Source organism: Sarcophilus harrisii, chromosome X, assembly GCF_902635505.1.
Source record: "Sarcophilus harrisii chromosome X, mSarHar1.11, whole genome shotgun sequence".
NCBI classification, from domain to species: Eukaryota; Metazoa; Chordata; class Mammalia; order Dasyuromorphia; family Dasyuridae; genus Sarcophilus; species Sarcophilus harrisii.
In genome coordinates, this window is record NC_045432.1 from 18,815,489 (window position 1) to 18,887,577 (window position 72,089).

Sequence of the window (72,089 nt, forward strand, 5' to 3'; positions counted from 1 at the left end):
AGCATTAGAAGATTTAAAAGAGTAAAGAAGACCAGAGCACAATAAAAAAGCTGAAAGACTAAAAGTTCAAGGAACAAATCTTGAGTACAAATATCTTACAAGTATACAAACCATCAGTTACTTAAAAAGACGGGAAATGAGTAAAAATATTTAGAGCAAGTATTATATCATAAGAGGAAATGACCCCAAAATCCCTGATGAAAATGAAAATCTATAGACTCTCCAAAAATCATGGAACAAACCCCCCCCCAAAAAAAAAAACTCCAGCACAGTTCAAAGAGGGATAAATTTTTAAAGAAAAAAAAATGTTGATATCTTTTGTTTTATAACGTTCATTTCCCAATATATTCATTTCTCCTTCCCCATTCATCTATTCTTTATGACAAAGAAGAAAAAAGAAATATAAGAAAAGCAACCAAAACAGCAATCGAGTCTATATAGAGAGTCACCACATATTTACAGTTTCCACCTCTGCAAAGTTGGGAGGGAGGGGTATTTTCATATGACTTCTTCTTTGGGGCCAAGCATTCTAATTAAGTTGTATCATTGTTCCTTAACCCTATTATGGTCATTGTGTATATTCCTGAATTTGTTTACTTATCAATTCATACATCTTCCCATATTTCCCCATGTTCTTCATATTCAGCATTTCTTCACAGAATGACAAAAAGAATATAAACTTTAAAAATGCTAGGAATAAAGTAAGGTTTGAAAAGAGAAGCTTTTAGTGCAGAATTAAATAAGACAAACAACAGGATAGAAAAACAGTAAATGTGGATATTATATTTATAGAAATAGAAGCTCTAGAAGACAAAGGTTACAGATGTGGAACAGAAAAATTCAGAGGAAAATTTGGCAGAAGAGAATCAAAAGACAATAAAGAACACATGGATACTATAGAAGCCTAAATAACTGATCTGGAAGACAAAATGTTCAGTGATAACTTAAGATTCAGCGATCCCCCATGGGAACGCACCTTAAAAACTTCCAAATATTGGACTGTAGAAAATAATATAAGAAAACTTCCCAGGCATTTCAAACATGTCCAGCAAAGTATTGATTAAACAAATCCACAGACACAATCTGAGAAAAACCTCACCCTTAAAATTTCAAGGCACAAAGTAGTTTCAAAATGAAACAACACATTTTAAGTAGCCAGGAGAAAGATTATAAACTATAAAGGAACTCCAGCCCAAATTGACTCTGCAGACATGAGAAATAATGGAATAGATTTAAGTATTATAAAAAGAAAAAAAGCTCAAGCTGTAACCCGAAATGACAAAAAAAATTGGATGTTCAACCAGAGGCATTTAAAGTTTTCCTATGTAAGGAAGGGGAAGAAGAACCAGAGTATTCAATTTGCTAACACTTAAAAAAATGTGAATCACAAGAATGAATGAAGACCTACACTGAGTAAATCTTTTTTAACTCATTGACATCCCCTCCTCCGTAATATTATGCCTCCAGTTTGGTTTGTTTGCTCGACACAAACATCAGCTGTTAATTGACTGAACTACACGTTCTCTGTTGTGTTGAGCAAAAAATAAACAAAACAAACAAAAAACCCACTCTCACATCCAAACAATAAATCCCCATAGCTTCATGTACAACCGAAAGGAATTAGCTGGCCACAATGTACTGATATACCCACCACTGGTTTTACTATTAGCACATTTACACAGTACATGAAATTTAATTTGCTGTTAAAACCTGTATGAAAACTCATTATAGATTATTAGAGGGGCAGCTAGGTGGCACAGTAGATAGAGCACCAGCTTTGAAGTCAGGAGAACCCGAGTTCAAATGTGGCCTCAGACACTTAACACTTCCTAGCTGTGTGACACTGGGCAAGTCACTTAACCCCAATTGCCTCAGCAAAACAAATAAATCAATAATTAGATAGCAAAATTGTTAATTTTGTTAGTATTAATTTTTTAACAGATTTTGATTTACATTAGAGGGAGAAGGTTCTCCCCTCCTTCCCCTTTCCCTTCTCTGTTTTTATGGGTAGCCTTCTCCCATAAGCTCTTTGAGGGCAGGAACTCTTTTACTTTTCTTTGTATTCCCAGAACTTAGCATAGGACCTAGCACATGGTAGCACAATAAAATTTTATTAGCTTACTGATATACAAACATACACATATGTGTCTACTGATACCAAGATATTATATACATATTCACATATATATATATATATATGCTGATATACACATGTATATGTATAAAACTGAAAAAAAATTTTGGATGTGAAACTGAGATATATTAAATTTTGTTGAAAACAGACAAAAATATGAGAAATATAAAAGTCTTCTACTTTATATATTGCAAAAAGGAAAAAAGAAATATGGACAATCTCTTCAAATCAAAATCTTCCCTTGGAATGAACAATGTGGGTATAAATTCTGTAAATCTCTTTCTATGTGTAATAGAGTCTGTGAAAGGAGAGGAGAGAAGAGAACAGAAAGAAAATCTCAGGTCTGGAGTCTTTGTCCATGCTCCCGCGAGGTTGTTAGGAACTGACGATCCATTCTTTTGAAAGGTAATACTCCTTTTTTATAAATCCCCTTTTAGGACTTCAATTTCAAACCAGCCATTTGACTAAACAACCTTAATAGAAGACAAAATGTGTTGTGACCCTTATTTTCGATCTTTGTTCTGGCGACAGAGAATTTGTAAGTTTTTCCTAAAAGAAAGCTAGCCAGCAGTCTCTAGTTTTTTTTTTGTAATTGGTTCAAATTGTACTCTTCTGACACCTCATCACGGTATGGAAGTAACCCTAATTTCTCAAAGGCTCCTGTGGAGCACAAGCTGTCAGATTCTACCAAAATGGATAGATTTTGAAATAGACACTGTCAAACTATTAAATATTATAAAACTATACATTTAGAGCTGGAAGGAATCTCAGAGGCTCTCCATTTTACAGAAGAGGAAATTGAGGGTCCTTAATCATGAGCCATAAGCTTGGTGTCCATCAAATTCAATCTCTTCACTTTACAGAGGAGGAAAACTGAAGCTCAGGTAAAGTGAAATGACTTGACAAGATCACACAGCTAGCAAACATCTGACTCAGGAGCCTAGGGGTATGTTTTCTGTACCATTAACTGCCTTAGTCTAGTTAAGTGCAGAAAGGAACGTCACCAAAAGCTTCTATCAGGTAAAATTTGTTTTTGCCATAGCAACTCATCAAGGTCACCTGCTAAATTGGAAGCCCTATTATAGAGGCATAGGAGGAAGAAGTGTTCGCTCCAACGAAAGGTGATCCGGTATTGAGATGTCAACTTGAAATTCCCCCCAAATCTCCAAATCTTTTGTCTTCACTAATACTGTCAACTACTTGAAGGGCTGTCACTTGAGAGTGTAAGGATAACATTTGCTCCCTTGATCCCAAAGGATATACTAGAAGTAATGAGGAGAGATTGCAGGGGAGAAGGGAGGGGAAGAGGAAGGGAGGAAGGGAAGAGGAGAAAGGCTCAGGTCCTTCAAACAGTTGAATATATTAGAAAAGATAAAAGGTCAAAGTCTTTGAGGAGCTTCAGGTTGAGATTTGAGCCCAAGGATTTGTGACTTCATTAGAATAGTCACTACCTTCTTTGTAACAGAACCATATGTTAGCCACCTTCTAGGGATGCTCCTCTTTGAACTCATTATAGGCTGAAGCAGCATGATGTGCTGGGTGGGGCAAAGGCTCTGGCAGCATTCAGGAGGCTTAAATCTTAGCAAGTGGTCTTCAGGTATTGTTTCCCTCTCCCCCCCAGCCACCTTTCCTCCATGTATTTCAAGCACCAGAGTAGGTCCTCAACACCCATCACCTGAATTCTAATCTAACACTCATTCTCTCCCTCTCCCAGCCCATCCTCCACACAAATGCCAAAATGATGTTCCTAAAAAACAGCTCTGAACATGTCACATCCCTGCTCAAGAAATTTCTGTGACTCCCTATTACCTCTAGAACAAAATATAAAACTCCTCTGGCATTTAACAGCTTCCACAATATGGCTCTAATATATGTTTGTAGACTTATTTTATATTATTCCTCCCATTTGCTACTTCTTATACATGGCATTTCTTCTACCTCCATGACTTTGCACAAGATGTTTCCTCTGCTTTCACTATGCTCATTCCTCACCTCTAGCTCGTGGAACCCAGCTCCCCTGCAAGGCTCAGCTCAAGTGCTACCTCCAACAAGAAGTCTTTTCTGATCCCCCCCTCCCTAATTAGCACACTCTTCTGCTCCAGGAAATGGCTGCATTTTGTAGAGATTTTGTATCAATTCACCTCTGAACATGTTGTTTCTACTCTGTAAAATGCAGACTACTAGACGTGAGGGACTGTTTGAATTTTCAATTTTTTTCTTTTTTATTATCATCTTAATCACCAGTCGACACAAACATTCTGATTGACAGACAAAAAAAGAGTTACATAGGAAGCTGGGATCTTCTGCCACGTAGTTTTGTTTTCAAGTGTATGTTAGCTTTAACACCATGATAAAATAAAATAAAAAAAAGCCCCGTGCTCCCTTCTGAGTTTTCTTCTGTTTATTTGTCTCTTCTCCCTCATTCATCCCTTCATAAAGCAGATGCACCATTTTAATTTTTAAATTGTATTTTTTAGCACCTGGTACAATGCCTGAGCCACAGACATTTAATAAATACGCATTCTAACATTAACGATTGCTGCCGCCCCGAACGGAGGGTTTGTCTTCCCTGGAGATTTTCAAGTGGGCGCTAAATGACCACTTCTTAGAAAAGGAATTCTTCCTGAGGTCTAGTTTGGATAACGTGGCCTCCGAGGGCCCTTTCAAACCCGAGCTTTAGATTTGCTCGACATCGGGGGATGTGGTATCCACTCTAAGTACTCTCATTTGTTCTTGTTATCAGGCTCTTTTTAAAAAGACAAGTGCCTCAGTTTCACTCTAGGGAAGGGGACCGACTCATTTAGGGATTCTTTTAAAGGTAATTTCCCCAGCATTCATCATCTTTCCCCCCCCCCCCCGGCAGATGTGATCGCTTAAACTGGCTGAAAAATCACAGCCCCGTTTTTCAACATGGCTGTAGGATTTGGGGGACTCCCTCATTTGTGCCCTCACAGAACGATCCTGAATCCAGGCGAGAGGGAGCTCGGTCCTCTAACCTGTCTCTCCCTCTATATGCAGGCATGCATCCATACTGGAAAAGTTCCCTTTGCTTCGATGTAAACAACTTCGTGCCTGCTTCCTCCAGCTCAGATCTAGAATCAAGCGTGTTTCTGGGGTTTGGGGGGAGCTCAGGTTGGGGTACAGAGAATCGAAGATGTCGTTATCGTTCCCTCTTGAGTGGCGGCTCTGTGAGCGGCGAGAGGTACACCGAATCGTACAGTCGCTCCTACGGGGGGGGGGGGGGCCGCGGGAAGAGAAGGGGACCGGGAGAGGCATCCTCCCTGCGGGGTACTCGAGGGGCCCGGGTGTATGTGCTGGGGGCGGGGGGGGGGGAGACAAGACAGGCTTGCCCATGTGTGTGCACACAGCTGTATACTGGTGGCTCGCGCAGAGAACCTGCCTGGGAGGATCCCACTCTCTCCGGGGTCCGGCCCCTCCCTTCCCTCTGGCCACACCCTTTTTCTTCTCCGGCGGGCCCGCTCGCCACCTCCCCAGAAAAAGCTACCATTGGTCTCTCGGCCGGCCTATCAGAGGCGGCAGGGGCTTCACCTGGCTTCGCTTCGCCTAACAAACAAACCAAAGGAGGCAAGCGAGAGACCATTCGGGCCGCCCCGCCACGCCCACCCCCTCTCCCCCCCCTACACACACACACACACATACACATATACACATATACATACACACATATATATACACACACATGCACACACACCCCTTCCCCCTCTATACATACACACGCCCACTCCACTCAACCAGCCCTCATCTTGCCCCTACCTCGGCGCCCCGCCCAGCCTCTCTACTCCAACCAATCCCACAGCGGGCTCCTAACCTCCTCCTCCCCCCCCTCCTTTCCCCTCCCCGGCCCCGGACAGCTCCCGCCCCCCTCGAGCCCTTTGCAGCAACCAGCTCGGGCCGGCGTGACTGGGGAGCCCCACCTCCTTCCGCCGCTTCCCGGGCCTCGGTTGGCCGGGAAAGTCAATACTGGGCGGGGGGCGGGGGGCCGGGACCGCCCCTCCGTCACTCGCTTTACTTTCACACACTTGCACACTTGCACACTCACACTTACGCACACCCTCTCGCACCCGCACCCCGACACCGACACACTCGTGCATCCGTCCATACATACATACATATACACCTCCGCGGGAGGCGGCAGCGGTGGCAGCGGCGGCGCCCGAGCTCCTCTGCCTGAGTGGCTGAAGCCTCCGCCGCCGCCACCGCCGCGTGAGTCCGTGGTCACGTGTTGTTTTGCCTGCTGCCGAGCTCTATGTGTAGTGGGCGGGGGAGGGGGTGAGACGCGCGGAGGGAGCGACCCTTTTCCCCTCGTCCTCCTCCCCTCCGCCCCCTCCGCCCCTCCGGGCCCCTTAAAAGGATCCCGCAGCCCCATGGCGAGTTACTCCGCCGCTGGGGAGCGAGGGGTACGGAGGTGGCGGCCGGAGCGGGAGACTGAGGCTAAGAAGCAGACATCAGCCCCAGTGCCCGGTGGCAGTGGCAGTGGCAGTGAGAGCGGGAGCGGCAGCAGCAGCAGCAGCAGCACCAGCAGCAGCAGCACCAGCACCAACACCAGCAGTAGCAATAGCAGTAGCAGCAGCAGCGGCAGTACCAGTAGCGGCGGCGGCGGCGGCGGCGGCGGCAGCAGAAGCAGAAGCGGCTCCGGCTCCGGCTCGGGCTCCGGCTCCGGCTCGGGCTCCGGCTCCTCCGGCTCCGGCTCGGGCTCCGGCTCGGGTTCCGGCTCCGGCTCGGGCTCCGGCTCCGGCTCCAGCTTTTTTTCAGGCAGCGGCGGCAGCGCCGGCGGCGGGGACATAGGCAGCAGCGGCAGCAGAAGCAAAGGCAGAGGCATCGGCGGCATGTGGAGGGGCGCAGAGGACGGCGCCCGCTGCTGCTCCCCGGATCGCGGGGACCCGGGCCTGAGACAGCTGCTGCAGGCGGCCGGAGCCGATGTCCGCAAATGCGGGTACCTGCGGAAGCAGAAGCATGGCCACAAACGCTACTTCGTGCTGCGGACGGCCAGTCGCCTGGCCCCGGCGCGCCTCGAGTACTACGAGAGCGAGAAGAAGTTCCGCAGCAGCCTTCGCGCCGCGGCGGCGGCGGCCGCCGCCGCCGCTTCGGCCGGCCCCTCGGCGGGCGCGCCCCCCGCCGTGCAGCCCAAGCGCGTTATCCCGCTGTACCAGTGCTTCACGGTGAGCCGCCGAGCCGATGCCAAGCACCGCCACATCGTCGCCCTTTACACCAAGGACGACTACTTCGCCATGGTGGCCGAGAGCGAGCAGGAGCAGGAGAGCTGGTACCAAGCGCTGAGTCTCCTGATGGGCCAGAGCAAGACGCGCAGCTCCGGCACCGGGACCGAGGAAGGCGAAGACGGCACCGCCGGCGGCGGCGACGGCGTGGCCACCGACGAGGGGGGTGCGGCCGGCGGCGGTGCGGCCGCCGGTGCCGCCGCGGGTGCCGGTGCGGCCGCCGGTGCCGCCGCGGGTGAGGAAGACGACGACGAGGACGGAGCCTTCAAGGAGGTGTGGCAGGTGCAGGTGAAACCCAAGGGGCTGGGCCAGAGCAAGAACCTGAGCGGCATCTATCGCCTTTGCCTGTCCAGCAAAGAGGTGCATCTGGTGCGCCTGAACGCCGAGGTGCCCAGCGTGAAGCTGCAGCTGCTCTGCATTCGCCGATGCGGCCACTCGGAGCACTTCTTCTTTCTCGAGGTGGGCAGGTCGTCATCCATCGGCCCCGGGGAGATCTGGATGCAGGTGGAGGACTCGGTGGTGGCTCAGCATATGCACGAGACCTTCCTGGAAACCATGAAAGCCCTCAAGGCCTTCACCGACTTCAGGCCCCGGAGCAAGAGCCAGTCGTCGTGCACCAACCCCATCTCGTTCCTCTCCACCAGGAGGCACCTGGGCTACCTGCAGCCCTGCCTGGGGATGTCCCGCAGGTCCCGCACCGACAGCATGGCCAGCACCCCGCCTTCCTGCAAGGGCGGCACCTACCGATTCCGGACCTCCAGCGAGGGCGAAGGCACCATGGACAGACCCTTCAAAACGGTCACGGGAAGCCTGATGCAGCTGAACCCTGGGCGGATGAACGTGGCCCGGCCCGAAGGCGGCAGGTACGTTCGAGCCGCTCTCCACGCCTGCTGTCACGCTCGCTCTGCCTCCCTGCCCGTGTCTCCCTTTCCCTCGGGGACCAGCCCAGCCCCGGACGGCGTGGCCAGGCCTTCGAGCTCCGTGTGCGGGACCCCTGGCGACGGAAGCGTCGTCTCCGATGACCACGGCCCCAGCCCCGGAGACGTGAGGTATTTCCGACTGAGGAGCAACACCCCGGATTCCGTGGGGCACACCCCACCCATCCGAGAGGAGCACTGTTCCAACGAGTACATGTCCATGAATAAGCAGCGCGCCAGTAGGAGCGCCGGCGGTGAGCATATGGAGGCTGAAAAGTTCTTCAAGAAGAAAACTTTTTCCCTGCCTAAGCCAGCGGCTGTAACCATGCAACAGAAAACAACCCAGACGACTCCCTTCGATGAGGACTGCGCCGGAAACCCCCGGCTGCTCTTTTCCTCCGAGCCCCCGCGGGGCAGAGAGACCCCCAAAGCGGAGCTTGGGGAGAACGGGTCCAATCGGAACCGCGGCAGAAAAAGAGCCGAGGACGACGGCTACATGCCCATGATGCCGGGGGTCGCCGCGCCCCTCAAAAGCAACAGCGATTACTTGCCCATGGCTCCGCGGAGTGCTTCCGCCCCGAAGCCCGGCGCTTCTTGGTCATCCTCTCAGAAGGACTCCCGAGGCTACATGATGATGTTCCCCAGGGCCGTCCCGCCCGCCCCGGGCCGCGGTTCCCGAGGCAGATTCGCTTCCAAGGGAGCCGCTAATCAGGACGACGAGGACAACGAGTACATGGATATGTCCCCGCAGAATCCTCTCCCGCCCAGGCAGTCTCAGGAGGCGAGTTCTGCTCACCCTCCCTCCTTCTCCAAAAGTCTCAGCTCCCTCTTCTCTCTGCCGAAAAGTTTCCGAAGTCTCGGCGAACACCACAACCACGACAGCGATTATGTCCCGATGGCGTCGCCCGGGAGACTCTTAAGCACCGTGTCCGAAAGCGCCCCGAGGGTTAACCAGGAAGCCCCGCCGCCCAAGAGCTCGTCTAAAGCGCCAGCCGCCAAAGCTTCGGACGGGGGCTTCCTGCACCGCAGGGCCGCGAGACCCACCAAACTCCCTCTGGGCTCCAGGGGAAGCAGCGTGCCCAGGATCTACGAGCGGGCCCTGGAAAGGGACAGCCCCGGGGAGTACATCAACATCGACTTCAGCCGAAAAGCGGGCCATGCCCCGTATTCCTTCTCCGCCGGATGCTCCCCGTCTGCGTTCGGCCCCTGCGGGGACCACGCGCACTCCCCCTTCGCCGATTACGTGAGCTTCGCCGTCGATAACAACCCGCTCAACACCGCCAAGGAGATGGTCAATTCCCTGACCCTGTCCGACTCCAAGCCCCCTCGCAGCCAGCCGAGCGCGGGCGGCGCCCGAAGCCCCCTCGGCGCCGCCGCCCGCGCCAGCACCCCGACCAACGCGGACGACGACTACACCGAAATGACTTTCAACCCCGCCGCCGCGACAACCGTGCCTTTAGCCCCCCAGAGCGACGGTCCGGTCAAGATGGACAGCCCCTCTTCGGCCGTAAATCGCCTTCGCATCGCCGACACGTCTCCCGAGGGCAGCACCTCCTCCCTCCCCGACATCAGCCCGGAACCACCAGTTGTACCCAAGGCGGTCCGAGCCGACCCACAGGGCAGAAGGCGCCACAGCTCCGAAACTTTCTCCCAGGAAGGAGCCGGAGCCGCCTCGTCCTCTCTCTTCGCCGATAGCAGATGGCAGAATTCCGCCTCCTTTGACAGCATCTGGTCCAAATCCGGTGAAGGTGCTTCGAACTCCGAGGAGACCAAGATGTCCAGAATCACCTCGGCTGGCTTTCAGAACGGCCTCAACTACATCGCCCTGAATTTACGTGATGCTAAAAGTGGGGCCGGCCCAGCTGCTCCGAATTCTCGCCAGAGGAACGGGGCTCCTGCCGGGGACAGCGGCGCCTATGTCAGCATCTTCTCCAAAGGTGACATCTTCCAGTGTGCTTCTGCGAAAAAAGGTTTGCAACTTTTCCCACTTTTTTCTGGGCTGCCGGGCCGAGGAGGAGCGGGCGATTTTAGGATTGCATTGAGGGGAGAGTTGGAGGTCCTCAGCCTGTCTGGGCGAGATCTGGGCCAGGGGAGTCCCTTGGTGATTTTTGCTAGTGAGAGAGAGGAGATTGAATTCAGGTTGGATTAGGCATTTGCCAGCTGCTCGTCTTGATCACAAAGTCTATTTGTAACTTAAAACAACATGAGAATAGGAAAGACCAGATTCTCAAAATGATTGTAACTCACTTTGAGTCCTTCAGACTCAGGCATATTGTTTGGTTGCCTTTTCTTACAATCGAGGACCCCCCAAAATCAGTTTCAGAAACTTTTTTCAGTTTTAAAATGCTAACTTCTGTTTATTTTCATATTTTAAACATTTGTAGGGGTGTAACAAGGCTCCAGATTATTAAGCAATAATAAGCTCTGTATTTAGCACGGTGTCTGGCACATGGTAGGCGCTTAAGAAATGTTCATTGATTGATTATTGATTTGGGCTGGCTAACTTCTGATGAGAAAGATTCATGATGACAAGCGATCTGTTGTGGGTTTTTTATTCCTGTGCCTTATGAATACAGTAAAAATCCTCATTATTCTCATTGGGAGAGAAAGAAATGTGGGTGATCACTTTGATTTGATTTGATTTTTGCTATGCAATGTGTGTTTTATACAAGATGGAGAATCAGAAGGCCCGGGGCTTTTGTTCTTTTAAAATTCTTTTATTTTATTTTTTTTTTTTTTGCCAAGATTTAGTGGTGTGATTTTGGAAAAGGGACCCAATTGCCCTGTGCCTCAGTTGCCTCATCTGTAAAAGTGGTGATTTCCACTCCCCTATCTCAGATATGAGGTTCAAATAGGTGATTTGAAAGATTCATATGGACAAATGATCTGTTTTTTTTTTTTTCCCTGTAGCTTCTAAATACAGTGAAATCCTCATTATTGTCATTGAGAGAGAAAGAAATGTGGGTAATCAATTTTATTTTTTGGCTGTGGAATGTGTATTTTATACAGGATGGAGGCCTGAGGGGCTTTTCTTTTCTTTTAAAATTCTTTCTTTGCCAATATTTAATGGTGTGATTTTGGAAAAGGCATCTAATTGTTCTGTGCCTCAGTTGCCTCATCTGTAAAAGTGGTAATTTCAACCCCCCCTATCTCAGATATGAGGTTCAAATAGCTGATTTGAAAGATTCATATGGACACATGATTGTTCTGGTTTTTTTTTTCCCCTGTGGCTTATAAATATAGTGAAATCCTCATTATTGTCATTGAGAGAGGAAGAAATGTGGGTAATCAGGTAATCAACTTTATTTTTTTTTGCTGTGGAATATGTGTTTTATGCAGGACTGAAAATTAGAAAGCCTGAGGGGCTTTTTTTTTTCTTTTAAAATTCTTTGCCAATATTTAGTAGTGTGATTTTGGAAAAGTGATCTAACTGTTCTGTGCCTCAGTTGCCTCATCTGTAAAAGTGGTGATTTCAACCCCCCCATCTCAGATATTGAGGTTCAAATGGCTGATTTGAAAAATTCATATGGACAAATGATTGTTCTGGTTTTTTCCCCCCTGTGGCTTCTAAATACAGTAAAATCCTCATTGTCATTGAGAGAGAAAGAAATGTGGGTAATCAGGTAATCAATTTTATTTTATTTTTGCTGGGGAATATGTGTTTTATGCGGGACTGAAAATTAAAAGCCTGAGGGGCTTTTTTTTTCTTTAAAAATTCTTTGCCAGTATTTAGTAGTGTGATGTTCTGTGCCTCAGTTGCCTCATCTGTAAAAGTGGTGATTTCAACCTCCCCTATCTCAGATATGAGGTTCAAATAGGTGATTGGAAAAATTCATATGAACAAATGTTCTGTTTTTTTTTCCTGTAGCTTATAAATACAGTAAAATCCTCATTATTGTCATTGAGAGAGAAAGAAATATGGGTAATCAGGTAATCAATTTTATTTTTTTGCTGTGGAATAATGCTAGTAATAGAAGGTTGAATTTAAGTTGGATTATTCATTTACCAGCGGGTCATCTTGATTACAATTTCTATTTTTTACCTAAAACAATATTAGACCATGAAGGACTAGATTTTTTTATGCAGGATTGAGAATCAGAAAGCCTAAGGGGCTTTTTTTTTTTCTTTTAAAATTCTGTGCCAATATTTAGTGGTGGGATTTTAGAAAAGGGATCTAATTGTTCTGTGCCTCGGTTGCCTCATCTGTAAAAATGGTGATTTCTCCCCCCCCCCCAATCTGGTAAATGAGGTTCAAATGGCTAATTTGAAAGATTCATATGGACAAGTGATTGTTCTGTTTTCTCCCTGTGGCTTCTAAATACAGTGAAATCCTCATTATTGTCATTGGAAGAGAAAGTAATGTGGGTAATCAATTTTATTTGTTTGCTGTGGAATGTGTATTTTATACAGGATGGAGGCCTGAGGGGCTTTTCTTTTCTTTTAAAATTCTTTCTTTGCCAATATTTAATGGTGTGATTTTTGGAAAAGGCATCTAACTGTTCTGTGCCTCAGTTGCCTCATCTGTAAAAGTGATGTTTTCACCCCCTCATCTCAGATAAGAGATTCAAATGGCTGATTTGAAAGATTTATATGCACAAATGATTGTTCTGTTTTTTTTCCTGTGGCTTCTAAATACAGTAAAATCCTCATTATTGTCATTGAGAGAGAAAGAAATGTGGGTAATCAGGTAATCAATTTTATTTTCTTTTTGCTGGGGAATATGTGTTTTATGCGGGACTGAAAATTAGAAAGCCTGAGGGGCTTTTTTTTTTTCTTTTGAAATTCTTTGCCAGTATTTAGTAGTGTGATTTTGGAAAAGGGATCTAACTATTCTGTGCCTCAGTTGCCTCATCTGTAAAAGTGGTGATTTCCCCCCCCCCCCATCTCGGATATGAGTTTCAAATGGCTGATTTGAAAGATTCAGATGGACAAGTATTGTTATGTTTTTTTTTCCCCTGTGGCTTCTAAATACAGTAAAATTCTCATTATTGTCATTGGGAGAGAAAGAAATGTGGGTAATCAATTTTATTTTTTTGCTGTAGAATGTGTGTTTTATACAGGATGGAGAATCAGAAGGCCCGAGAGCTTTTTTTTTTTTCTTTTAAAATTCTTTCCTTGCAATATTTAGTGGTGTGATTTTAGAAAAGGGACTTAACTGTTCTGTGCCTCAGTTGCCTCATCCATAAAAGTGATGATTTCCACCACCACCCCCCACCTCAGATATGAAAATCAAATGAGATATGGATGTTATTTGAAAAATTAAAACAATGCTATCATCCTATGTCTAGGTGGTTTTCTGACTGAGTATGTAGACTGGTCATCTGGAAAACTTCAAACAAAATAATGAAGCTATACTGGGAAGATTTTACTTAGGCTTTCTAGTTTTCCCATCCTGTCCTCCTAGCTCAGCACACTCCATGCTTGCTGGCAATAGATTACTCTTTTCACAGGCATCAGTCTATGAACTGTTCTCGTTGGCTCATCCTGCAAGAGGAAAGATGGTTAAGGGTTTAGATTTCAAAAGGCTTCCCTGCAGGCTGCATGTAAAGTAAATAGAAGGGAGTAGGAGATGTTGAGACGTCAATAGAGCAGTGAAGGCAGAGTCAAACTTGAAAGCTTGACTTGCCAGTGGATCAATGTGGATAATTGGAAAAGGGCTTGTGTTCTCTTCAGTGTTACCACATCACAATCTGTCAATTAATCAGTGAGATGATAGGCATATATACATACGCAAATACATTTGTGGATTTCAAGTTTATAAAGCCCTGGACATACATTATCTCATTTGTTCCTCACAAAAACTCTGAGGTAGCTCCTCAAGGTAAAATCACTTATGCCTGAAGGCATTTTAGAGATTATTTAATCCAACCACTTCATGTCACAGATGTGGAAACTGAGGCCCAGACAGGTAATGATTTGCCCAACCCTGAAAGGGCAGCAAACGTCAGAGCCAATATTGAAATCCAGGTCCTCTGACTAAGCTCATGCTCTTTGGTCCACTGGACCACTCTAGAATTCTTTCCCCCATTCTCCAGCTGAGGAGACAGGCTGAGAGACTTTAAGAAGCTTGCCTGTGGTCACTCAGCTAGTAAGTGTCAGGTGGGAGAGCAGCCAAAGTCTTTCCTGACCCCATCTGGCACTTTTTGTACTACGCCACATTAGCAAGATGTGATTTTTCAAGTAGTTTTCGTTCTCTTGCTTTCTTTTGTTTACAAAATTTTTTAAGGAGGGGAAATGGCTGAAATCCAGCAGTTTTTATAATAGAAAGCCCCTTTGCTTATGGTTTTAGCTTTGTTTGACTTGCGGTATGCTCTTGTGAGATAAGTACTGTTCCAGACAGGTAGAACATGTCAGGTACTGAGAACGTTTACCTTCTTTTTTTAGGGGTGCTTTCCCCCTATGCACAGAATTAAAAAAAATTAGTATACACAAATCAGATTGGGAAAGCAGATGATTTAAATGATGATACTTAGCAAGGAAAAATGCTCTCGAGTAAACCAGAGGATTCTGGGCAGGGCTTTTGGGTAGATTTTAAATGATTTTGATTTGGATATTATTTCTTGGGAACTCAGTTTTTGTACACAGCAAGAGAGGAGTTGGCAATTTCAGTGGTATACCATTAGATTTATTACTGAAGCGCTTGGGTAAGGATTTAATATTTAAATCTTCCTATTCCCTCCCGGTGTTCTGAGACATCCCCGGGTTCACCTGTTGAGAAAAAGGTTGTTTAGAAGAAGTTTGTAGGGAATGTCTATTGATTCTTGCTTGCAGATTTTTTTTTCTTTTTTTAAGTGAAATGCATTTTCCTGACTGAGAAAAATCTGAACTTGATGCTCAGAGGATAAAATGAGGAGATTCACAATTTTACTCGGGTTGAAGTTTCAACAGATTTCATAGAATCACAGAATCTGAGTTACAGAAGGACCTTAGAAGCTCACTAGTCTGGCTTGTATTTGAAGTGGTCCTTCTAAGTGATATCTATCAAATGGTCATCTGGCCTTGGCTAGAACAGATATCTGTGTTAATGGGAACCTTGGTCTCGGTGGAGAATGGAAGAATGGAACACAAACTCTGGAGCTGGTGGATGTGGGTTCCAGTCCCATCTCTGATGCTTATTACCTGGGTGATCTTAGGCAAGTCAGATCACCTCCCTGGGCCTCAGTTTACCTCATCTGTAAAGCAAGAGGGTGGAGTCAGATATCCTCTAAGATTCCTTCCAGCCCTAAGATTTAGGAGGCCCTTTCATTTGGGGCTAGGGTTTAGAGGTTGGGAAGGGGGAGAAAAGCCATCCTTTTTATCAAGCTTATGTTGTCTCTTTTCAGCTTTTATGCATTTTTCTCAGTTCTTTCCTCTAAAGTCGGCCAAAACAAATTTAATCCTCTTCCCTATTGAAGACAGCTATCAGTTTTCTCACCTGCGCCTCATATGGCATAAATTTAAGCCCTTTTACTCTCCTGGTTGTCTTCCTGTGCACCAGTTTATCGGTCATCTTCCTGAAATGTGGTACCTAGAGGTAAACTGTATATAGTCTAGCCAGGGCAGAATATTAACAGAACAGTCATTTGTCCAGACCTGGACTCTATTCCTCTATCATGCAATCCAAATTGGCATTAGGGCTCTCTGTGTTGCCTTAGCTGGCCACACCTTTTTTTAATTTGAAATACTTATGGGGTTGATTTTTTTCTGTACTCCAAATATATGTATCTAAATTAAATGGCATCTGCTAAAATTCCCAAGATTTTACAAGATCTGTAGATTATATTTCTTGCAAAAATGATTGGTCTTGATGAAGTGAATCCCATGTTTTCATAGCTCAAATCTATAGCCCTGGTAGTCTTATCAGGATGCAGAGGTGCTTGATATATTAGGTACTGCAATGGATAACAAGGTCTGGCAGGTTCTAGTTCTTTGGAAGATGACATATATGGGTTTGGTTAAGGATTTGGCACACTAGGTTTGTCTCAAGGTGGTGAAGTGTTCAGGGGTAGGAACATAAGAAGGCTTTTTATCAGAGTGCAGAGGCATTACCATTTGTTTCAGGGGAATGACCACTTCACCAGGAGCCGTCCAAGTACATAGCCCTTGAACAAAGTTTCTCCTTGTAAGATGGGACGCACAAAAGGGTACCCCATTTTACAGATGAGGAAACTTAAACTAAGGTTAAATGACTTGCCTACAGCTAATAAATTGTTACAATTGAGATTCAAACTCGAGTCTCTTAATTCCCCAAGACCAATATTCTGCTCCCCATGCTACAGGGTGGTGGGGGGAAAGGGGGTACAATGTAAAGATTTGATGCATGAAATTACTTTAGATTTTTGTGCAAATGAATGTGATAATGTTGATTGCATAAATTGTAAATGTGGTGATACCTTGCTTGAAAGTGAGTTTTAAGAAGCCTTTTTATTTTCAGAGAATCCAAATGAAAACATTCTTGACCACAGTCTTTAGGTAAAAAATATTAAAGCTCTTAGAAAGCAAAAGTTCAGAATCATTTTTTCTGGGCTTCTCTCTCTGTCTTCCTGGCTATTTACAGTGGCTTCAGAAGAGTACTCTCACTCCCTATATAATCTTAGGCCAGTCACTTCCCTCTCTGGGGGTCTTGGGTTCAACAATGAAAAGATTGGATTCGCTGGCTTCCATCTCTAGCTAAAACTATGAGAAGAGAAGAAAAATAAAAAATAAGCTATAGCTATTACCTTAAACCAGGAAAAATCTTGGTGTTAAGTATGTCAAATGTTCATTTTGATCGCTTTCTCTAGAATATTTAACCTACATCTGAACTAAAATTCTCTCATAGCCAAAGTTACACTTCCCAATCTGTTTGATTTGTCGAATGGATATCTAAGTATTTTAAACTGTTTTACATGGTCTGTTTATAACCTCAAAAGGCAAAGCATGCCCGTGAAATATTGAGACTGATGTTCTGGGGTGGCTGATGGAAATTAGCCTTGATGCTTTATAGTCAACTATTGAAAATCACCCCTCACAATCGTCTTAAAATGTATGCATATTTAAAAAATAAAATGTAGGCATATTACCATCTCCAGTCTATTTGGAAGATCTTTCATGGAGGATTTATGGAAGGAAATGTTCAGTCCCCGTAGATATGGTTTCACTGATAGAAGTACTACCCACATCAGTGAGATCCCGGATCCATCAAAACCTGAGTGGATAATTATATTTATTTTTTCAAACCAACTAAAGAGAGACCTAGAAATATTATCTGGCCTTACTCTTTACAACAGAATTTAAATTAAATGACCCCAAAGCATTTATTATCTTGAATAGTCTTTTTAATATCTAAAACAACTAGATTGTAATTCAAGCACTTGAAAAATTTTCATTTCTAATGTGGTCATCCACACTATTGAACCCAGTGTTCTTGTGCCTTTTATGTCCTGATATGGTATAGAACCAGTAGTTTCAAACAATATGAACTAGAAAATCCTCTGCATTTTCCATCCTCATCTGAGAATAATGAAAAGTTATTCTTATAAAGAGCAAGAGAACTGATCAAACGAGACAGTAGTGAATATGACATTTTTTGTATATTCCAATGGATCTCTAATCTCATTAATGTGGTATTCCTTCCAACAGTGTAAATGATAATTATCCACAATTATCTGTCTTAGACAATATTTGTCTAAATTCTCCCCTAAGTTCACAATGGATCCACCCAACCTGTTCTTCATTCTCTCTTGACACATTGCAAGGATACTAAAAGAGTGTGCAGGTTTTCCATAGATTGATCTCTTGCCATGTAAAGAGTCCATCTGTTTTTTTTTTAGATCATACATTTCTTTGAAATCCTTGTTTGTAAGGTGCTGCAACCTGCTCACATTTACCTTGCACTTCTCAGCTGCCTTTTGGGATAATCTTTCCCCATCCGTTTTCATGAGATTTACACACAAATTGCTCTTGGTTGCAGAGTACTCTCCTTTGCAAATAAGTCAGTTGTTTGCAGACTAAGGCAGTTTTTCAGTTATTTTGGACTCTTCGTTATGGCTCCGGGTTTTATCAGTGAAACCTCTGGATGTAATTGTAATCAATGTCAATGTCCTTTACTCCATCCTTTTCCCATTTTTCATCAATAACTTATTTAAATAGGTCAGGATAGTTTCAATTTGAGTGGTGTATATTTTTTCTCATTCTTATTTTTTTTTTCTAGCTTTGTTTTAATTTTGATGTTTGCTTTAACAAGCCAAGAGAATGACTTCTCACCGACAACTAATTCAGTGATGACTCTCCCATAGGTAACAAATCACATCCTGTCTCATTAAATCTAATCAATTTCTTTTGTATATATGTGTGATTCAGTGCCCACCATTTATCTTTATCATTTATCATTTGTTTTTCCCCAGGAAAAAAATGTATTTATGTGAGGTATAGGTGTGAGGCTTGTGTCATCTCTAAGCCTTTGAGCATTCTTATTACTTCTTCCTGAACCTTATTTCCAACATGATTTTTTTTCCATCCTCACTTCAAACTTGTCCCCCCCTCCCCAGCCCCGCTCTTTTTATTGAAGGGAAAAAAGTAAGATCTTTAAAATCAATATTCAAGTCAATAAAATATCAGAAGTAAAGTGGAAGTATTTAATATTTGATTTAAAATGTGGTTCATTACATTCCTGGCTAATGAAATTTTGTACAGGTCAAATCCTGTCACAGTGGAGTATAATGGCAGTGTCAAATTGCTTTCTCCGTGCTAGATTTATTCACTAGAAATACCAGTACAACAAAAGTCTCACTGTAGCAAAGATTCTAAGCCCAAATTGATAGCCTATTAATTTCAGACTATAGTCCATAAAACAAAATAATTTTGACAGTGTCTTTATTGTGAGGTATTTGAGTTTAAGCCAGTTTTAAAGGAGTACTTCATCTTTTTAAGAGTACTTGTAGGAAAATATGTGTTTTACGATATTCCGGGGGAAAGACTTGGGCCAGTCTTCCCACTACCATTCCCCCCACACACATACACACACACACACACACACACACACACACACACACACACACACACACACACCAAAAAAAAAAACTAAACTAAAAACTAACATTTACTTTGGAGGAAAAAAAGAATTTATTTTTAGTCCCTGACAAGAGTTGGCAAATTTTCATGGTCAGCCAAACTCCAGATCCTATGCCACTTGACTCTCCCCAATGCCAGGCTTTGTAGCATTGACACTCCCTGCCTGGCCCGTGCACATGCCTTGTGGCCTGAAGCAGCAGTTTTTTCTGAGGGAGCTTCAGGAAGATCCTTGGAGCATGGAGTGAGTAACCCCACCCCGCCCCAGGTAGCTTTCAAGGGGCTTTTTGACAAGTTAGTAGGATCTGGAGGGAGCTGTCATTTAGATAGATGTTCCCCAGTTTAGGGGGCCGTGGGAGACCCACAGCTTCTCAGGTATCGGAACATACCAGCTACAGGTGAAGAGACATTCACTAATCTTTGTCTGCCAGGAATCATGCATTGCTGCTAGAAGCTGGGAGTCGCTCGAATTTGCCCAGGGATCTTTGTCTAGTTGGACTTACCTGGTTGCTATAGTGATAAGAGAAGACATTCACTAAGGTTTGCAGAATGCTTTACATATTTTTTTATTTAATCCTCACAATGCCAGGAAGGTATCACCACTATTGCTCAGATGAAGAAAAATAGACTGGGGAAAATTAAATGATTTTTCCATGTCGCAAAATCAGCATTTGAACCCAGGACTTGACTCTAACCCATTTCACTATTATACCACCCTGACAGTTTCAGTCTTGCTAGTGAGGTAGAGAGCTTTTCTCAGTCTTTCTCAAGTATCCCAAGGACACATCCACTAGCTGTGAATTCTAGTTGTAGCTAGTTGGATAAAGTCCTTTCCTACCTCCTGGAAGCCATCAACATTTTTTTGAACAGAAGTGCTCTCAAGCTGTTGGCAGAGATTCTCACACTGCTTCTGTTGCTCAAAAGGAGGGTGGCAGTGAGGTGGAGTGGAGAGTCAAGAAAAGCCCCTAGCAAAACTTGTAGGGTCACTATTATCTCCCCCCCCCCCGAAAAGATGAACATGGAGCCATGATGAAATGGCCCATGAAGACTAAGGCTTAGTGATTGCTATTACATTGTTGACTTCAGTCCTTCCATTCCAACAACTGGGAATGTTTTGATATAATGGAAATAATGGAAAAGGACCCGGTGGAGGGGGCAAGTACAGCGATTCCTCGCAGCTGCACTCTGAAGGGATCACCTGAGAACTATCACCACAATCAGGCTTTTAATTGTAGCAAAAAGATTTGACCTATAGAGGAACTGAGAGCTTTAAAGCTAGCTTGTGCAAGAGATCTCTCATCTTCCTTTCTGTTAAGTGTGGCTAATTGGGTCCACCTAGAGACTTTCAAGTGGAAAGTAAATAAAACAGAAGTCAGTAGCCTATAGTAAGCAAGGATGTCATAACTCAAGTCGCTTTGTCCTCAATTACTGTAGCCAAGTTTTCAAGGTCTATTATCACAAGTTAGTTAATATTCCTTGTTGGGTTTTGAGACATCACACTGTTGAACATAGATAATATGAAGGGAACAGGCTTTTCTCCTACTTTTCAGTTTTACCTAGCCTGAGGTCAGAGGATGACAGGTAGAAGGAATAAAGGTGTAGCAATAGGAACTCCACTATTGTTTTGAAAAGCGAACTTGCTTTTGACAGGCACGCAAAGTGGATTTTATATATTTTGAAAATTAAAATCTGCCCTTTTTGGACATGATAGTTTAGCTGAAAACCGGTTTGATGTTTTCATACGTCATAAGATTGTATAAACATAACTGACCGATTTTATTGGCAGCATTGGAAAACATTTTTGTGCCAGTACGTCAAACCTGTGGTAAGAATTATTCCAATATATGTTGCTATGCTTTTGGGCTATTAGAACCCTTGGGGTTCTGGACTGGGGTGAAAAGTGTGATTTTTCTTACCCTTTCTATAGGGTTCAAATGTGTGAATTAGAGAAAACCCAGTTTTGACCAGTGACATTTTATTAGGCTGTCAAAATATATTTGATCAAATTACTAGAATAATGTATGTTCTCTAGAAACTTAAGTGTTCTCCAGTAATTCTGCCTAGATTGTGTATAATTCTGTTATTCATCTTCCTTTTGAAATATAAAAGGAACGCTTTAGCAATTAGGACTTTAGAAGTTCTTTTATGTGTAGACATATAAACTAAGCTTGATTGTAAACTCCAGTTTTTGATCAGTGGTCCTTTTAGAGGCTGTGATTCCACTTCTGGCTTCTGAAATGTGGAGCTAAGAACAATGGGGAGAAACTGTGGATTCAGACCCAAAAGAAGGAAATCCTTCTAACGAAAAAACCTGACCAGAGGTGGCTTGGGATGCCTTTGAATTTCCAGATTGATTCTTCTGGTGGAAATCTTTAAGCAGAAATTAGATGATTTTAGGGAGCAGGTAGGTGGCTCTGTAGTGAATCGAACACAAGCCCTGGAGTCAGGGAGACCCGACTTCAAATCCAACCTGAGATTTTAATTAGCTAGGTGACCCCGGGCATGTCATTTCACCTTGTTTGCCTCAGTCTTCTCATTTGTAAAAATGAACTGCAGAAGAAAATGGCAAAGCATTCTGGTATCTTTGCCCAGAAAATCCCAAATGGGGTCACCCAGAATTGGACACGCTCGAACACCAAAAGATGTTGTCGAGGGAAGTCCTGTCTGGGTGTGATTTGATCTCTGTTAATTCTCTTCCATCTTCAGGATCCTTTATGCTTCTATGCCAATAAATTGCTTTGGGCATCTTTTACTGGACAAAGATGTCTGGAAAGGGACCGATAGTTTCCTAACTTACCTTAGCTAGAAAGGCAGACATGTTCCGACAGGTCTCCTCCCTGTCCCCCAGACATGACATGGTGATTCCTACCTCCCTGCCTTTTCCTTGCCCAGAACATGCATTCCATTCTTTTCTCCCTACCTCGAGCCTCCCTGTCTGAGTCATAGCTCAAATCCTATCTCTTCCATGAGCCAAAACTCATCTCCCCCTTCTTCGAATTCTTATAATGCTTATTGTCTGTACCACATAGTTTAGGGCATAATTATATTCTGTTTGGTGGCAATAGTGTTATTCACAGATGTTGATTTTTTTTTTCTGTTTGTTTTTCCAATTAGATTTATAATTGTGTAGACATTAGGTAGTCAAATGATAATTGTTTATATTCTTCATAGCCTGGAATCGTGAGTGCTTGTGATGATTATAATAATAATAGCTAACATTTCAGGTTTGCCAAGTACTTTTACATGTGTTATCTCATTCGATCCTCACAACTCTAGGTTACAATAATCCCCATTTTACAGAAGAGAAAGCTCATGCATGGAGAAGTTAAGTGACTTGCCCAGGGCAACACAGCTAGTGTCTGAGGAAGGATTCGAATTTGGGGTGGGTGGGTCGGGGCCCAGAGTCCCAAGGCCAGTGTTAGACCATCCAGCTGACCACGGCTCACTGTTATCTAGTGCTTTACCCTGGATAAAATATTTTCCTTGCAACAACCCCGGGAAATAGGGAAGAATCTTTGTTGTTTTTACAAATGGGGAAACTGAGGCTTACAGACTTTGAATGGGTTAGCCAAGATTCTGTGGATAGTAAACAAGCTAAAGTTCAAACCTGGATCTTCTGGCTTCGGGCACAGGGTTGTTTCTACTGTGCTGGGATGCTTCTCCTATTTACATGGTAGGTGTTCATTAATTATTTGTTGAATGGATAAACAAACGATGACTGAAGACAGTTTGAGACTAGCCAGGTTGCTAATTGCTACATCTTCGATGGGAACAATATATGAGGCAGGCCAGGTTTGAGCACGTTACAACTCTTTGGGATATTGTATTATTTCCATTTTATGTAGGATTTTTAAAAACTGATTTTTGAATATGTCACTGTTATTTGTACAATCAGAATTATTTCTTGTTGTATTTTAAAATACTACTTTAGCAGTGTGCCAAATTCAGGTTATATCCAAGGGCCAACTTTGTATACTGGCATTTGGGACTCAAAATTCAGATTCTTTCAAGAAATGAGAGACCAGAGTATCTGAGTTCCATTCCTAGCTCTGCAAACTCACTACCTCTTTATCTCTTTTGGCTTGTTTCCTTAGGGGCAAAATGAAGGACATGGCTTAAAGTTCCCTTTTAGCTCTAAAGCTGTGATCCTAGAATACCTAGAGAGCAACAGGTTAAAGATCTGCTGTTTGAAATGTGAGAGCAGAAAAGACAAGGGCAAGCTGATGCTGCTTGTAAACTATAGATTAGGAGAGAAACTACGCCCATTTCATTGTTTACCAGAATCCTCCTGGCTGACGCTTGGAAGCATCTTTTCTACAGTGATGTCAAAATCAAATTGAAACAGGGGCCATTAAGCCACACTAAAGATTCCTTTGGACCGTGTATTAGTTTTTAAATATTATAATATAATCTGATAATTTAAATATTATAATATAATAAATAAATAAATAGCAATTATTTATCATATTTTGATTTATTTTGTTAAACTTTTCCCAATGCTATTTTCATCTGATTCTGGCTTGCTGGAGAGTAGCTGCTGTGTTTAATGTCTCTGGTTTAAAGCAGTGAGGGTCATGTAGCCAGTATATGTCAGTCAGGACTTGAACCCAGATCTGCATGGCTTCCAAGCCAGATTTCTAGCCATTATGCCACTTTACTGCTAACGTTATTGCTAGAAACATATCCACACATTTTATGGTCCCCATATCTGCAGAGAAAGGAGACTTTTTAAGTCCTCAGTAGCTTTGTCTAGACCTGCTGGAGGAGTAACATTAGTTATTTCAGGGTCCCCAGTCTCCTCCAGTACTTTCTCCCTGCCTCTGGGATAAAATAGAAATCCCTCTGTTGTAACATTTAAAGTACTTCATGATATGGCCCCAAACTCTCTTTCCCCTCATTGCCTTTCATGCTACTCCCCTTTATACATCACTTTGGCTTTCGAGCCAAGCTCTCTGGCTCATGTCACATTCTACCATCATTCCTTGATATAGACTGTCCGCCTTGCTTGCAGAGTTCCCTCTTCTCACCTCCAAATTCATTCATTTCTCTGTATTTTGTATTACTTTCTCTACCCACCTGCCCACATACCAGAATCCTTAGTGCCTGGCATATAGTAGCCACTTAATACATATCTATTGAATTTCATAGAAATCACTTCTTGAGCTTTACAGATATTGCTTTTGGCATAATTCCTGTGAAACACACACACACTCGGAGGACTTTTTGAGAATTGTAGTAACCATGTAAAAACTTATCTCATAAAATTTAAATTGTACAGTAAAACAAAACAAACAAAACAAAAACAAAATGACTTCTTGGCTATTGTCCAAATGTGTGGCCAGCCCTTGTTATCCCCAATAAAACTATGGGTAATCCAGAGGTCGCTCATTCCAAAGTCTAATACTGATCTATAGTTTTTACAGCAAATTTATATTTCCTCTGCATTAATCCGGGGCTTTGAATTGTGGTCTCCTCTATTTGTTATAGCCTTTTTGTAAGCCACAGGGCTACTTTACACCACAACCAAATCACCGAATGTGTGCTAAGAGGCAGAAGAAAGCTGACATGGGTTGAAACATTTTCTCTGGATGATCAATAAAGCAATCTGTGCACAGATAACCAAGAGTTGACTGTTCATCACAGCTTAAGATTGAATTACAGCTAATGTCTGCAGTGAGTTAAAGTAATGAATTGTTTCTGTTTACTTTCTCATAGTAAAGCTAATTATTTAAGTAATGAATTCTATCATCTTCTGAGTGCTTATTACGGGAAGGTATATTTCCTAGCCTTGAATGGCCAGTGGAAATGTATGCTTTGTTCAATGCGAGCATACTTATTTATTATGAACAAGTAAGGTAGATGCCAAGCGGTTAGTCTTGTTACCCAAACACTTGAATTCTTTTGTTGATTTACCTTCATTGTAGACATTATCCAGAATGAATTATTTTTTTGTTTTCTTTTTGCTTTATGTCATACGAATATTTAATGACATTAGAAACTAGATCGCATGTCTTCACATTACCAATAGGTTTTCCCTACTACATTATATTTTTAAAACTAAATACAATTTAAGAACTAATAAGCATTTATTTTCTTTATTTCCCACACTTACTAGAAAAAAAGCTTGCAACACATTTCAGAAACAAGCAAACAAATTCCCATTTGGGCCATATCTGAAAATTAATGTTTCATCTTGAATATCTATTCCTTCAACTCTCTGTTACATCCTTCATCCTCACTCCTTTGGAATCATGATGGATTTTAAGTTTCTCAAAGTTATTTGTTTTTATAATACTTGTGTTATCGGTATCATTTGTTCTCTTGATTGTAATCATTTCACCTCACATCTCTTTACACAAGTCTTTCCAGATTTCCAAGAAACCATCTCCTTCATTGTTTTTTAAGGTATGATAGTATGTCATCGTATCCGTGTGTTGTAATTTGTTTGGCTGTTATCAAACTGTTGGGTATCCCTTTATGTGATAGTTGTTCTTGAAACTACTAGTTTCTTTATGTTCTAGTTCTTTAGAAACTACTGCTATAAATAGTGCTGTACATATAGAATCTTTTCTGTTCTCTTTGAGTTCTGTATGGAACTTTATTGCCCATTAAAATTCTTCCAAGTCAAAAATTGGGGAGCTATTAAACAGGTGACCTTAATTCCATTGCAAAATACAGAATTCATTCTTGGTGGCTTATATATCTTTAGTTGTCTTTTTGTTCCCATTTTTCAAAATTAAGTAAAAGCCAACCCTTCCTGACCATAGATAGTAGGTGGTCAGTATTCAAGCTCAGAAGAAAACCATTGTTATATATCTAGATGTTAAGCGAATAGACATGGCCACTGAGTAGATTGAGGGTTGCAAACCTCATCCATTTTTCCTTTAGATTCTTTTTCTTAGCTCATCATAGAACTGCTATTCAACTTACCCCTCCCTTCACTGGTAGGCTATCCCAGACCTCATCTGGAAGTACCCAAAAGGACATTTCCCTTTCCCAGATAGACTGAATCCCCTCTCTACTTTGCCTCTCAGACCCAGTACCCACTGCCCCTGTGGATCAGATAGCTTGATCTTTAAAGGACTTTCAGGTCATGCCATGAATCCTACAGCTGCATTCTGATAGCTTCCAGGCCTTTCCATCGTCCTGCTACTGAACTTCTTCCTCAGTTGGATGGCAAGCTCCTTGAGAACAGGGAATGTCTTTTTTTTCTATTTTTAATCCAGTGCTTAACACATAGTAAGCATTTAATCATTCGTTGTGATTCATTCTTAAATAGTTAATATTTGGGGAGATTTTCTCAGCAGAAGGAAACCACACTTGTATTTATTTCTCATATGAGGAACCCCTTCCATCTTGCAGATTGGCATTTATTCTGCAATTTATAATCCTAGAGAGTTGTCTGGGACTTTTGTAGAGTCACACAGCAAGGATATAAGAGAGGTGATACTCAAATCCAGGTCCTCCTGACTCTAAGGTTATTGTCACTATCCATTCTGCCACACTTCCTCCCATGTTAGCTTCCAATATACCTTGGATATCAGATTTTATCAGAAATTTGATGTCAAGACTTTTCTCAATTGAGTTTTTTCTTCTTGCTCTTTCTACATTGATTTTTGTTCATATAAAACATTTCTAATTTTGTGCAACCCAAATTATCTTTCTTTTTTCCTTTTTAGAATTGTTTCTCTTTTTTGTTTAGGAACTAATTTCCTAGTTTTGCCTTTTTGGTTTCCAAATGAATTTTGTTATTTTGTCTAGTTCTATAAAGTAAACCCATGGTAATGTGATTGGCAGAGCACTAAATGTATGAAGTCAGGAAATGTCACTTTTATTATATTTGTGTGATCCACGCATGAGCAATAAATATTGTTTTAATTATGTCTTTCTTTATTTGAGTAAAGAAGGTTTTGTAATTGTATATATGTATTGAGTTTGTCTTGGTAAATTGATTCCTAGATATTTTATGCATTTTATAGTTAGAGTAGAATTTTTCTCTCTTACTTTTCTCTTGGGTATTATTGCCATATACAAATGCTGACAATTTTTGTAGATTTCTTTTGTATCCTACTACTATACTGAAGCAATGAATTATCTTAATTAGTTTATTTGATGATTCTCTGGTGTTTTCTAAGTAAACCATCATGTCATCAGCAAATAAGGATAATTTCATCACTTTTTCCAATAGTTATAAATTATATCATTTAATGTAATACTATTTCTGATATTTTTGACATGCCTAATTTAAGAAAACTTTGCATTCCCTCTGGCCAGGAGTTAACTGTAATTTTTTTTCAGACTATTAAAAGGGTGCTGCTATATATTTCTAGTTCCCAATTTTGAGTAATAACATTATGTTCTGGAAGCATATATGGATTTTGGATAAGGAAATTGGCGGGCTTGAATTTTAATCCTGATTTGTTTTTTTTTGTTTTTTTTTAGGAGATGATAACCTGGTATACTTTTGACTCCAAGATATATGCCTCTATTTCTCAGTACAGGTTTTTACTGATAATTACTTATGTAGCTTGATTTTTGGTTAATCCTGTTAAGTGATTACCAATGAGTTGTGCTGATAACAGAGTGACTTCGGAACAAAATGAATAAGCTCAGTACAGAGGCTCATAGCTTACGTGTATAAGAGTCAGATTTTCAAAGAGCTTTACATCTTTATCTCATTTGGTCCTAATGTGAGGTGGGTACTGAATATTTTTGGCAATGGCAAACCCATGAAACAAAGGATAATATGCAAAATATTTTTTTAAATATAGGAGGAATAAAGTGCATTGTTTCATTTGAAGATTTCTTGGCAGAAGGTACACCTCAAAATTTAATAGAGGCATGTTTATGATTCATGCTAAAGTGGCCTGGTGAAACGGTCTTCTTGGTCCACCTTACAAATTGCTAGGGGTATTTTAGTCGTGTAACTTTATTAGTATATTAAAAATTAATGTTCAGGTTTATATCATTATAGAAGGAGAAATAGAAAAGTTGACTTCATTTGTTTTTTGAGAAGTATATTTAGTAGAGAAGAATAGGGAGGACTCAGACATTAGAATTCATTGAGAAACTATCTAAAAAGTTGTTCTCCCCTTACACAGAATGCAAATATTGTTTAAGAAATCTTCGATTAATTGGAAAAATTCAGTTACAGAATAATGAGAAAAATCAGGAAGGTAACAAATTTTAACATATAAGTAGCCAATGTAAATTATAAACTGAAAACACACATGCCTATCTAATCCATGTGTACCGGCCACATGTACATGTACATGGCCACAAGCCACTGCTCTGTAGTTTTTGTGGCCTTTCTCCCTTTTTATTTTAGGAGAAAAACTCACTACTTTTTTCACCTAATTAAAATTTGGGCATAGTAATGGTGCCTCTTCTAAATTTCTTTGTAACATAGTAACAGAAGTGAAATTTTTCCATATGATTTTTAAAAATTCTTACTTTTTCCCTCATTTGCTCCACTTTTAAATTGGTGAACTCAATGCTGGACTCACTGGGAAATAAGTTTTAGAAGATAAGATCATGAAAATTCAAATATTTAAAGTATTATAAATATTGTGAGTCCATATTTCAAATATTTCCTCAAAGGTCAAGAATCACTAGAAACTGAACCAACTTCCTACATGACTGCTTTCTGACCTGTACCTCATGTTCAGTTAATGTGTGTCTAGAGGAGAGTACATTCAGATCATGGGTAACATTGCCAAGGTAGACACTAGATTGATCAAAGTGTTGGATGCTGGCCTTCTCCCACGTGTAAATTTGGCGTTGTCTTCCTGTTGTCCAGTAATAGCTTTGATACTTGCATATCTCTACACATATATCTACTTTTATAAACTTTAATTGATGCCGTCTAAGGGACATAGTATGAATAAATCAAGACAGCTGCCAGGTCTAGGCCCACTTCTGCCTGCCTCCAGTTCTACTGATAGTACTCAGAGAATCATTGCCACCATAGAGGTAAGTCATGTTCCTAGTTTGTAAGTCTCAGCTTTCTTCCTAGTGTGGAAAAGTTATATATTAATATATTCACACTACATATGTTCTAGTCCTAATTGTGGGATTTACATACACTCACGCACACCCATGAAAACTCAGATGTATTTCATTGGGAAAAAAATTGACCATCCAGATACAAGCATATCTTATAAAATCATATTTTATATATGTTGTGATCTTAGGCTAGCTTCTTTTCCTATCTATCTCCAACCACATCCTACCCTCCAAAAGCATCTAAGCAGCCTCTCCTTCACTGTCTTGGAGTGTGCTTAAGGAATTTGAGCTCATTTTAATATTGGCCAAAGCAGAGTAGGATTAGAAAGGGAAACACGCTGCCAAAAAAACCTGTGCTGCATTTCAAAGGCAAATTTAAATTATTTTTGGATTATCCCATTTTAAATTATCTGTACCATTGCTCCCCTCTATTAACATGGCCAATCAAGAATCGACTAATGTATTTTATAATATAAATTTGAAATCACAGGATAATTTGACATTTGAGTCAAATAAGCATTCGCTTAGTGTCTACTTTGCGCACAGTGCCATACTAAGTGATGCAAGAAAGTGGAGCTACAAAAGGTCAGGCATGTACCTCTAGAGGATCACAGACTTTCAGAGCTGATAAAAGGGAGTTCTGGAACCACTGAGGCCAATCCAACCCCACTTGCCTCTCCCAAATGCCCACTACATTGCATAGTCTGTTTGAAGATCTCCAAGAATACTCCCAGGGTGCCCATTTCACTTTGGGGTAGCTCTAACGATCAAGAAGAATGGTTCTCAAAGTGTAGTTCAGGGACTCACTCGTAAGGGTCTCCGAGGCCCTTTCCGAGGGTCTACAAGATCAAGACTTTTCCTAATAATACTAAGGTGTTCTAGTTTCTAATATAATGCCACACAGAGTTCTTTGGGGGTCCTCACTAATTATTGTAAGACGTAAAGGGATCTTGAGACTAAACAGGTTGAGAACTGCTAGTTAAGAATTGTTTTCCTAATATTAAGCCCAGATTTTTCTCTTTGAAATTTTCAGCAGGTAGTTTGGATTCTGCTTTGCGGGACTAATCAAACAAGGTGAATCCCTCTAGAACATGGAATCCCTTCAAATGCCTAATGGACATCATGTTTCCCCATGAGTCTTTTGTTCTCTTGGCTAAATATCCCTAGTTATTTCCCCCAGCCCTTCACTATCCTTCCTGAAATGTGGTATATAAAATGAACACAGATGTAATCTGATATGGACAAAAGGAGAAAGAGAAGATGTCCATAGTTCTGGATACTATACATATCTTAATTCAGCCCAAGATCTCACTCACTAGCTTTTTTAGGCTGCTGTATTACATGGTTGAGCTTCTAGTCCAGTAAGACCCCTAGATCTTTTTCAGACAAATTGATAATCTAACCAATGCCTTCCTATACTCCCATACTGTTAAAGGGGATCCAGTAACATTTTTCACATCACATAGATTATTCCATGAAGCTTGGAATAGCCATATTCCAAGTGCTTCTTCCAGTCACCACAGTCCACTAAAACAACCAAAAATGTCATATCCAGCATGGTTGCTTAGCCACTGAAGCTTCATGAATCAGTGGGCATTCCACTAGAAATTTCCTCTCAAGTTGCAGGTGCTAATATCTCCAAAAATGGCCTGTATTTCTTTAGAAATATGGGCTGACGGTTTGAAGAAAGGACTTTTTTTACGTGGTAAGGGTTGTCCAGAAGACCAAGAATGTCCTGTCTAATTATAAATTTTAAAAATTTTAGTAGCGTGCCATGTCACTTAAAAATGCCCCTCTAAGCAGTCTCCACGAGAGAGGTGCAATGCTATAGCAGAGAGCACTGACTTGGCAGCTGGGAAATTGGCTTCTCATTCAGGTGCTGCTCTGGCCCCTCTAGGGGAGCCACCTCCCCTCTGGAAATCCCATTTTCCTTGTTATCAAATGAGGGTGTTGGACTGGTAGACCCCTTCAGATCCCTTCCAGTCTTAGCATTCTGTTGAAAAATTCAACTGTGCCCTTTAAGGAACATCTTGCTTTTATTGGTTCACAGTCCATGGGCATTTAATTCCCATCTCTGAGACAGAGGTTAGTCAAGTGAGCAATCAATCCATGGGATCTTTGCATACTGATGAAAACCACGCTTCCATTGTACTAATTCCAGTTGAAGAGTTCTCCCTGCCACATGAAGCTTCATTATTTAAGCAGCCACCCTGGTTACCATTTCATCAGTTCAGTAGAATGTCCCAATTGGAAGAATCATATGGAGACGAGGCTATTCCAGCTGACTTATTTATGAAATAACCTACGCGGTGCAAAATATGGTCCTGCCTCCTTTAAAGGCATGTACTTAACACTCAGAACAGAACACAGTAAGGGGTCAATATTGATGGATTCGCTTCCGCTAATAGAATGGGCATCAGGTGGCTTTTGATTGCATTTTGCTCCCACCTCAGCGGAAACGAGAATGTAGGGAATTTTTACTGGTTTGGGAATTTGAGGAGAGGAATTGTTTTCCTCTTTCTTCCCTTTCCTCTCTTACTTCATTCTCTCTCATCTTTCTTTTCTTCCTTTTGTTTTGGCCCAACCAGTAAGGAAGCCAAGAAGGACACAATAGTGACTGAAGTGTATGTAATCATGAGCCCTTCCATGTGTAAGTCTGGCATTCATCAAATGGGTTAATGCAGAACTGTGTCAAATAAGCATTCACAAAATAAGGTTGACCTGGATGGTGAAAAGGGTATCAATTGAAACTTTATACAAACAGACATTGAGTAGTTAATGTCAGTCCTGCTATTACAGTGATGGAGCATGGTCTTGTCAATATATGAGCTATATACCTAAACAATGCCGTCTAGTGTGCCATGCTGCCTTCAAATGAGCTTTAGCTCATGGTCAACACTTCCTCTTTGATTCTGCACAGTCCTTTTCCTCTGATCCAGGCTGAGAAGTTTATCCTATTTCATTTAAGATACTTAAACCATGTTGAAATTCATATTTTTCCTGAACTCTTAAGCAGCTCAATTGAAAACAGAGGCGCTTGGGTATTTTTAAAAGCTGTCTGTTAAATGAACTCCAAAAGGAAGGACGTCTTTCTTATATCGTTTGACCCTACTTGTTTTATTGTTTTCTTATTTGTGCTATTTTGCCAAAAAAGCAGGCTGCTGTCTATTTACTGTTAGGGCAAGAAAGTGAGATGTTAGTTGGAGGAAATACTGTAGCTCCATTATACTGTTTTCTTAACTCAAATATATATATATATATATATATATATATATATATATATATATATATATATAGAGAGAGAGAGAGAGAGAGAATTGGTTTGATATATTCATATCAAATATATATTTCAGATAATATATTATAAATAATATGTTATAAATAAATAATGTATAAAATTCCTTTTATAACTTTGCTTCCCCTTTATATTCACTACATGCTTTGTTCTGTCATCCTTCTCTTTGTTTATTAAGGAATCATTATGGGGTGCAAAGCAGGTGTTCTGGTAGCAACTTTCACCCTCAACCCTAGCTAATCAGAGGTCAGAGGAAGACTGTAGTCTTTGTTTGCTTTAAAAATAAATTTGCCTATTGTCAATGCTGTAAAGTTACCCATACATATAACCTGTAAATAAAAGGCTATTAAAAAATAAATAATAAAAAGTTAAAAAAAGTCATAAACTTAAAAATAAATAAATTTGCCTTTGACCAGCAGTCAAATGAATTTTAGAAACTTTAAAAATCAAAGCCTATCTTTTAGACATTAAAAACCTAGTTAAAATTAAATGGATGAAGTTTGGTACATTTTTTAAACTGTAAGACTATGTTAAAATGACTCGGATGTTTTATTGGCATTACTCAAAAATCTTTCTGTACGAGACTGGAAGCCTGTACTGATCATCCAAGGATGATAGAATGTCTTGTGCTGGGGTACTTGGGATCACTTAGAAGTGAAATTCACTGGGACTTAAGTGAAATGCAAGAAATTCGTACTCTTCTTTTTGTAATGATGAAATTGCACTATATAGCACTCACATTTGATCAAAATTATCTTTAATAGACCACCCTTTTTATTGATGAAATTGCCCAGATAATATGTCTTCCATAGAAACTTAAGTGCTCTTGAGTAATTTTTCGTTGATTGTGAAGCTTCAGGTTATTTCTGTCCATCATTCATCTCCCTTTTGAAAACTAGGATGAGCACTTCAATAAGAATTCTAGCAATTCTTTTTCTATATAGATAACAAACCAGATTATAAACTCCTATTTTAGTCAACCCCCTTTTCTGTGCTCTGAGAAGGAAGTAGCTAGTTGTTCTCCCAGGAGCCACAGAAACTGCCAGGTACAGGACTTGTGGATCGTGAGGAACTCCCTGCTCTGCAGGTTTGAAGCACCTGGTCATTGTCTAGATAATAGCAATACAGAGAGGGCTGTTATCTTTCTGGAGCACATAAGACATAACAGAAAGCCTCCCCAAACTGGTTTACGACCTACCTATCTGTTGGAGAATGGCTGCAATGAAGGAAAGAGAGCAGCTGACACCAGAAATGCACTAGAGACAAAATCCTAGAAAGGAGCCAGGAGGAAAACCTATAACCTTAAATGCCTATGCCAGCATGCAGGAGCTTAGGCAATCGAAGGAGAAGAATCCTAATAGGAGGAGGTATATTTGACCTCATAGGTATCATTGAGAATTGATGGGATTTCTGTCAATAAAAAGTTATTATAATAAAAAATAAATTAAAAAAATAAAAATGAAATGAAAATAATATTTAGGAAAAAAAAAGAGAATTGATGGGATGTAATTCATGACTGGGCTTTGGCTCTGGATAGGTAAATTTAACTCAAAAGAAACAGGAGAAGGGAAAAGGAGAGGGAGGTTGCTTTGTATTCTCGTGTGAGGAAATCTAGCAACCGGAGCAGGGGGAACAGGGTGGAGAGAATTTGAGGAAAGATCAATGGGAAGAGAAACAAAAGCAGCATAATATAGATGACCTGAATGAAAAGATAAAATAAAAGAAGAGGGCAGGAAATGGATCTCCTCTCTTCCCCCTCTATCTCTCCCCTTCCTTTCTCCTCTTCTCTCTCCCCCCTCATTTTTGGATGACCAGTTCTACTGTGGGAATGTTTCCACCTCTACCTTTTAACTCAAGTGCCAGTTCCTTTGGAAGCCTTTCCTGAGCAGCCAGTCATAGTCTTTCCCCCAATATACTGAATATGGTACTTTTTTTCTTTTCTTTCATACTTGTGTATTATTCTGTAATAACCACCTGTGTCTATATCTTCTCTCATACCAGATCATGTACTTTGTGAGGGCAGGAATTATCTTAATTAAATGTCCTCCCTTGTCCAGCACAAAACAGTTCTTAAATAGTTTGTTGAATTCTGACTTTATCACATACTGTCTTATTTCCCAAACTATTGTTTCTTATTCCCCAAACTAGATTCTGAGTTCAAGGGTAGGTCTTAGGACATTACCTTCTGAAGCCTCCCTAGTGCCTTGCATGTAGTAGCCATCATTGTTTACTGAATGGCTAAATGGTCCTGGGGATTCTTGAAGCTTTGAATAAGAATAAAAAAGAAAAGTGTTGTGAGCCAGAGTGATTGTGGCATCTTGTTAACACTAAATTCCATTACAAATGCCCAGCTATTAGGGTTTTTTAAAATCTTGGTAGGGGCAGAAAGGTACTGCTGTGGTCCTGGAGTCAGAAGGGCCTAAGTTCCAATGTGGCCTGTGACACTTGACACTAGCTGTGCGACCCTGGGCAAGTTACTTTACCCTGATTGCCTCAACACCCCCCTCCCCCCCCAAAATTCTTTGAAACTACTTTTTAATGTCAACAAAGAACTGGAAGCCAAGTGGATGTCCATCCGTTGGGAAATAGCTATATCAACTGGCACATAAATATAATGGGATATCACTGTACAGTCAGAAAAGAAAAACACGCAAAAGAGAAACATGAAAAGCTTTGGATGAACTGATGCAAAGTGAAGTAAACAGGATCAAAACAATAGACACATTGACTTCATTAATCTAAAGGCAAAGACCATTCAAAGTTGGACTTTTTGATTATTATAATTAGTCAATCTTGGGCCTAGAGAGCATACGAAACCTTCCTCTCTCTCCATCAACACAGGCAGGAAAGAGACTACAGGAGCAGATGGACCTGTTGGTTGTTTGAGCTTCATCATTAACCTTGGTTATGAAGGAGAGTTCAATTCAGATTGTGTCCAGAAATAATAGATATAGAAAAAGAGATAAAAAATAAATAGATATAAAAATAGAAATAAAAAATAAATAGATATAAAAAAGATATATAAAAATAGATTTTGCACCAGGAAATTCTTTTTTTCAAAAAAACCCCATGGAAATTAGGCTAACTTGAACAAAAGGCACGGAGCTGGATTTGTATTTTACCAAACCAGTCTGTGGAATCCTTCAGGTGCTCAGCATTATAAGGAATATAGAGACATGTAATGACTGAATAGAAACAATAGAGTAGGATATTGATTTTTTGATCTTCATTGGAAACCTTAACAGAAGGGATTCCTAACTTGCATCCATCATCACTTTCATAAAGATACCAAGTACAAAAGAGTCCAGTTCTATTAAACCCATAAATAATTAGACAGGCAGAGGAAGAGGACTCGGCGTTCAGAAGTAGGCTCCCCAGACATAAGAAAAATAGGTTGGGCCACCAGGAGAGTGATCAAGTGATTCCAGTGGCCAGAAAAGAACAGTTCACCCTTCTTTTGAAGTAATGTAAAGACTCCTGCTGGTATACTATGTTAATTTTGCATTCTAAAGCACAGGTGCCATTGGGATCCCTTTTCACCTTTTTCAGTGGTTTGGTGTGGGGCAATGGCATTTCCAGTTTTAGAAGAAAAGTCAATGGGAAAATAGGATTAACTTTGCTGGACCTAAGAGATGCCTGTATGATACCACATGAAAGTCCCTGACTTGCACTTTTGATATCTTAATTCTGGGGTTGCTTGAGTTTGTAGTTTAGGATTAAATGTAAAGAAATCAACATCGACTGCAGATCATGACTAATAGCCACAAGTAAGTGGAAGGAGAGTGGAGACCTCTGATGCTCCATTCAGCTGTGAGTTTGTGTTTTTAAGCCTCTTATAAAAATAGTGCCTAGTTAAAAGTATCTGCTTGAAGCCCACATGGTGGTTGTTTTCTCCCATTCTTTTAGGTTCATTTGGCAACTAGGACTCTGGGTTTGATATCAATCTTAAAGTAATACTAGGATCCTTGAGGTAAATTGCTGACCACCCACCCATGGTCTTCTTCCATCTCCTTTCCCTCCTTTCTAAGAAATTCCCTTTGGATTGATTTCCCCTTGCCTTATTGGAGTGGATCCTATCTTTGAGTATTTCTCCATCAGGAAACCTGGTTTCAAATCCTTCCTTAGACTCTTCCTAGCTGTGGAAGGATGTTTTTGGCACCTCCCAGAGCCTTAGTTTTTCCCATTGGCTAAATTGGGATAATAATAATTGTAGCGCTTACTTCATAAGGCTGTCATGAGAAAAAAGTTCTAAATACCTTAAATCTGATTTATCTGCATTATGGATGCCATAAAAATCGGATGAATAAATTTTAAAAAGTATTTACGAAGCACTTACTGTGCGCCAAGATGTCTTCAAGGATTCTAACGGAAGAGACACTAAATATAGAGGTACAGCGACAAGGCCAAGGAAAGCTGCCTCAGTTTGGAAAGTCACAGGGAAGTTGCTCTTTGCAACAGCAAAGCTAACTGATTAGGGTTCCCTGAGGAAGCTTGGGGTGGGGGCTGTGGTGCACAGTAGCTAGTAGAAGGCTGTCTTAGAATAGGAAGCATAAGCTGGAGCCAGCAGGCTGGCCCCCGTCTGCAAGTTGGTCCCTCCAAACTGTTTCTCCCCTGCCTTCTCCCCTCTCCCCCCTCAAATCTCTTGGCCTGTTGCTACTGAGTGAATCTGTTCTTGTCTGTCTGCAGACTGCTCCAAGCTCTGTTTTCCTTAACATTTTCTCTGGAGCTATTTCCTCTGGAAGTTGCCCTTTCTGGAGACTTTTATCCCCGGGTTCTTCACTCCTTATTTTTAGGCATTTCCCCCAAAGAGCTAATTCTCTTTCCCCATAAATGCTTGTGTGAGTGCTGCAAGTCGCTGGTTGCAAATGTTGCTTGTTTTCTATCACCTTGTATTCTGTAAAGTTTTAATACTAAAGATCTTTCTCCATATGTGATCATTTGCATTATCCCCACCTTTGTCTATGGCTCAGCAGGAATTGGAAGGACAGGAAGTTTGAGTTCCTTCCTTTTTAAACCTGAGCACTTAATTAGCACTCCCCCCCCTCCACATACTTCCAGAAGCATTGGATATGGGAGGGGAGGCACTTCCAGTTGAACTTAGCTGGCCCTTTTCAATAGACTCTCTAACATAACAAGGGAGAGGTGAACTTAGGAAATAGGAATAGAGTTTCCTCACTTAAGTTGGAGTTCCATAATTTAAGGTGCCCATTTGTTAAGGCATCATTTTATATCGTAGTTACTTGTACACCACAGTGGTTCAAGCAGAGTTGTGAGGGATCTCTGAAATAAAAAAAGGCATTACTTTAGGGACAGGATAGAAATTTGGAGAACAGAGGGGAAAATGCTTGAGGGAACTGGGAACGTTTAGCTTGGAGAATAGAAGACTTTGGTTAAGAGCCATAATAAATGTCTTCATGACTTCAAGGGCCTTTCACCCAAAAGATTTGGGCTTGTTGCTCCAGAGAGAAGATGGAGTTGTGGAGAGATGGGTTTTTGACTGGATGTTTGAAGTATTTTTCTAACAATGAGAACTGGCCAGATGTGGAACGAATGGCCTGGAGAGTAGTGGGCTCCCCCTCAGGCAGAGGCTGGCCAGGCCAAGGGGATTTCTGTTCAAATACTGATTGGAGTCAATAACCTCTCGAGAGTATTTCAGCTCTGATTCTGTAAAGGAAGAAGCCACTGGAGGCACAGAATAGATAGAGATAGGACCCCTGGGGACAGGGGGTACTTCATTTTGGCTGGAATGCATACATCCAGCAGATGAAAAGGAGTTACTTGGTAAGAAACAGGTGGCCCTTAAGAGTCTGAGCAGAATAACATGAGCAAATCCATGCATGGGGAAGATTGAGTTGGAAGAGTCCATTAAGTAGGGAGACAGTTAAGGCAGGAAGCTGTTGTGGTTGGTATGAGGACTTCTTCTACAAGGCTTGGCAGTAGGAATGTGTGGGAGAAAACAAATGTGAAAAAGATAAGAAAGGTAGAATTAGTGACTTATTAAGTCTCAAGAGGACAGAGTCAATGATAAAACTTTTTTTTAATAGAAAAGTGATTTAAATGGTGATAACAGGGACAGAAATAGCAAAGGGGGGAACAGATTTTGGAAAAAGCAAGGTCAGCTTGAAGTGTCACTGGGACATCTTGAGTGGAAGTGAATCATCTGGGGGGAAGTGAATGAGAGGCCAAGGGAGCCCATGTTGAGAGAGGGGCTGAGGTCAGGACCTTGGGAATTACACTAAGGAAAAAGAACAGAAGACTAAGCAGCAGTCTTTAGAAAGCTAGGAAGAGAACCAAAAAAGGGTAGAGTCTCCAAAGTCATGAAGGATTGGCCAGATATAGATCACTACTGTCAAACGCTGCAGAGAGGTCGAGAAAAATGAAGATTTTTAAGGCTATTGGATTTGGTGATTAGGTTAGTGGTGGGGCGGAAGCCAGGTCACAAAGGGTTGAGGAGAGAATCGATGAGAAGTTAGAAGTATTCGAGGTAGAAATTTCAGAAGTGAAGGGCAGGAATGGTAAGAAATCAGTAGATGGGGCGAGAGAAGACTTTAAGAGAGGGAAAGAATGAAAATAGAAGAAAAAGAGAACACAGAATGGGTAGAGCACAGTCCCAAAGGAGTCTGGAGGCAGTAGAATCATTAGTGCTTGTCGAGTGTCGTCATGGGGAGGACTAGGGCTATCTCTTCCTGTGTAGCCCACTCAATTGAATATAAAAGAGGACAGAATGGCTGGGAATTTAAAATTTTAGATGGCCTCAATCTCATTGAAGTTGAGAAGTGGTGGTTATAAGCAATCATCTTAAGTGTGGGAGGTAGGAGTGTGATTGAAAGGGAAGGAGAAAAGATTTAGAACATCCTCTGAGAAATGTATGTGGTACGAGACAGACAGAGACAAGCACAGAGAAACAGTCACATGCAAATGATGCGGTTAGTGGCAGTGCAGAGAGTTGGGGGAATACATTGCCACCAACCGCATCACAAAGAGATTCTTTTTTTTTATTTATTTTTATTTATTTTTTATTTTTTATTATCACAAAGAGATTCTAAAGCCATTTTATTATTATTATTATTATTAGCCATGCAACTACTGCCTTTTAATATCCTTGTGAATAATTGAGAAGAGACTGTAATACGTACAGACAGGTACATAAAGAATTGGATGTTTAAACTTTCATTTCTCAGAGAAAGAAAAATAAGATTGTTTTCGCTTGTCCTTTGTTCTCGAGGACCATGACATCAGGGAGGTGATGTCATGACATGCAAGAGAATTAGATCTGAGTGAGGGAGGGCTGGCCAAGGTCACCTGCCTCAGTTTCCCCTCCAGAGCCATCTGGGTCCAGTGGCTCAGAATGACTAGAATTGGCCCTGGACACAGTGGGAAACCTCTTAAAGCCTTCAACAGGTCTCAATTTGAGGCAACATCCATTCAGTGATTAAGGCTAGGTAGCAATGGAGGCTAAGAATCTCCACTTTCATCTAATCCAAAGAAATATAAATGAATGAATGAACGAACAAATGAATGAATGGATGAATGGGTGACTCTGGGAGGGGAAGGCCCTCAGGGTTTCTGGCCAAAGCAGCGATGACTGCTATTTGCATTCCAGCTGACCAAATGGGCCTTGGCTGGGGACCTACAGGTGGCCAATTAATAGGAGTCATGACCTGAGCCAAAAGAGTATCCACACCAATGAAACCACAGTGGCTTTATTTAGAGCAAAGATTCTGAAATTGGGGGTTGCAACCCCATAATTGAATGCGGGGGTCACAAAACTCTGATTTTTAATCAGTAAAGTGTTTGATTTGTCTACCTATTTGATATACCTCTATACACGGGGTTGGATAAAAATTTCTTGGGAGAAAAAGGGTCTTGAGTGGAAAAATTTTAAGAAGCCCTGGTGTAGAGAACTGGAGTTCTAGACTTGGAATAAAGAAATAAAGAATAAAAAAATAAAATAAAAAAATAAGAAAAAATTTTAAAAGGAATAAAGAAAACTCGGGGGCAGCCAGTAGAGCACCAGCCCTGAAGTCAGGAGGACCCGAGTTCAAATCTGGCCTCAGACACTTAACACTTCCTAGCTGTGTGACCCTGGGCAAATCAGCAAAAAAAAAAAAAAAAAAAAAAAAAAGAAAGAAAGAAAAGTCAGATTTCAATCCTGTCAGATACTTCTAAGCTGTGTAGCTCATCACAGGCCACTTAACCTCTCTGGGCCTCATCTATAAAATGAGCAAACCAGACTAGAAGACCCTAAGCTCAAGCTACATGAGCAGATGGGCAACCTTGGCCATCACTTACCTTCTACAGAGGAAAGGGTAGCCTCTTTGGGCCTCTGAGGATCTTTTTAGCTCTAGGTAAATAGGCTCTTATGTGTGACAGTTTTCTCTCAACTATCTAAAATTAAAGTGGTTTCTTGAAAAGAACATTCATTGTAGGGAGTTAGAAAATCAGAGTTCAAGTCTCTGTGACTTTGTGCAAATCAACCTTTGTGGACCTCAGTACTCTCATCTGGAAAGTGGGAATAATAATACCATAATTTTGGGGACATAAATTGGATCATCTGTGTTTGCTTTTAATTTGGACATTTAGAGTTTCAGAATGTTCCCACTTGGGGAAGTTGGCTTGGGCTGCTATGGAGGAATTGTGTTTAATTGACAGATCAACAGTGGATGGGGAGGGGAAGAAAGAGCCTCTTCATCTGGCTCTCACCTGGGCTGTAACTTAGTCTTCTGGGAAGAAGTAGAGCAATGCACAGCCATGCCAGACTATTTGGTACTGTGACTGCTGCTCCCTAGCCCGGAGATGGATTGGAGGGGCGTGAATATTGTGGAAGAAACCAGTACAGGTTTTTCTGCATGTCTGCTGGAAAGAGCTCTTTTTGAAAATGAAATAAAAATGAGCGAGCAATAATTGCAAAAGGAAAATGGTCTTCACACTTGAATTCTAAAAGTAACTGTCGTTATTCTTCCTAGACTGAATCCATCGCCTTGGAAATTGTTTTGAGAAGAAGGTATTGGTTGTGGCATTTCAGCTGGTATCCTCAAGACCTGCTTTTGAAGAGACCAGAGGTTTCGGAAGAGAAAGCAACTTTGGTTTCCTGGAGCCCAGAAATGGACCCCGATGGTGTAACGGCTTTGTTCACACCCAAGTTGGCTAGCTGCCTTTGATCTAGCTATTCGGAATTCCTGATGTTGACAACTTGCTTTGAATTGTCATTTGTTGTTGTGGTGGTTGTGGTTGCTGTTGTCATTGTTGTTTTCTTCAGTTTGCCTCTTTAGGAGGAAACAAGTGCTTAATGAAAGATTTGGAGCTCCCCTTGCCTCTTGAAAAGGTTTTTTCTTCTCACATTAAGCTACGCTAAGATGGTGGCCCACAATGTGTTTAATAACGAGCTTGCTTATCTAGTAAGTAGTAGTTTTCATAGCCTGTAAATTTTGCTCACTTTCCATTCCATTTTTGAACTTGAAAAACCTTTTGAAGGGGCCAGAGAAAGAGGGAGAACACTAAAAACTTGGCTCTATGAAACAGGCTGTTGTTGCTCAGTGCTATGAGAGGCACTTCTTGATCACAGATCTTGAATTTTTTGAATGAAATAAACTGATGCCTTGATTGACAATTTTGAATACTTAAAAAGTTCAACCAAAAGGCAGACCGATTGGTTTTGGGTTTTTTGCTACTTGCTTACTACTTAAACTTAACATTAAAGTTGGGGGCTTCTGTGCATTCCAATTGGACGTTTCCAAACTTTATTTTTTAATCACAGATGATGTTTTTGTTCCATAAGTCCCCCGCCCACTCGCAAGTAGTCTCATCCTTACCAAGTTATACCATTCCCCTCCCCTACCTCAATCTCAATTTTGGACCAAGTTTGCATCCTGAAAAAAAAAAATTCGACTTGATCCTCAATTTATCACTTGCCTTAAAAATAAACAAAGAAACAAACAAAGCTTCTCAAAGGTCATTTCTCACCTTGGAAAATGAGCTTACAGAAAATGTTAGGAAATTAAAGTAAGCTCTGCTACTTCTGCTCTTATTTGAGTTGGAGCTGATTTAAAATTGTAATGCTGACCTTTGAGAGTATTTCATTGATTGGTGGTAAGTGCAAAGGATCCTTACCCAGGTTCTAGAGACTGCTCGAGGGTTTGTGAGATGGTGCTGGTAAAAATTCGTTCCACCTTACCGCACTACTCCCGGCAGACCTCCTCATTGTATATTGTGGAAGCGTATGTGGTGTTCGTTCTTGTGTGTGCGCGCGCACGTGTGCGTGTATGTTGTGTGTGCCTCGTGTGTAAGTTGTGATATGTGTTGTGTATTATGTATCTTGTACATTGTGTGTGTTTAAATGATCACCTCTAACATACGATCTTTCTAAAACAATGTATGGTTTCTATAACAATTTAGCCACTTGGTTTTGATGTCAAATATAACATGCATTTTTATTTTCAAGAAGTTTTAAAGTACACGCTAACTCAGAAGCGCAATTATTTGATGTCAAAAAACATGTACTTTTTTCGAGCAGTCTTAAAGTACATGTTAATTAAAAAACCAACCAGTTGATGTCAAATAAAATGTGCTTTTTCTGAGCAGTCTTAAAGTTCGTGCTAACAAAAAAAAAAACCCAAAAAACAAAAACCCAAAAAAACCCAAAAAACAATTAAAAAAAACAAAAAAAAAAACCACAAAACACACAAAAAACCAAAAAAATACAAAAACACAAAAAACACAAAAACCTACAATCATTTAATGTGTCAAATAACATGTGCTTCTATTTTCAAGCAGTCTTAAAGTACATGCTAACCAACCCCCTCCCCATCATTTGATATCAAATAACATGTGCTTCTACTTTGTCTTAAAGTACATATTAACTAAAAAAATTATTTGACGTCAAATAACATGTTGAGCACTCTTAAAATACATGCTAACCAAAAAAAAAATCAATGCAATCATTTGATGTCGAATAACATGTGGTTCTGTTTTCAAGCAGTCTTAAGGTACATGCTAACTAAAAAACATTTAAAATCAAATAATATCTCTTAACACTCTTATAATACATACTAGGAAAAAAACCCCAACACAATCATTTGATGTCAAATAACATGTGTTTCTATTTTCTAGCAGTCTTAAGGTACATGCTGACTGAAACGACCAAAAGAAAACAAAAAACCCAACACGTAGTTATTTGATTTGGGTAACAAATAGCATGTGCTTCTACTTTCTAGAAGTCTTAAAGTACATGCTAACCAAAAATCAAAAACAAGAACAAAATCTCCAATACAATCATTGGATGTTAAATAACATGTGCTTCTGTTTTCAAGCAGTCTTCAAGTACTTGTTAACCAAAACCAAAAGAAAAGTCTCCCCTGCCCCAAAATAATCATCGGATTGTCGAATAACTTGTACCTTTATTAGGGACAAGGTACATGTTAACTAAAAAAAGTTATTTGATGTAAAAAAAATGTACTTTTTCCTTAGCAGTTTTATAGCACATGCTAACTAAAAAACCCATTCATCTAACAAACTAGTTAAGCCCCACTTCTTTGTAGTGGTAGAAGGTGTATGGGGGGGATTGTGGGAGGGGGATGGTGGTGGTGGTGGGTGGTGGTGGTGGTGGTGGCAGGCTGAGCTCTTTAGCTCTTTTCTTGTGAATCTTGCTGATGGCGATCGTTGGTACACTTACTAGTTGCTGCTGGAGCATAGACTCACCCAGTTCAAAAGTTATATATCTTCTGTTAACCCCATCCTATCATGCTATGTAGCTTTTCTTCGTTCTTTAACAATGTGATGTTTAGATGATCTTTTTTTCAAGCTGTGTCTTTTTTCCTTAAAAAAAAAAGTAATTTGAGTGTTAATTGTTCAGAATTATGAAAAAAGTAGAGTGGGGGGGGGGAGAATGTTAACTTTATATTTCCACATTTGGGCCTGAGGCTATCGGCGCGCAACAAGGGCAACACTATAATCTGTGCTGAATATATAGGTGACCTCAAACACAACACACACACACACACACACACATACACACACACATTTAGTAACAGGTACGACATATGGATCACATATGCAATCTTTCCAAACCTCTTAGTTTACAGACAAATAACTTATTCAGTATTGTGCTGGAAAAAATTTAAACTATCACTATATATATATATTTATGTATGTATGTGTGTGTATATATATATATATATATATATATATATATACACATACATGCATATATATGTATATGACTTTCCAGCTGCCAGTTGACGCTGCTGTATAGTACAGAAATACCAATGATGGAAAGATGTTTTGTGACCTGTAAATTTCATTTGATATTGGACATAGTAATTTTTGTCTGTAAAAACTAAAACGTATGGTGGAAACTGTGTTATTTTGCTATTCCTGCTTCACAAATCTGCTTTGAATTGTTTGCTCTTTGCCCTCCATTGTAAATATTGTCACATTGTTTTCTCTGTAAGCACATTGCTTCGCTGTTTGGGGAGACTGACTTGCACCTCTGTATAGTGTTCATATTTATCTGACTTGGCTTTCCATAGAGCTACTTGCAGTAAATGTGTTCGTTATCCTATTTGTGTGTGTGTGTTTTTTCCCCCTAAAAACAATGTTCTATACTAGATTATAATAAATATCACCCTCAAATGTGGTGAAATTGGCTTTGTTCACTTCTTTTTCATGGAAGAATAAAGGAATCGGGAAGTTTTGAAATGGGATAAAGCTACTTTAACCAGGAATGCAATTGTCCCAGTAAGGCCATTCCTTTCCTAAAAGCTCTTCAGTGGGGTTGGGATAGTCAGTTCTTGAACCCCCCAAAATAGAGGGGGGCAGGGAAGAGAGCTTTAGTGCAGAAAACCCAAGCCAGCCATTTGCCAGGGCTTTCCTTTCTTCGGAGCCCCTGGCTGAAGAGCCAAAGGGGGGGAAGGTAGCAAATGGATCCCCTCTTCTCTATATCACTGACTCCTTTTCATTTTATCTCGTACCAGAGAAAGATAAGACAATCACACAAAATAGACTGTTAGCCTTTCTAGCAGGCAGGACTTTATTTTATTTTATTTTATTTTTTGCATGGGAGAGACCAGGGACTAGAGAGTTGAATGTCAGGAACTGGCCAGAAGAGTGGGGTTTAGATTAATACCAGAAAAATGACTGCCTTCACTCTATCTCCCTTTGTCCAGTCGTGCCCACAGAGGGGGCAAAGAAAGTAAACAAGGCTTTATGTGGCTCTGGGAAGGAAGCCTTCCCGGGGAGCATTAGGCAGGGGGAGGGAGGGAGCATCTGTGGGACCAGATGGACAATTGGAGTGGGGGGGTGTGGAAAGAAAGGACAGCTCCCAGAGCATATGTATGATCCATAAACAACGTAGTGATTCTACATGCAGATAGGGTTCCGGATCAAGTGACCCTCACTTGATGTCATTCACTCACCACACAGAGTGTGTCCTCCGTCAGTGGCACATTTCTGGAAAAGTTGAGTTTAAAAGGAGAATTTCTCTTATCAGTATCAAAAGACAATTAGGCTTCCATTTAAAATTCCAGTGATGTTATTATGCATAATAACAATCACATTAAAAATCCTAGTCTTCTGTTCAAGGGGCAGTTTCTTTTATCAGGGCCAGTACAATTTGCATCAAAGGCTTCCCACCCAGCCTCCACCTGAGAAAAAAGAAACGTGTAATATGGCCTCATAGATTGATCTACCCACATGATGATGCGCACATAAGATGCACCCATTTTACTGGATGGGGGGGGGGGAATGATTTGAATACTTGGAGCAATGACTTATTTGGCTGCTGTTCCCCAGCCCAGAGAAGGATGGGGTGGGCGGGCGGGGCATATTGTGGAGGAAACCACCACGGGAGAGTAGCTAGTCGACTGAGAAGGAACCATTTATGGGACAGAGCGTAGGTTTCTCCAGTTCACTAGTACCAACTAAATCATATCATTTCCAAGTTTGATGGAAACTCAATCTAAGCTGTACCTGAAATTAACTCTTGTGGAAAATATACCATTCTTTTCATTGTTGAATGAATCTTAGTTTTAGAAACTTCTTCCTAATATAGAGACAGAATTTATAGCAATCATTGATTTCAGTTCCCTCCACTGTTGTCCAAGAGGAAGAAAATTGAGATTTGTCTAAAGAAAGCAACCAAATTAAAATTTTAAAAGGCACGTACAGAAAATGGAAACAAGGGCAGTTAAAAGAGGATGAATATAAAAACGTCACATAGGACTGGGACCAGTAAGATGGCCACATGGTGGTTTTGCTCAAGGCTCGGCACTCAACAGCTTCAGAAAAAGTGATGCCTGCCTGATAGAAGGTACAGCATAAGGCTGTGTTAAATCTGAATCCTGAGGCAAAACAGGAACAACCCCAAGGTAAAAATCTCACACGATAACATCACTCAATACTTAGAGCTCCTGCAGCATGCCCATCCTAGACCACACTCACTGGCACTGAGTATAAATGAAGCTTATGATACGGGGTCCAGCTGTGGCCATACTTGCCTGGTCCCACTATAGTAGTGACTCACAGGCTGAATCCCCACCCACGAGAAGGGGACAATTCTGATTCTGCCTAGCCATGAAAAGGGAATGGTGATTGGGAGGAGGAAGGGGAGGACAAGTGGGGATTTTCAAAGGATTAGAGCCTCTCTGCCCTGGAAAAGGGGGTCTGGAAACTCAGTTGAAGCCTGAATTTACTTTGGGCAAGGACCCAGGGTCCAGACTTCCTCAATATGAGGTGGATGAGGATACACACCATAAATGGAGGGATTGAGGGGGAAGGGAGTGTCAAGCTAGGGAAGAAAGCAGGAGGTTTGGTCAATCTGGAAGTGGAAAGAGGCAATGAGTGAGAAGAAAAGTCATGAGGCAAGTTTAGAACAGAAGAGAAAGAATGAAAACCCAAAAAGTTCAAGAGAAAAAGGTCTTCCTATATGAAGGACAGGCAATGCTCCTAACTCAAGATGAGAAATCAGAAAAGAGAGGGCAAGAGAAGATTCCAAAAGCTGCAGCCTCAACTAATGTAAATGGCAAAGCTAAGTCCAAAAAAAAATGGACCTGGGACAAAAAGATGAGCGTTACAGTCTAGTCCATAAAACAAAAGAAAGCAGAAAAATACAAAACCAAGCAACCCCCCCAAAGCCCAGATAGACCAATTATTTGACTTGCAAACACCCCCAGAATTACAGAAGTACATGAAGTTGAACTAAGTACAATTATCAAGAAGATAGTAAGTAGTGTAATTAATTCAGATTTATAGGTAACTTTTTAAAATTAAATTACAAAAATAACAAAGAGGGACCATCAAAGGGACACAAAGATCTAAGATAATAAGCAAAGGGAAAGGTGGAGAGGCAGATGGCCTCTTCTGGGAGGTGATAACAGTGGGAAGTTTCAGGAATGAAAAGAAGGAAGGTAAGAGACGGAGAGGATTAGGTGAAACATCACAGCTAACTTCTGAGATGCTAAGAATTTAGTTTTCCAACAAAAGAGATGATTGTGGGAAAATATAATGAAAAGCCATGGAGAGGAGGAACAGGGATGGGGGTGAGGGAGAAGCGGAAAAGAAAGACCCACCTAAAGAATATTCTTCTGGGGGAGCAAAGGGGTTTATGGTGATAAAAAGGGAACTTGTAGTGGATTTCATGGGAAGGTGTGATTTACCAGTGGACTGGCTGGGCAGGACGCTCAGCTTCGGAGCTGACGCTGCCACCAGACTCGGCTGGGCAGATCACTCGGACACTGGGCAGCTGCTGCTGGGCCGGGGCAAACAGCGTTGAGTCACCAGGTCCTTCACAGGATGGCGTGTCTCTGACAAGCAGATCAAGGTGCTAGATTCTCCTATCCCACTGTTTGATGTGCAGTCAAGTTCAGCTGAGTAGCACTGTCCCTTTTTCAGCTTTAATGTTCCAGTTCTCTTTTCAGCTGGAGAACTTGCTCTTTAAGCAGGCAGGACAACAGTGTTTTTGGCCCAGACCTGGAAGCAGCTCAGGGGTGTGCTGAAGCCAGTTCAAACTGTCTAGTGAGAGCCACGTGAAATTTTCAGCGTGAGCATTTATACCCGAGCAACTGGATCAGAGATGGATTTATTTTGTTGTCGATTGTCTAAACTTAAGAAAGTGTTCGTAAAATGTTAAGAATACACATTAAACTTAAATGCCTACATGGTTTTTGGAGGGGTCGGGGGAGCTGGTTGTTAAACATTTGCCAGTTCATCCATCCCTTTTGACCGACGTGGGGGCCTCGAGCAAGAAATGGGAGAGGCCTCTTGGTCCCCTCTTTCATTTTTCCCAGTCCAGAACGTGCTTCTCTCAGTGAGGGATCACACCCTTACTTGGTGATCAGCCAGCTACACTGACCAGATTTCTGTTAGGATCTTAACAAGACGAGTTGCTGGGTACAAAGGTAAGGAGGAAGTCTGTGGCGGGGGTCAATTTCTTTGTCTTGGCTGAACCGTTCATATGTGGTTGAGCTAGCTGAGCCTCCGACCCTTTCCAAGGTATAGAAGCTTCTTTTTGATCTGAATAGATATTAATTTGAATGCCTCTCTCTTTGTCCCTTCCAACCTTTGGCTTTTCTGAAGTTTAAGCAGCACTTATCTTCCCCTCAGTGAAAAATCTGCAGTCCCTGAAAGTCTCTTGAGGGGAGTCAGGGCCCAGGGTATACAAAACGTTAGCATTACATAGTTCCCCTAGTTAACACAGGGTTAGCAGAACTCCAGTATCTTTAACATGAAATTCCCTCTATAGAATATTATATATAATGTGCACTCTTGCATAGAAATATTGTTCTATAATCGTCTAACAGCCAAGCACTGTTCTAATGGTAAGCATTCTAAGTGCCGGGGATACAAACAAAACCCCAAAACCCAAAACCCAAACCCACGCCGGTCCTCTAGGAGTTCCCCTTCTACTGAGGAGGCCACTTTCCAATAGCCATGTATACATAAGACACATTATAGAATAAACTGGAGATAAAATAAGAATAAACTGGAACGGGGCAGGGGGAAGCACTAGCAATAAAGGAGATTGGGAAAGTCTTCTCCCAGCCTAGAACACGAATGTAGCCCATATCATAGCCCATAACCCCCTTCTACCACTTCCCCCCAAAGTTCAGGAGCTCTGCTGAGAATCAGGATCCTACAGACCCAAGCTTCTTAAACTTGTAACTAGCTATTTGGATAGCCTTCTGCTTTGGGACGTCCCCATAATTTGGGGGTCATGAGGCTGATGGGACAGACCATCATCATCTACATCTTAGAGCATTGGTGACTGGTGCTACTCCCCATCTACTATATCCCAAGCAGCATCTGTCTTTCACAATACATCCACCTAAAGGCTGCTAGGATGGATAGAGAATTGACTCTGGAGTCCAGAGGATCTGATTTCAAATGTCATCTCAGACACTTATTAGCTGTATGACCCTGGGCAAGTCACTTAATCCCAATTGTAAACAAAAACAACAGTCAAAATAGATATACCCCTTCAAAATACAAATCAGTGGATTTTTAGCTACTTAGACTTGAAAATTAACTCCATCCAGAGAGTCTTTTAATTCGGTGATTGTCACTTAAAAGACCAGAACTTCAATAGAGGTACAAGATACTGAATTTCATTGCTAATAAATCCTGTATTAAAGAATAGAGCAGTTTTTTTAAAAAAAAAATAATGATAGTTTCTCTATATGCTGCTCCACAAGTTACATGGATGGTCGAACTATTCAGGTACTGACTCCTGGCTTGCTTCTTATAGTGAATTGTTAGTATCTTGAATAAACTGAAATTATTTCCAATCAAGTTTAGCCTACAAGAAATGTGCTCTGGGTCTCAACAGTCAAAGACAAGGTATCTACTTCCCTGTTGACATCAACAACTTGTTTAAACAGACTTCAGGATCACTCTGGTCTAGTCCTGGTCACTTAGCTCAGAGGGTCTTAAGTCTTACATGGGTTAGAATGGGATTTTTCTCACGTGTCTTTCATGGAAACACTGGAATCCATTAGTCACCTAATGGATCCATTGTCCAGTACAGAGATCCATTAGTCACGTAGGATCCATTGTCTAGTACAGAGATCTGTTAGTCACCTAGGATCCACTGTCTAGTACAGAGATCCGTTAGTCACCTAGAATCCATTGTCCAGTAAAGAAATCCATTTCACATTTTTATTCCTTCATGCCACTTCTATATATGATCCTTTGTTGTTGTTCAGTCACCTCTAACTCTTTGAGACCCCCTTTAGTGTTTTCTTGCCAGAGACACTGGAGCGATTTTCTTCTCCAGCTCATTTTACAGATGAGGAAACTGAGGTAAACAAGGTTAAGTAATTTCCACGGGGTCACATAACTAATAAGTATCTGAGGTAGGATTTGAACTCAGGTCTCCTTGATTCTGTTCCTGGTGCTTTATCTACTGCACGACTTAGCCTAGCTGCCCCTGCATATAAATCTAATTGTATTTCTACATACACGAGTAGCGTCAAGCTCAAGCTTAGTATCTTCCGAGCCAGGGAGACCTCCATCCTCGGCCCCATCTTCGTTTCCTAATACCAGTTCCAGAGGAATGAACCATTTGCACGCTAACTGCACATCCCTCTCTTGAGTGCACACATCGCTCATGCTCAGACTATGGCTGCAGCAGAAGATTGCTTTGCCCTTTCACCTGCTGTCTGTTGATGGTGTTGTTTCAAGAGGTCATGACCTCTGGTCTCCCGGCCTCTAGCTTTTCCCAGTGGAATAGTCTTGTCTGATGTTCTCTCTCTAGGTGACTACCTACACTTCCTCCAATGATATAATGGCTCCATCTGAATCCTACTTTGGGAGAGATTCTACTGCAGTGACCAAAAAAGGCAAGGGCTTCCTAATAGAATGAATAAGATTACAGAGGGAGGAGACCCCAGACCTACTTCTGACTTTGGTACTTGATCGTCATGTGACCTTGGGCACTCTCTCCCTCTCCCCACCATCTGTAAAATGGGGATAAGAATACCTTTCTTTTGCTTACTTCACAGAAATTTGATGAGGCCTCTGAGTTATCCAAGAAAAGACCATTGAACTGCTCAAAAGGAAATATCTGGGAGACACTGTATTTAGTGGCCAAGTAATAACTTTATCCAACCAGGATTAAAGCTCTTTTTTTTTAAATAATAGCTTTTTATTTTCAGAATCCCCACAAACATAGTTTTCAACATCTACCCTTGTAAAACCCTGTGCTCCAAAATTTTCCCTCCCCTAGACAGCAAGTGATCCAATATACATTAAACATGTGTAATCCTTCTATGTGGATTTCCACATTTATCATGCTCAAGCTATATTTTTATAAGCAGAACTTTGTTCCGTGTGTGTGTGTGTGTGTGTGTGTGTGTGTGTAAACACAAACCTCCATTTTGCTGCATTAAAAAAAAGCACCTTATTTTGCCACACCCCTCCTATATCTCTGTGAAGCGGTGTCTTGTCTGGTCTATATGGGGCAGACGTGAGAAGATGTCCCAAGCCAACGTTAGGAATTTTTCCAAGTAAGCTCATTTTTGCACCTTAGAAATCATATACAAGCCAGTTTACTTTGTCCATCAAGTGCTCGAGATTTGGCAGGTTTTTGCTGCCTAAAGACCAGTTAGGGATCCTTCAGCAAGAAGGAGCGTACCATACCCCAGGACACTCGTTCTGGTGGTCTGACCTCATTTAGTTCTTTTGTCTGTCAGTCTGTATAATTGACTATCCACCCAAGTTAGCTCCTCTTTTTGCGGAATGGTAGGCTGCATAAACCATCACCATATCACTTTTCTAGTATCTTAACAGGGATTTGTGACATTTGATTTCCGGTTTTTAAATCTTTACATTCTGTATAATTCCAAATGTTGTGCCTTTAAGACTTTTTAACATCTTACCTCTTTGTATGTGACGTGAGCCAAAGCCATCATGCTTAGGCCACATTCCTGATCCATCTGTATCCATTTGCTATCTTCCCATATCTCTCTTTTGTAGCTAAACTCTTTGAGAAGCCTATGGATAATAGTTGCCTCTACTTCCTTTACTCTTATTCATTTCTTAACTCTCTATAGCATGACTTCCAAACTCATCATTTAACTGAGAGTACTTTCTCCAAGAGCAGCTAGGTGATAGAGCACTGATCTTGGAATTAGAAATCATCTTCATGAGTTCAAATCTGGCCTCAGACACTTACGAGCTGTGTGACCCCGGGCAAGTGATGTCACCCTGTTTGCCTCAGTTTCCTCATCTGTAAAATGAAGGGAGAAGGAAATGGCCAACACTTCAGTATCTTTGCCAAAAAAATCCCCAAATGGGTCTTGAAGAATTGGATATGACCGAAAACTCAATAACAACAAACTCTCTCCAAAGTTATCAACAGCCTTCAAATTGCCAAATCTAATGCCTTTGTCTCAGTTCTCATTCTTCTTGGTCTCCCTGTAGCTTCTGATACTATCTGTCACTGTCTTCATCTTGGTACTTTCTCCTTCCTAGATTTTTGAGAAACTGCTCTTTCCTGGTCCTCCTCCCTACCTATACGAACGCTCCTTCCCAGGCTTTTGGATTTTCACTCAGGTACGCTGGGTAATAGTGAGTCTCTCACAAGAATCTGTCCTGGGTCCTTTTCAGTTCTCCTTTTATATGATTTCACTTGATCTCATCAGCTCTCATGGATTCACCTCTGATGATGATTTTTAAATCTACTTTTCTAGCTCTAATCTCTCTGCTGATCTCCATTCATGTATCTCAACTATCTATTGGGTATCTTGAACTGAATGATTAGTAGATATCTTTAATTTAACATGTCCAAAATGAAACTCATCTTTTCCCTCAAACTCTCTCCCTTCTAGACTTTCCTTTTCCTGCCAAGAATACCACTATCCTTTGATCTGCGTGTCAGCCTAACTTTCAACTTTTCATATCCAGTATGTTGTCATCCCCTGTTGATTTTTACCTTTTTAAGCCTCTTTCTCTCCTTTGAGCTTGCCAGCACCCTAGTGCAGGACCTCACTATCTTACATCTGAACTGTTGAAGTAGCCTGTTTGGTGTGTATACCACAATTCTCTCCCCACTTCATTCTATCCTTCACACAGATGTCAAAGTGATCTAATTGAAGAGTAGGGGCTGACTCTCTTACCAACCTATTCAATCGACTCCAGAGTTCCCTCTCACCTCCAGGATCATTTGATGATTTCTATTTATAGAAATCATTTATATTTATAAAACCCTCGAGTTGGCATTCAGAGCCCTTCATATCCTGCCCTCACCCCCCCACACCTTTTCGGTCTTCTTAAACAGTACATCCGTTCACAATCTCTACCCTTCGGTGCCACTGGTCTCTTTGCAGTTCCTGAAATAAGACATTCCATCTCCCAACTCTAGAGAGTTTTTGCTATCCTTCATGCCCTAATGTTCTCCTCATCTCCTGGCTTTCCTCAAGTCCCAACTAAAATCCCACCTTCTACAGAAAGCCTTCGCCAACTCCTCTTAATTCCAGTGCCTTCCCTCTGTTGATTATTTCCTATTTCTTCTATCAATAACTGGTTCGTACATAGTTGTTTGCATGTCGTATCCTTCATTAGACTGAGAACTCCTTGAGGAAAGGGATTATTTTTTTACCTTTCTTTGTATCCTCACCATGACATCACAATAATTGTTTCATATTATAAAATTAAATATAAATTTATTTATAAATAAATAAGATTTAAATATAAAACTAATATTATTTTTAAAATAATAAACACAGCAAGTGTCTAATAAATATCTATTGATTGATTCCCTGTTTTAGATAGTCTCTGTTTCTGGCTTTTTCCCCTAGGGGAAGATGGCTTTTTTCCTGAGAAAAGTCCTAGCCTACTTCTGTGGTTCCATTGTGGTACACAACACAGTATCACACTCTCAAGTTTGGAACACTAGCAGCATCTGTGGTGGTTCCTCACACTTCAAATGGTTTTTCCTTCCAAGTCATTCTTGAGAATCTAACTTTAGATGTGTCCTCATTGATGAACAGTAATCGATCCCATACAATATCTTCTCATCCCCTGTGAGAAGCCTAATCATCAGTTCCTAAGTACTTTCTGAAACTCCTATCCTACCAGAGATTTCAGAAGGGTCCACATTCTCAGGGAACAGAAAACAGTGGGCCATTTTCCTCAATTCACTTAGTGAAAGAAACAATTGCTCTCCAGACTTTGGAAAGCACCTCTCCAAGAGTCCTCAGTACACTTGCCTCAGGTCATGTGGTCCCCCTTTAATCAGAGTACTCAGTGGCTCTAGCTACATCCATGGTTCTAGAGCTGTGACGTCCATACTGCGTGGACCAGCTTCCACACTTGTAATGGATGCAGTCATGGCATAGATATTTAGCCTGAAACATTTAACCAGGTCAAAATTGGTTATCTCAAAAAAAAAAAAAAAAGAAAGAAAAGAAAAGAAAAGAAAGGAGAAAAAAAAAGAAAAATAAAATAAAAAAATAAATAAAATAAAAAAAAATAAAAAACCAAAATTGGTTATCTCAAAAGAACGGATCTGACTTGGAAAGGAAGCACACTTGAAAATTGTATCCAGTTCCAGTCTAGAACAGTTAGTCAATTAGCCAATTATCAGCATTTATTATGCACCAGCTACTGTGCTAAGTACTAGGGATACAAAGAAAGGCAAAAACATTTGCTTCCCTCATGGAGTTCACAGTCTAATGGGGGAGACAATATGTATACATCCATTTACACGCAAGACGTGCATTTGGTGACTCCATTTGGAGTTTTCTCGGCAAAGAAACCCGAGTGGTTTGTCCTTTCCTTCTCCAGCTCATTTTAAAGATGAGGAAACTGAGGCAAAGATCTAGTCAATCTGGCTTTGGGATTTTCTCAAATTCTGCTTAGCAGCACAAATTTCGAAGAGAAAGAGGAGGGAAAGAATAGTCTAAAGCTGGGTTTTAGCAAGGCATGATTTTCTATAGGTCAAGGGAACAAAGAATTTGAGTTAGATCATAACATAAAGTTGAACTGATTCAGCAAGGGGATCAAGACGGGATGGAAGAAAAGTTTAGTTCGTATACAGGGTGATGGCCTGGGAAAGAAGTAAGGGATGGAGAGATTAGAGGCTGTGGTAAGGGAGGGAAAGTGGGAAATAAGCATTTGTAAAGAGCCTACTTTGTTTCAGACTTTTTAAAAAATAAATATGATTTTATTTGATCCTCACAATAATCTTGTGAGATCATGTGAGGATAATGAGGTTTTGCAATTGAGCAAACTGAGGCAGACAAAAGTGAAGTGACATGCCCAGGTTCATACAGCTAGCAAGAATAGCCTTAGTAACAGTCATAGGACATACAGAAAGATTGAATGCTAAAATAATATCAGATGAAGACATTTCTGAGTTCCTGAGCAGACTTTCTAGAGCACAGTATAAGGGGTATCTTTGGAGAAGAAAATCAGGGGTGTTGCGAGGAAGAGAGTAAGGAAAAGGGCAAATGGAGGTTTGGCCATTGCTATCCAGGGGTTCAGAATAAGTGGGATAGAGAAAGGAGGAGAGATCAGGAATATTTCAGAAAGAGGTCCATTCAAGCAGGTAGTGATATTGAGCCTTGTGAACTATGCCCCAAATTGTGAACTAACACTCTCACTCTCTCTCTCTCTCTCTCTCTCTCTCTCTCTCTCTCTCTTTCTCTCTCTCTCTCTCTTTCTCTCTCTGTCTCTCTCTTTCTCTGTGTCTCTCTCTGTCTCTGTCTCTGTCTCTCTTTCTCTCTGTGTGTCTCTGTCTCTGTCTCTCTTTGTGTCTCTGTTTCTCTCCATCTCTGTCTCTCTCTCTGTCTCTTCCTCTCCCCCCTCTCTGTCTCTCTCTTCCTTCCCCCCCTCTGTTTCTGTCTCTCTCTCTCTGTGTCTCTCTCTCTCTCTCTCTCTTTCTGTGTCTCTTTCTCTCCATCTCTGTCTCTCTCTTCCTCCCCCACCTCTCTCTGTCTCTGTCTCTCTCTGTCTCTGTCTCTCTCTCTCTCTCTTCTCTCTCTCTGTCTGTCTCTCTCTCTGTCTCTCTGTCTCTCTCTGTCTTTCTCTGTGTCTCTGTCTCTGTCTCTCTCTGTGTCTCTGTCTCTCTTTCTCTGTCTCTCTCTGTCTCTCTCTCTCTCTGTCTGTCTCTCTCTGAGTCTCCGTCTCTGTCTCTCTCTTTCTGTGTCTCTGTCTCTGTCTCTCACTTCTCTGTCTCTGTCTGTCTGTCTGTCTCTTTCCATCTCCTTCCACAAGGTCCACTCTACATCTCAGGCCCCAAGCATTCTCCCCCACAGTGACAGCAACACCACACGGCAGACAGACACACGTACCGTCTTTGCAGAGCCATCGCCTCTTTTGTCTGCTTTGCTTTTGTCCTTGCTTTGTGTGGCCGAGCTGGCACGGGGGGGACAGACCCAGACTTAGGTTTTAGAAGGCCATGCTTCCCCCAGCATTGTGGTTCAGGGTCAGCCCTGGAAGTGGGATAACAACACTTACCCCCGGCATAGTGGGGCAGCCACAGGCTAGAAATAGGAGGGGGCTCTACTTTCCCCAATGTAGGGAAGCAGCATCAGGCCCCGGCAGTAGCAGTGGCCCTGCTGCAGCATCAGGGGGTAGCGGAAGCTCACAGCCACAGCTCCAGCACAGGGAGACAGAGTCAGAGCTGAGCACAGAGGAACGCTAGCAGCCCTAGCAGTGCTCCCGCCCCACCGGAGGAGGGAGAGGCAACCCAAACCCATGGCAGTGCTCTGCCCTGGCAGAGAGGGCAGAGTAAAGCCCAGGAATGGAGGAGGGGAATGCTTGCCCAGCCTTAGGGGGGCAGAGTCCTCCCAGGTCCCAACAGCCTCAGGCACCATTCTATTCCAATCCAGAAGAGCAGAGGCAGGCACCCGAAGGGGCAGAGCCCATAGCGCTCCTGCCCACAGCAAAGGTTGAGGGAGGGAGGGGACAGTGGAAACACGGGCCCAAAGCAATACAAGCGCCCTACCAAAGAAGACCAGTGTCAGGCTCCAATCACGACAGTAGTTCTGCCTCCACAACGCCTCAGACAGCTCTCAAGGCCCAGGACGTGGGATTAATGGCAACTCCGGTGACAAGTCTCAGTCCCTGGCGCAAGGTGGGGTAGTATTTGACTCTGGCAGGATGAGCGATGACAGGAAGTTCTAGAGCAGAGTCAACAGACTATGGCACAGGCCCGGGGCAGTGGCGTTAGCCCCAAGTGGGAGTGTCAGCCCAGTAGCACTGGGACGGGAAAATTCACAGGCCCCAGTAGAGTGAACAGTAGAGGTAAAGACAGTCCTAATAAAGCCTTCTACCCACTGAACTCCTAAACTAAGCCCTTCTACAATTCTGAGAGGACTTGGTACTCTGCTCCAACAGCACGGTTCTCCCATACCTAGTCATCATTGGACAATGTGGGCTGGGAGGAATAAAGGGTATAATTGTTGGGAGATGATTTGCTTTCTGATAATGAGGAGGAGGTAAAAGTATCTAACTAGATCTCACAGAAGAAGAGGAGACAATACTGCAGACATCTCTAACGGGGAAAAAATTTGCTTTCCCCTCTTGGGCTTCTTCCGTGGAGGAAAAGGTACCGGATGGTGGACCGGCGATGGGTGATGGTACAGGGCGATTACCCCTGACCCAGACTGAAAGGGAGTAACATGGCCAGTTTTGTGCTTCAGGAAGATCACTTTGGAGGCAGAGCATAGGATGGACCTGAATGAGGGGAGCCTAGTGGCGGGCAGAGTCGCCAGCAGCTGTTGCAAGCATGAGGTATAGAGAGCCTGTATTGGGGTGGGGACTCATTGGTCACAAAGGCCTTCTTTTAGATGTCAGTTGATAAATATACATCCTGGTATCTAAAATGCCTGGAGTTTTAAGGGTCTTTATTATAGTTATACCAACTCTAATGCTTCTCCTGTTCATGTTTATCTCTTTCTATCAAGAGACCCACTATAAGTTTTAAAGGTTTGGTATCCCCTAGCACATGGACCAGTTTGTTTAGATCTGAGATTGGATCCTTCCAAGGGTGAAGGGGTTACGGGGACAAATCTTGAGTCCTCATTCTTCTCTATTCAATCACTCCTTCAGGGGGCCATTACACTGTTTAATGTTATATTATTTTCCTCTCTTAACTTTTTCCCTTTTTTCCTTCAGCGTTGTCCATATTGGGTTTCTTGCATCCAAGAGGTCATGGTTGACCAGTAACAGCTCTAAAATCATTTAAGTGGTGGAAGGCCCTCTAGAAGACTTGAAGAATCTTAGTGGAGTGGGGTGAGAGCAGTATCCTAATCCCCTGTCCCACTTCACCTCCATACAAGTTAGGTTAGTTTTTCTTTAAGACTTGATTGGCTCAAGATTTTGGCCATTGACATCACTTCCTGGTCTCCTGAGTCCAAACAATCAGAAGTAGCTCCAGGCACGCTCTGATGCTTGACTGATAGACCATGATGGACAACTCAGAGGCAGGGGGACTTCACTCAGCTGAATCAACTCACAGTGTTTTTGATCCATATCTTTGTTGAATATCTTCCTCTTCTATGGTTAGGTAAATCTACTAATGTTAACTACTAAATGACTTGCAAGCAGCTAATTTTATCCCAGAATAACTGCCTTGCCCAACGAAGCCCTTGACCCAGTCCATGCTCTCACCAACTCTTGCTATTTTAATAGGCTTCTATTTGATCTCTTTCATGTGAAGGTTAATCTTTCACAATCCTTCTCCTGAGACTCATTTACTCATCTCCTTTGACCACATATTCCCTGGGAAATGGTTCTTGGTCTTCTATATATGTTTTATTTCCTTATACATTTTGGATATCAGACCCTCATCAGAGAAATCTGTTGCAAATATTTTTTTTTCGCAATAAACTTTCCCTTCTCTTTTTTATAAAAAGTTTTTGTTTCCCTTCTCTTTTGACCAGCATTGAGAATAAAATGAAATAGAATACGATTATAATATCCAAGCTTGTCCCCAGAGAATGGTCAAAGAATTGTACCACCCTCCATAGAGGCGGGGGGGGGGGGGCTATGGATGTGAAATATTGTGTCACATGTAGTCAACGTGTTGATTAATTTGGATGAATTTTTCATCTTTCATTTGAAATTCTTGTTGGGGGGATAAGCTAGGGATGGGTTAATTTACTCAATCCATTGATCCCACCTCACCTAAAGTCGGTGGTAAAAATGCTCCGATACCTAAATTCAGGTAAAATAATCAACTGATCTTAATTCACAGGGGTTAGTTTCAGTCAATCAGTTTTGGGTTCTAGGATACAAGCAAAAAGCCTTTGGAATTAGAGTAATAGTAGGTTTAGAAGTTGTATTTGGATAGGCTGAAGAAACTTACACCCACCCAAGTCCTTTATCAATTATCCTTTATCCACTTGAGCTCTTTATAAATAATCAAGCGGCTGAAGCGAGTGTGGGAAATCACAGTGAAACTCCTCGGGAGGAACATCCCAGTTCTTGCACTGGCCTGGGTCTAAGTCTCCTCTGCCTTGCCTATCTTTGGCCCGAGGAGGATCTTTTGAACTTGGGAGGATATTGGACTTCTTCCCAGTGGCATCCCTGAAGGCAGGTGAGTGTGAACTGGAAAGAGATCCAGAGCTCCATGAGGATTCCAGCACAGTAACTACACCATGTCTAGGGGGACCTTCTTTGGTAACAAGTAATGAAGAGTTAGCCCTTCGCAACATGTGTTGTCGAAGCTTGAATCCAATTTCTCTGGACTCTCTATATATTGGTTGGGAGTTTGTGAAAATGTTCTGTAGTGATTAATCTCACTGTACCACCTTATTTATTTCCAGGGGTCCTCAAAGTACTGCCCGTGGGCCAGATGCAGCAGCTGAGGACGATTATCCCCCTCACCCAGGGCTAGGAAGTTTCTTTATTTAAAGGCCCACAAAACAAAGTTTTTGTTTTGACTATAGTCCGGCCCTCCGACAGTCTGAGGGACAGTGAACTGGCCCCCTATTTAAAAAGTATGAGGACCCCTGGTGTATATACCTTCCTAAAAGCTATGTTAAAGGTAACTGACTAAAATCAGTCTCTCTGATCTCAACGGATCTCCACTGATAATCTGGGACTGGGGGAGAGGAAGAACATCAGTGGGAACTTGAGCTGATGGCGTTAGAAAATAACCCTGGTATACTTATTGTGTTTCTAATTTATATTTTAATGTATTTAACATCTACTGGTCATCCTGCCATCTGGGGAAGGGGGTGGGGGGTAAGAGGTGAAAAATTGGAACAAGAGGTTTGGCAATTGTTAATGCTGTAAAGTTACCCATGCATATAACCTGTAAATAAAAGGCTATAAAATAAAATAAAATAAAATTTTTTGCTGAAAAAAAAAAAAAGAAAAGAACCCTGAAAAAAAAGAAAATAACCCTGATTCCTCATTGAACTTTGAGGGAGATGAGCTGAGACTCATCTGTGAAAGTGGGAGGTGAGAGATGTTCACTAAATTGGGGAGTATTTGGAAATGAATATGATGTTTCGAAAAAGTTATCAATAAAAAATAGACAATTTCAAAAAAATAAAGCACGGGCCTGTAAGAATTGTCAGGAAGGCTCTAAGTCGCGAGGCACTCGAGCTGACAAGGAAAACTAACTACAAGAAAGATTTGCTTTTTTAAAAAATCCAATCGGAGAGTCTACTTATGGCGCAGGGTTGATGGGCCAATGACAACTGATAACAGAGAGAAGGCAAAGCTGCTCGATGTTCATTTTGCTCCCAAGTCCTCTGTCAAGGAAAATGATAGTTGTACTGGAAAGAACAAAACAATAATAGCTAATAGGGAGGCGAAACCCAAGCTAGGTAAGAAGAGTCAGAGCATCTTTAGCCCTGATGAATTTAAGTCACGCAGAAGTCTTTATCATTGGCTATTGAATGACTCGGTGGATGGGATTGCTAAACCCTTGAGTGAAATTGGAAAGACCCTGAAGAATGGGGCAGGTGCCATGGTTCTGAAAAAAAAGCAAATGTCTGATGTTTTTTAAAGGGAGGGAGAAGCAAATGGAATCTGCAAATTACAGGACAATGATTTTCACTGGAAAAGTGATTCCTGGGAAAATGTTAGCTCATATTATTAAGGAAATGGTGAGTGAACATTTTAAGAAAGGAAGCGGTAATCACAAAACCATTCTGGCTTTGGCGAGAAAAAACTCCTGCCAGACTAATTCTATTTTCTTTTTTGGCAGGGTTACTCAGCTGGGAGATCAGGAGAATGCTGAAAGAGAAAAGTTTACCTGCATTTTAGCAAAGCGTTTGAGAAAGTCTCTCATTATAATCTTGTGGAAAGAGACAGAGACGTGGGCTTGATGAGAGTGCAGGTAGAAAGATGGAGCCAAAGTTGTTTGGTGGGATTCAGGAAAAAAAAAACCAACTCTGTTAATGGTCCTATGTCGTTTTAGCAGGGGTCTCCAGTGGAGTGGGGGGGAGGGAGGGGTTGTGCTGTTTAACATTGTTATCCATGATTTGCATGAAAGTAAAGATGTTGTTGTGCTTGTTGAATTTACACAGTATACAGAGTGGGGGAGAGGAAGAGAGAGTAAGAGGCAGAGACAGAGAAAGGGGGAGGGGAGGAAAAAGGAGGGAGGGAGAGAGAGGGGTAGAGACAGACACAGACACAGAGACAGTGAGACAGAGACAGGCACAGACACAGAGACATGGATAGAGAGACAAATTGAGACAGAGAAGAGGAAGAGAAGAAGTGAGGGAAAGAAAAAGAGCAAGGCAAAAGAAAGAAAAGAATGGAGTAAAGGGGGACACGGAGAGGCAGAGATGGACAGATGGAGAGAGAAGGAAAGACAGACAGACAGGGAGAGAGAGAGAGACAGAGAGACAGAGACAGAGAGAGGAGTCTCTAAAAACCCCACTAAAGTCTGTGCAGAAGGCAGGCTCCACCAGGTTTCCCTTAGCCAAACACCTAAGTACACATGAGTCAAGTGCCTTTAGTGACTGCTTAGAAAAATATTTGTAGGTGCTAATTGACCCCAAAGGGCATGTTGGAAGCCCACCAAGACGCTTCTTTTCGGTCTGTTTGGCAAGACCTGGAAGCGTGTGCGTGAGCCAAGTCGTCGCTCTTCAACTCTGCAGGATTAATGTGCAAAGTGAAGATGACCCGCATTAATTGACACACTCACACCCAGTTGCACACACTCCCGCACTCACTCACACACACACACACACACAGACGCCCTCCCGGAGGTATCCGCTTCCTCTCCGAATCATGTATGACAATGACCTTCTCTGGCTCTCAGGAAGTCCACCTTTAGCTGCAGCCGCCGCTCGTCTGCCGGGGCATAAAGAGTGAAACTGAATAGAGCGGGAGGAAGCCTCCCTCACCTCTGGTGCCCGCCGAGTGCCGGAGCCATCAGGAGCCCCGCTCCGGGGCCGGGGGGGGGGAGGGGGCCCGTGGGCTCCCTCGGTGATTCCCCCCGCCCCGGCTCAAAGGCCAGCCCGGCTCGGCCGAGTCCTGGAGACGCTTCCACATGTGGGCCCGGGGCAGGGCGCCCGAGCCATTGTTCCCCGGCTCCCCGATGGAGGCCGGCCCCGCGGCCGGTCCCTTTCCTGGGCAGTGGGCCGGGTTTGTTATTTCAATAACAAAAGGAGCGAGGAAACGGGGAAATGGAAAGCAGAGTCTCGAGGGCCTGCGGAAGACGCCTGCAATTGATTGTCCCGGGGCCTGCCTTAATTAGGCGCGGGAGAAGGGGCCCGACCGCCCGCCCCCCCCCCCTCTCTGTTTTCCGTTAGTCAGACCGCGCTTTGTGTGTATTGGGGCTGCTTTTGAAATATTCATCCCAGGGGCTGGGAGTTCCTCTGTCGCCGCGCGGCGAGAAGCCGGCGGCCTGCACTCCCTTCTGGCCGCTCCCATCCCACGTGCAGATTGCGCTCCCTGCCAGCTCCAGGCCGGGGCTCGAGACGGGAGCCGTCCGTGGGATGGGTGCGGGGCTCAGGGATATATGAATAAAGGCAGAACGTAGGAGGGAATGGGGCTTTGCCGGAGAGGATGGGCTTGTGGCCGCAGGGCCTTCGGCCTCCTTCCGAGGGGGAGCACAAAAAAAAAACCCCGAAGGGTCATGGGACGCCGAAGGCTAGAGCCCGAGGGCGCGGAGCCGTCCGTTAACCCTTTCACTCACTGCCAACATCCCCGACTCTTTTTTGGGGGGAGGGGGGTGTTTTGGCAAAGACTCTGCACTAGCTCGCCATGACTTTGCTCCCTTTGCAGACGGGGAAACTGAGGCAAGCAGGGCTCGGTGACCTGCCCGGGGTCACGCAGCTAGCTGTAGCTAAACTCGGGAAGATGAGTCTTCCAGCAGCGCCAACCCAGCTGCCCCACGCGGCCCCTCACTAAGAGCCACCCCATTTTGAGATGGTCTGGAAAGGGTCCTTCCTGGCTTTGGAGCCGCGGGATCTGAGGTCAAATTCTCTCCCCGCTACTGATTAACTGTGTAAACTTGGACGGCTCACTTTCTCTCCCTTAGCCTCAGTTTCCACCTCTGTAAAATCTGGCCTAAGTGGCGTGGGAATGGCTCCGAGCTACGAACCTGCGTCCTTTGAACAGTCCCGGGGTGGAACTCAAATAGACACTGGGGCCTGAAACCGAATTGGAGGATCACTCTGGGGCACATACCGAGTTGGAAAACCACACAGTCACATTAGCCACCTTATATTGTATTTTGGCTTATGAGGGTGATTTTCCAATCACACTCTAATTTGATTCTTGATTGGAGAGCGCTGCTGAGGCTGGGGCTGGGGCTGGGGCTGGGGCTGGGGCTGGGGCTGGGGCTGGGGGGTGGAGTGGAAAGAGGAAAACACGCGTGGGAACATTGGTCCTGCACCATCCCATTTCTACTTGCACAGTCCGGTTCCCCTCCCTCCCAAAGTGGTCCGTTCACCTTTTGGAAGGCTTTTCATGGAAATAGGGCTGGGAACAAGCAGAATCCATCCAGGAACAAGCAGAATCCATCTAATCCTTCTTCTTCAGGAGAATCTTCCCCCAACTTGAAGGCTCTGCCCACGCTCCCCCAGTAACTGCTCCAGTTTCTTCAGTGGGGCATTGGGCAGGTTGTTCTCCAGATTCCACCCAGTGTCTTTCCTCAAATGTTGGGCCCAGCCCCATGGAGGCAGTTTCTCCAGTCGAGGCCTAGGCAAGACTTCTTGCTTGGGGTGCTGACTCTATTAAGGAAGCCCAATATCCTCTTAGCTTTTTGTTTGCCTGCCATGTTTGTCAAGATTTCCGAGGGCCAGAGCTGCAGGTTCCCAGTGAACTCTCTCTACCATGCTGCCTGCCATCCCTCCACATGCTGCCTGCCATCCCTCCACATGCTGCCTGCCATCCCTCCACATGCTGCCTGCCATCCCTCCACATGCTGCCTGCCATCCCTCCACATGCTGACTGCCATCCCTCCACATGCTGACTGCCATCCCTCCACCATGCTGCTCGCTATCCCTCCACATGTGTGCCTGCCATCCCTCCAGGCCTTAAGAACCAACTCCTCTGGAGCCGCTTGACTGGCAGAGAGGTGCCACATGGGAGCTCAGGTCTCTAGAGTCATGCTGGCTTTCGCCACGTACATAGAAATCTGCAAGCATCTGTACCCAAGACTGCACCAGACATGGCAACTTTTCCCAAGCATCAAAATCCTTCATCTCACCCCCTCCCTCCCTTCCTCTCCTCCCGTCTGCTTCTGTCTGGCTATTTCAGTGCTCATTTACACCTCTCCAGTGGATGGGCAGAAACAAATCAGTCGATTTTTCTCCCTGTTAGCAGCTCCAATGGCTAGAAGGTTGGAAATGGACAGAGATTGAAATGACTGACAAAAAGAGCTTTTTGCTTCCAGTCCAGATCTTGATTAGCCATAGCATCCCCGGCACCCACTCCCACAGGTAAGTGAGAATTTGCTGGAAGTGTTTTCCGAAGTTAAAAATCTGAAAGAAAGGAAGTTTGGACTTTTTTAAAAATGACAATCACCCCAGTGTTTCTCACATATTTTTTCCCTCTAGATCAGCAGAGCCAAAACTCAGAACTTCTCTCGCTTACTATTCAGAAATGAACATCCAACCTTGCCTAAATTAATAGGAAGAAAGGTAAAGTTTCTTTTTTATTTTTAATAGTATTTTATTTTACCAAATACAGGGAAAGATAGTTGTCGGCAGACATATTTTTGGAACTCAAAAATTTTATTGAGTTTGTTTTATTAAAGCTTTTTATTTTTTCAAAACATACGCGGACAATTCTTCAACATCAGCCTTTGCAAAACCTTGTGTTCCAGTTTCCCCCCTTCCCCTACACCCTGTCCTAGTTGGCAAGAAGTCCAATATATGTTAAACATGGCAGAGATATATGTTAAATCCAATAAATGCAGACAGATTGATACAACTATCTTGCCGCACAAGAAAAATCAAATCAAACCAGAAAAAAAGAGAAGTAAAATAAAATGCAAACAAACAACAACAAAAAGAGTGAAAATGGTAACAGACATTTTTGTGAAAAATTGTGATCTAAATTGTTCCTCTCTTCCTTACCTCCCCCCCTCCCCAAGACAGCAAGCAATCCGATATAGGTTACACATGTGCATCCTTTTAAACATATTTCCATATTTGTCATGTTGTGTAAGAAAAATCAGACCAAAGGGGAAAAAACACGAGAAAGAAAAAAAAACCAAAAAGGTAAAAATACTCTACTTCCATCCACATTCAGTCTCCATTGTTGTCTCTCTGGATGTAACTGGCATTTTGCATCCCAAGTCTATTGGGATTGCTAAAGGTAGATTTCTAATGAGATGCCACCTTTTCATGGCTTGGTAGACTTGGCTTCCGAAAGCCCGATGTTCATATCCCATCACTTATTAGCTATGCAATTCTGAGCAGATTGCAGAATCCCTTTGAGCCAGTTTCCTCATTGGTAAAATGTGGATTGTAATACCTACCTCTGGGGGTTCTGATGAGCTAATGCAAGGAAACTATCTTGCGTAGTCATTTGTGAGCAATTTGTACCAAAGACAAAAGCAGAGTTTGCCATCACAAAAATAGTGTCACATGTTTGGGTTGTGTGACCAATACGATGAAGGACTAGACATTTTCTCTGGTCTTCGTGACCTCCCAGAATTCTCCAAAATGATTTTCATTGCCCACATTGTCCACACTGTACCAGTAATGCTAATGAAGTGACAATTCAACGAACAGCACCTTCTACCCCGCAACATATATAGTCGTGTGGCATTCCATTAAATTGTACAGAGCCCAGCATCTGCCTAGGCCCATTCTCCCCTCGCCCATGGGTCATTGGGAGCAGAGACCCAAGTTGGAGAAATGTGAATTGCCCAGTGAGGAAGAAGATGAGACACTTTTGAGACCCTACCCCCAGGGAAACTGTTATCATAGGGGAAGGAGTCAAAAAGTGAGTGATAGAGAAATACAAGGGGTGGGGGGGGGGGGAGAGAAGAAAACTGTAATTATCAAAGAACTCAGGAGGAAGAAAACCCAATTAATGATCTTGAGCCTAAGCAAATATAGCAACAGAGAAGATAGTCATAGCAGAAAAGAATATGGCTTCCACATCAGTTAAAAAAGTCCAGACATCTATAAATAAATATTGCAAGACAAAGGAAAATGAATCAACATCTAATGAGGCAGAAAAACCTGTGGACTCCCGAGAGAACATGAAACTATAACAGGATGTTCCCGGGTGTTTTTAAAAAACAGAAATAATTGGTAGAATAGAAAAACTCGAATCCATAGTGGAAAGTCTCACCAAAGAAACAAAAGAGGGGAAAACTGATTGGGAATGTAAATGTCCAAAAAAGAAGGAAATAACAGTCTGAAAAGAAGAGCAGCACAGGTAAAACGAAAAGAAAACCACTCTACACAAGCAAAACATATCGATCTGGAAAAGAGGTTGCATAGCAACAACTTAAGGATTATAGGTCTTTCAGAGAATGTGACAAGTTAAAAAAACAACCTGATCACCATGGTAAAAGAAATAATGCAAGAAAACTATCCAGAATCTCTGAACATGGGGGGAAAGTGCCAATTGAAAGAATCCATCATCCAAAGGAAACACCCCGAAATAAATAAGCCTGCAAACTCTGTGACACATAGTGGTGACATGAACAATTCCAATGGCAAACAACCGATTCTGAGAGTGACCAGGACAAAGGCCTTCAAATCTAAAGGAAAGGAAATTAGAATAACACAAGAACTGTCTACCCACCAGAAATTTCGGGAGGGGATGGAATAATGTGTTCCAAAGAGCAAAGGGACTTAAGATGTGATCCAAACCAGAACCAAACCATTAAGGAAAAATATATGGGTGACCAAAAATCAAAAAGAAGTGATGGTGGGAAAACTGGCCTGAAATCTCATGGACTAAACCTTACAATCTCTCACCAACAGGTGAATCAATATTTTGTGGGGATAAATTACAGAAAGATCGGGATACCTAAAAGGAATGATGAGAGGAAGAAGATAGAGGGGAATATATAATGGATTGTACCCTAATCAAGTCAAAAAAAATCAAGTTCCTAATAATGAAGGGAAATTAAGTCCTATAGGGTCTCAAAAGAATAGGTGAGGAGGGAAAGAGAGAGTGAGACAGGGAGAAAGAAAAGGAGAAATCTTGTTTCATCAGTTGGAGAGAGTGCCACTGATGCATGCTTCTATGGCAGGAGAGAGATTTTATAAAGGGGTACAATCTGCTTGGATTTGGTATTTAAGGAGAACACTCAGCAGAAGGGAATTAAGAATTCCTGGATGCAACTGACACCAGAAATGCAAGAGGGCAGGAGATTTCATAGCAAATGGCAGGGGGTGGGGAGTGAATAATATAATCTTAATATAAATAATATAATGTTGATAGTAAACTCCACAATCAAGAACATGAAAATAATTCCTTCCACGGGGCAATATTTCTGTCCTTCTTTGTGACCTTTAGGAATGGGTCTTTCTAATAAAAGTGAGGTATGAGAGAAAGGGGGGCAAGTGAAAGATGTACAACATTAAAACTATTTAGGAGAAGGAACCCTCAATAGTATGTTAAACGCTTTAATGCCGTGAGAAAGACAGACTAAAGAAGGACCAAATATGTATGAAGGTCATGAATCAGAGAATAAATCTCGCATATACAGAAAGGGAAGATCAATAATGGGGGGAAATGAAGGAAAGAAATCTTTTTTTTTTTGGAAAAAAAATTAAATTGAAAACAAATTGATAAACAAATGGAAGCAGAGGAGAGGAAACATGGGGTGGGTTTCTACTTGACTACTTAACTGAGAGAAAGAAAAGACAGAAAGAATTCAACACTATTAGAAGAAACTAGCCCATGGAGCTCACTTAGAAAACACCAGGTAGGGATAATTCTTTATATATCAGGCATTTGCAAATGAGAGGGAGGGAGATAGAGAGAGAGAGGGAGACATAGAGGAGAGACAGAGAAAAAGAGACAGAGACAGAAGAGAGAGAGAGACAGAGACAAAGAGAAAGAGAGAGACAGAGACAGAGAGAGACACACAGAGAAAAAGAGAGAGACAGGGACAGAGACACAGACACAGAGGGAAACAGAGACAGAGACAGAAGAAAGAGACAGAGAGAAAGAGCAGAGAAAGAGAAACAGAGACAGAGACAGAGAAACAGAGAAACAGAGCCAGAGAAAGAGAAAGAGACAGAGACAGAGAGACAGAGACAGGAGAGAGAGAGAGACAGAAGCAGAAAGACAAACAGACAAAGACAGAGACAGAGAGAGAGAGAGAGAGAGAGAGAGAGTGAGAGTGTGAGTTGGCTTCTTCCTCATGCCCCTGTGGCTACATCTGCTCATTCTGGGAGGGCCAGAGGAAACAGGTTTTCCGGGGCATGGGAGGGAAGTGTTTATGCAAGTTACTCAGGCTGATGTCATTGCACACTGAGTATAAACCTTCCGGCTGCTCTCAGGGCCAAGACCAAGTTTTAGTGAAAGGGTAGAGGCTGACAGCTCCGAGGAAGACCAACAAGTTGCTTAGGTCTGTTGCCACTGGAAGCTAAACCAAGAGTGCCTCCTCTTCATTCAAAACTGTCTTCCAATCTGTCTTAGATTCACTGGCTTCTCCAGCCTGATAAATAACCGCACACGGCTCAGTCCAGCTGTCTTAGTGTTTGTTCATATGGTTTCCAGCCTTCATTTCTACTCAAGATGGCCAACTCAGGCAAATTGCTATTGGATGAGCATGAAATGGGTGGCGACAAACTCATTGACTCCATTTCTCTATGTAACCAGAGGTTGCCTGGATTATTTGTGGCTTCCCCGTGTGATTACTGCTGACCACGGATGCTGGCTTGGAGCTTGGGTTCTTTGGGGTGATGAAGCCCCGATATGGCTCGTCATTCATGTGTGACTCAGTGATTGGACACTTTGGAGATGATACGGCATACCTCTCCCTGATCCCTCCCTGAACAGGAAGAGCCAATGACCAAGTGGACCTTTAAAAAGGTAATAATTCTGCCCTTGGATTTGGCTTCCCTTCAGCCCTTCAACTAGCATCATGTAGCTCTTGTATTCTGGAACTTCTATGAAGAGATAAAAGGGCAGCTCCTCTTTTTCCTCACCCTGGCTACCATGTGATCACAGGCACATGGCTGGTAAAACACATGGCCTGCCTAAGCTAGTCTGAAACAATATCTCAGAGCTCTAATCGTCTCTTCTGTTTTGTGTTCCTTTACTGAGTATAGGTGACTAAACATTAACCTTGACATGTACTTGAGGCTCGAGGCCTCTTTATGAGTTTGAGAGGTCTGGAAGGTCTGGGTTCCTTGGTCAGGTATGACTGGTACAAGGGGAGTTTCTTGATGAAATGACCACTGTCAAGAGGAGGAGCCCAAGACACGGCCAACATAAAACATGGAAGTAGCAGTAAAGAGCCAAGGTGGAAGTATCTTTGCCCATTCAGTAGTCTCTCAGACTATGTTTTGGGTTCAAGTCTTAGCCTCCTTGGAGAGTAAACAATTGTTATAAGTTAATTTACTAGATCTTCTTTAAGTGTTTCTTTCAGTCTCCTTTGTGTGTTTTTTAATATTTCTTTTCTGTGTGGGAAGTAAATACCTGTCCCATACCGGATTCATATTGTATAGCGTCTTTTTCAGCGACTCCTTTTGGAGAGACCCTAGGCATGAGCTAAAACCTAAACCTGAAATCATTTTTCCCTGGAGATGCTGGGGTGACGACTTCATGGGCCAAAGACTGGCAGGGAAAGGAGTCTGAACCTCCAGGATGGTCTGGTTCTCCACAGGGCTGACTCCAGTCTAGACTACATGTTTGTCAGCCTCACAGAGAAGGAGACGGTGTAGTAGTCCGGCAATCGCCTGCACTCCCTGGGCCTAGCAGCACTTTATAGTGTTTCAATATAAAATAATTTTCCAAGTATATGGAGAAAGATAAGCCGCAAAAGGGCAATGAAAACATGACCAATGAGGGTGTAGAGGATGTTAACCAATGATTTGCATGAAAAGGTAAGAAAAGAAGAAAAAAATAAGTAAAAAAAGAAAAGGACATCGGATCATAGAATTATTGGATCATTGATCTAGAGCTGCAAAGATCTTAGGGGCCAACTAATCTAGCCCCCCTCATTGTTTAGCACTTAATAGTATTCCCCCTCCCGATGACACGTAAAGGTAATTTTCATCTCTCATTTTTGTAAGATTTTGAGCTCCAATTTTCCCCCCTCCCCCTTCCTTCTCTCCTTCACGAGACAGCAAGCAATCCGATACAGGTTTTATACATGTATAATCATGTTAAGATGTTTCCATATTAGTCATTTTGTGAAAGAAGAATCAGAACAAAAGGGAAAAAACCACAAGAAAGAAATAAGAAAAAAAAACAAATAAAAAAGTCAAAAGAGTATGTTTCGCTCCTCATTCGGACTCTCTAGTCCTTTCTGGGGAGGTGGACGGCATTTTCCATCATGAGACTTTTGGAATTGTCTCAGATCATTGTAGAGAAGAGATAATTCTCCCATAATTGATTGTCACAAATGTTCTATCCCCTTCAGTTTACAGAGGAGGAAACTGAGGCCCAACGAGGGGGACTGACTTGCCAAAGACCACCCAACTGTGTGTAACACAACTGTACTAAGTATCAGAGGCAGAATTTGAACTCGGTGCACAGAGTACTGCACCTAGAATCAGGAAGCCTTGAGTTCACATATGGACTCAGATACTTCCTAAATAGAGTAGATAGAGCACTGGGCTTGAAATAAGGAAGATTTCTCTGCATGGGTTCAAACCCAGCCTCAGACCCTATCTGCCTCAGTTTCCTTATCTGTAAAATGAGTCAGAGAAGGGAACGGCAAGCCCCTCTGATATCTTTGCCAAAGAAAACCCGGGATGGGTCACAAAGAGTCCGATGTGACTGAACAATAGCTTCCTAACTGTGTGCCTCTGGACAGGTCATTGAAACCATCTCAGTTTCAGTTTTCTCATCTACAAAATGGGGATAATGATAGCGCCTGCCTCCTAGTCGTTTAAGGTTCAAATAAAGATGTTATT

At 42.2% G+C, this 72,089-nt stretch overlaps 1 protein-coding gene across 1 annotated transcript; it reads left to right on the forward strand.

Annotated features, from left to right (window-relative positions):
• The first annotated feature begins 6,519 nt into the window (after positions 1–6,519).
• Positions 6,520–43,249, forward strand: IRS4 (insulin receptor substrate 4). Its single transcript, XM_031945047.1, has 3 exons — positions 6,520–6,739; positions 6,821–10,258; positions 41,583–43,249. The coding sequence occupies exons 1-3, from the start codon at positions 6,520–6,522 to the stop codon at positions 41,585–41,587; spliced, it is 3,663 nt and encodes a 1,220-aa protein (XP_031800907.1). The 3' UTR covers positions 41,588–43,249.
• The last annotated feature ends 28,840 nt before the right edge of the window (positions 43,250–72,089 follow it).

Excerpts from the sequence above, each read along its gene's own strand:
- IRS4 (XM_031945047.1), top strand. The coding sequence starts at position 6,520 with ATGGCGAGTTACTCCGCCGCTGGGGAGCGAGGGGTACGGAGGTGGCGG. Across the intron at positions 6,740-6,820 it reads CAGCAGCAGCGGCAGTACCA|GCTCCGGCTCCTCCGGCTCC; the intron begins GTAGCGGCGGCG and ends GCTCCGGCTCGG.